At 43.5% G+C, this 72,089-nt stretch overlaps 1 non-coding gene across 1 annotated transcript; it reads right to left on the bottom strand.

The window, feature by feature from the left end:
* Positions 1-43,484: 43,484 nt before the first annotated feature.
* Positions 43,485-43,559, bottom strand: Trnas-cga (transfer RNA serine (anticodon CGA)). Its single transcript has one exon. It is a non-coding gene; the product is annotated as a tRNA-Ser (tRNA).
* Between the last annotated feature and the right edge of the window lie 28,530 nt (positions 43,560-72,089).

The following is a 72,089-nucleotide window of genomic DNA, read 5'->3' as shown; positions in this document are numbered from 1 at the left end:
GGGGTATCGGCGAGGACCATTCGCAACCGTCTCCATGAAGCTGGGCTACGGTCCCGCACACCGATAGGCCGTCTTCCGCTCACGCCCCAACATCGTGCAGCCCGCCTCCAGTGGTGTCGCGACAGGCGTGAATGGAGGGACGAATGGAGACGTGTCGTCTTCAGCGATGAGAGTCGCTTCTGCCTTGGTGCCAATGATGGTCGTATGCGTGTTTGGCGCCGTGCAGGTGAGCGCCACAATCAGGACTGCATACGACCGAGGCACACAGGGCCAACACCCGGCATCATGGTGTGGGGAGCGATCTCCTACACTGGCCGTACACCACTGGTGATCGTCGAGGGGACACTGAATAGTGCACGGTACATCCAAACCGTCATCGGACCCATCGTTCTACCATTCCTAGACCGGCAAGGGAACTTGCTGTTCCAACAGGACAATGCACGTCCGCATGTATCCCGTGCCACCCAACGTGCTCTAGAAGGTGTAAGTCAACTACCCTGGCCAGCGAGATCTCCGGATCTGTCCCCCATTGAGCATGTTTGGGACTGGATGAAGCGTCGTCTCACGCGGTCTGCACTTCCAGCACGAACGCTGGTCCAACTGAGGCGCCAGGTGGAAATGGTATGGCAAGCCGTTCCACAGGACTACATCCAGCATCTCTACGATCGTCTCCATGGGAGAATAGCAGCCTGCATTGCTGCGAATGGTGGATAAACACTGTACTAATGCCGACATTGTGCATGCTCTGTTGCCTGTGCCTGCGGTTCTGTCAGTGTGATCACGTGATGTATCTGACCCCAGGAATGTGTCAATAAAGTTTCCCCTTCCTGGGACAATGAATTCACGGTGTTCTTATTTCAATTTCCAGGAGTGTACTTGCAATTACAACTGAAACGACTTACCTCACTCGTCGTCGACATTGTCGTCATGAGAAAGTCAATTTGATGTGTATGCTACGGGAAGCATTCCCTTTTTGCCAGTGTCACGCAAAAATATGGGCAGAGTGCCACATGCGTCAACTTTTCCTTGCAGCCACAAGGAATGCAAATACAGTTACTGGAACAAGTAGAGCTGGTCTCTTTCCTCTGGACGCCCTTCTCTTTTAATGGACGATTTCGCTGATTTCTACAGCCGCTCGATTTTGTGCGTGTGCACACTGGGGTCATCGGAAGACATGAACTTTGCAGAGTGGTTGACGAACTCGTGATTGAATCCTTCTGCTTTCAGCGTCTTGTAGGGCTGAAAGCTGTCTGTAATCACTTTGCTACCGGGCAGCGTAAAGTGCTTTATCAAACCGACTAAGTTTACTTTCAATGAGATTTTCACTCTGCAGCGGAGTGTGCGCTGATATTAAACTTCCTGGCAGATTAAAACTGTGTGCCCGACCGATTCTCGAACTCGGGACCTTTGCCTTTCGCGGGCAAGTGCTCTACCGACTGAGCTACCGCAGCACGACTCAAGCCCGGTACCCACAGCTTTACTTCTGCCAGTATCACGTCTCCTACCTTCCAAACTTTACAGAAGTTCTCCTTCTACTTCTGATGCCTAGTCGGACGAGTCTCGTTCCAATTTGAATCGAGCGATTGAACGTGTACGGGTATACAGAGAACCTCATGAAGCCATAGGTCTGCATGTAAGCAGGGAATTGTTCAAGGTGGTGGAGGCTCTGTAATGGTGTGGAGCGTATGTAGTTGGAGTGATATGTGACCCCTGACACAAAAAAACGGTTCAAATGGCTCTTAGCACTATGGGACTTAACATCTATGGTCATCAGTCCCCTAGAACTTAGAACTACTTAAACCTAACTAACCTAAGAACGTCACACAACACACAGTCATCACGAGGCAGAGAAAATCCCTGACCCCGCCGGGAATCGAAACCGGGAACCCGGGCGTGGGAAGCGAGAACGCTACCGCACGACCACGAGCTGCGGACTGACCCGTGACCCATCTAGGTACGACTCTGACAGGTGATACGTACGTAAGCATCCTGTCTCATCACGAGCATCCATTCATGTCCATTGTTGTGCATTCTACAGACTTGTGCAATTCCAGCAGGACCATGCGACACCCCACACGTCCATAATTTGTACAGAGTGGCTCCAGAAACATTCTTCTGTGTTTGGATACTTCCGCTGGCCACTGTGGCCGAACGGTTCTAGGCGCTTCAGTCGCTGGTTCGAATCCTGCCTCGGGCATGGATGTGTGTGATGTCCTTAGGTTATTTAGTTTTAAGTAGTTATTTAGTTTTAAGTAGTTCTAAATCTAGGGTTCTGATGACCTCAGATGTTGGGTCTCATACTGCTTAGAGCTATTTGAACCATTTTTTTGAATACTTCCGCTGGCTGCCAAACTCTCCAGAAATGAACATTATACACTATACCTGGGATGCCTTGCGACGTGCTGTTCCGAAGAGATCTCCACTTCGTACTTTCACGGATTTATGGACAGCCCTGTAGGATTTATGGTGTCATTCCCTCCAGCACTACTTCAGAGATTAGTCGAGTTCATGCCACGTCGTGTTGCGGCACAGCTGTGTGCTCGTAGGGACCCTACATTTTTCATATTGCCTGCAAGGCAACTGACAACAGATGGCGTCTGGCACATTCGTCTCATCGGAAAGAAAATTTCATATCCAAACTAAACTAACAATTTTTAAAAATTATTTGGCGAGAACACTCTTCTTAATCAGGTATTTCCTACAACAGAAGTCTCAAAGTACAAACAATATAAATTATTAATTCAGTTTGGGTAGGTATTTTTCACTCTTATGTGACAAATATACTAGACGTCACATGATTGCAGATGCCATGCTGGCCATGTGAACAATGTGGAATCCACTGCACCACCATTTCATCTTGTGATGCAGCATGTAAATTTAGTTGACAAGTTGAATGGGCTCCTCTTGTAGCCGATACAGTTAGGCACTTTCGACTACAATTAGTGCTTGACGGTATGCTGTAATAACAACAGAGTATATCGTCGAATATACGCTGATAAGTTATTTTATTTACATATAGAGATCTGAGTATGATTCACTTGAACTGAAACTGTTCATTTAACAGGAGTTAGAGCAGTCTCGAATGACAATAAAAATATGTTTCACAATATGTACAGCTTGAAATGGTCTGATTTTGCAGCTAAGTACAAGAAACCCAGAACCTATCCGCCTCGCAAAGATCTGTGGTGTTGGTCACCGTTCTCAAGTACAATTACGCAAACGTGTTCAAGGTAACATATCAACATTTATCACAGATACCCTTTCCGGCTTACACATTGGCACTAGCTTCAGTTTCAACTGAAGGTATAGACAGGAAATACTGTATAAGATACTCCAGTCGTGACCAACCATATAACATCGGTTACAGTTAGATTCATTCCCAAACAAGGCTAGAAAGTATATCCAGTGTGAGCAGGCATTATTTCTCTGACTCAAACGAAATGGTACTATGGAATCGCTCTTAACTCTGACACAGGCTGCTACTGGTCGACCATCTTGGCTCTGAACATTCTATAACGACATGGGCTTGATGCTGTGAAGCAGGTCACTTATGGCAGTACGTTAATCCAGAGTTGTGGCATGCCGCTTACCGGGCACCACCGTTTTCCTGCTGCCCAGTGCCTGGACAATGACCATAGTCAGGGGTAAGTCACATACTTCTGCAGATGCTCCATCAAAAAAAATGCTTTTGTCGTGTATAAATAATGGCCGCCCACCCAGGCTGAACATGCGTCGCAGCATCTAGTTATCGAACGGTAAACAGCCACAGTGTTGGCCTCTGCCATGAGGTTGCTGGTGCTCTGCCATCATCCTGATAGTACCGCCCACCAGGGCGTCGAGCCGCCAAGGCTCGAACTGTGGCGCTCCTAGCCACAGAGCTACAGGAGTGCTCACTAGCGCCCGTCGCCACTAGTCAGCCACCTGTCTGGGATTCACTCCCTGGATAACCTGCACCCATCAGTTGTCACAGCAGTGGCTGGAGTCCTACTACAACGTTTCACAATTGGGATCTGTGGATCGGGACGCTCCTTCCAGCACAAACTGACGTGTTTGGGTATAACAAATGAATTATTGTTTCTGAGCTGCTTTTCATCGCGACCCACCATCATCCAGTAAAGGATACCCACACCCCTGCAAGTGTCGTGAGTAATGCTGATGGAGGCCACAGTAGTGGAACGACTTTTGCACCATCAAAAAGCAATGCCACGTAGTAGCAGCATGTGCACTGCCCTGTATAACCGCACAGGTGGGGGGGGGGGGGGGGGGGGGGGGGAAGGTCCTTGTGTATATTGGATTTACCTCTTTCAATTGTCCTATTTTTCATTATGTCATGTACAGTTTTGTTTGTGGTACTTAGGAAGGGCCCAAAGTATGAAGCAATGAAACCAGTTGTGTGTACACACTGCAACCTACCAGGTCATTTGGCCCCCTGCACTGAATCACACTTCGTGGTATACTATGTATTCCAGCAAAGAGGACTTAATGGTAGGGAGCATACGGAGAAGGCTTAGAGGAGACATGGAATGCAATGGGTACCAATGAATTTTAGGCCAATGTGGATTAGGGTGACTGAAGACAGTTTTGAGCCGGGGGAAAAATTGCTCTTTTGAAGAGCGCGCCGCAGCGCGTAGTGTGAAGCAGTCGCCCTCCGCTTCTGGTGGTAGCGCCGCTATGGCAATCGCAGCTTTGGTGTTCAAATGCGCGGTTCCGGACTGAAGGGCCTAGAACCGCTCGGCCACCGCGGCCGGCAAAGTTTGTTGTAAATAGTGTTGTTATGTGAATTTTAAATTTAAGACTTCTGCAAGGGTCTACGCTTATGGATAACTTACGCAATTTACAGAGGGACTGTGTCGTGTGCAGCGCTTTCATCTTCCTTTTCATTTCTGTACTGCATTCCGTCCTCTTGTTATAGTTTCTAGTGAAGTAGTTTTAAACTACAGCGCTGACAAAGTAAACGGTAGATCAGTGTCACAACATTATCTTTTGGAATCGGTTTCTGGTGCTGAGATACCAGGGATGCCAGCCGTGACGTCATCGTTATACCGCTCATGATCACGGAGCATAATAGCAGAAAATATAACCAAGTAACTGTCTGAACCAGGGTATGTTTTAGTGAGAGAATATATCAAGTTGGCTCTGAGCACTATGAGACTTAACTTCTAAGGTCATCAGTCCCATAGAACTTAGAATTACTTAAACCTAACTAACCTAAGGACATCACACACATCCATGCCCGAGGCAGGATTCGAACCTGCGACCGTAGCGGTCGCGCGGTTCCAGACTGTAGCGCCTATAACCGCTCGGCCACCCCGGCCGGCAATATATCAGGTATCAGGGAATTATGACGAGGAGATAATTAATAATTTTTTCATAATGCGGGGCCACAGTCATAATATATTTCTTGAAAGTCAGTACCACCATTAGACTTGAATGAGATTTTCAGTCTGCAGCGGAGTGTGCGCTGATATGAAACTTCCTGGCAGATTAAAACTGTGTGCCCGACAGAGACTCGAACTCGGGACCTTTGCCTTTCGCGGTCAAGTGCTCTACCATCTGAGCTACCGAAGCACGACTCACGCCCGGTACTCACAGCTTTACTTCTGCCAGTATCTCGTCTCCTACCTTCCAAACTTTACAGAAGCTCTCCTGCGAACCTTGCAGAACTAGCACTCCTGAAAGAAAGGATATAGCGGAGACATGGCTTAGCCGGGCGTGAGTCGTGCTTCGGTAGCTCAGATGGTAGAGCACTTGCCCGCGAAAGGCAAAGGTGCCGAGTTCGAGTCTCGGTCGGGCACACAGTTTTAATCTGCCAGGAAGTTTCATGTCAGCGCACACTCCGCTGCAGAGTGAAAATCTCATTCTGGAAACATCCCCCAGGCTGTGGCTAAGCCATGTCTCCGCTATATCCTTTTTTTCAGGAGTGCTAGTTCTGCAAGGTTCGCAGGAGAGCTTCTGTAAAGTTTGGAAGGTAGGAGACGAGATACTGGCAGAAGTAAAGCTGTGAGTACCGGGCGTGTGTCGTGTTTCGGTAGCTCAGATGGTAGAGCACTTGCCCGCGAAAGGCAAAGGTCCCGAGTTCGAGTCACGGTCGGGCACACAGTTTTAATCTGCCAGGAAGTTTCACCATTAGACTTGTTTATTTACAGTGTTACATTTACACTTACACAATAATGACTTCGGCTTCAAAGTGCCATTATCAAGTGTTTTAAGTGTTATACATTGCCTAAGTATGCCATCTTATGCAATGACAATCAGTTATCAGATTTACACAAATTTCTACTGCTGGCACCCACAGAAAATCGAATTTATGTCAAGCTAATATGGGTGGAGGGAGGGGGGAGGTGGTCTTCAGGACAAGAAAGGAATCACGATAAACTGTTCTCTTTGTCGGTGAGTTTAACCTCTTTTAAGAGCTTAAACAAAACGAAAATTCACTCTTTAACGTGAAGAAAGAGTAAAGTTCTCCCAGTGAATTCTTGATAATAGTTTCTTTCTCACTGTTCCATAGTCCATAAATTTAAATACAGTAGCTTTTGGAGTTCCATAGGAATTTGTTCTAAGTTTCGTCCGAGAACAATGAATCACATTTTATCGCTTCATAAGCTGATCTAACATACAGAAAGGGCACACAAAATAAACAAAAAACAGTGCAGATTAATGGTTCAAATGGCTCTGAGCACTATGGAACTTAACTTCTAAGGTCATCAGTCCCCTAGAACTTATAACTACTTAAACCTAACTAACCTAAGGACATCACACACATCCATGCCCGAGGCAGGATTCAAACCTGCGACCGTAGCGGTCACGCGGTTCCAGACTGTAGCGCCTAGAAACGCACGGCCACAGTGCAGGAATTCCATTAGGAATGAGTTTAGTTGCAATAAACAGCGTTCATTGCGAATGTTCGTAAGCTTCAGTTGACATCGTACGACGCCATATTGTGACGTCACACATTATTTGTACAGGGCTTAGGTGTTTCCAGAACTTACAACTAGGCTGACGGTTTCTCCACAGTCGTTCCCACAGTGACCAACACATACAGGATGAGGCAAATAAAACTGGCCCGGACGATTGTATATGATTCGACGTGACTTTGTGGCAGCATTAACGGAGAAGGAAGAGACCTACAATTACTTCTAACAGAATGAAGCATCTGCCCATACAGCTGGCCGAACCTTAGAGCACATTTACACAAGCTTCACGCCTGACAGAAATGTTAGCAGAAGTCAGCCTGGTCGCACCCTAGCTGGCCGACCAAATCAGCTCATGTCAGTATGTCGATTACTTCGTGGGCGGAGCCCTAAGGTGTAAGGTGTATCCCAAAAACCTTTATAGTCTTCAATAACTGCATCAGAACGTTTCGGATGGGACTGGAGTAATTCCAGGAGTCCAGCTCCTATCCGCTTTCAGCAACTTGCTGACCAGGGCCCAAAAAAGCCAAGAGATGAATGGTGGTCACTTTCAACATCTTCTACAGTGAGGTTAGTACTGTATTGCCTTTCCTCCTCTGTGTTTCTTTGTGCCCTGGATCCCTGTATTCTGGGCCACTTGTTTTTTGCCTCACCCGGTATGAATCGAGGGGAGTGCCGCCTCCTCTTTGTTGCTGATCACTTTCTCAGTGTAAAGCGGTTTGACTCTATGGAAGAACTTCCACAGTTCCTCTTGTCGTACATATGATTGTTATTAAGATCGAGATCACACTCCCAGCCCTAAGAGAAAAATCTCAATCCAGCCCCTCCCATGTGCTACACTGACCGATAATATACCACTATCAACATTTCGAACAGTCAAACTAGCGAATAATAATTGTGGATAGCGTCTGTCGCTTTTACTGACCATTAAAAGGCGGTAGAGACAGCCGGATGACGAGGAATTCAAAATAGCTCTTGTGAGGACAGTGCTAAGATGCATATTCCAGACCACTAACAAAGAAATTCTAATATGATGCAGGTATGAGACGCTAGCTCTCCTATTGGCCGCCACTCAGCGCCTTTGTCCACCTGGCGCAGTCCAGACCTTCCAGACCTTGAGAACTTGCTCAATACACCCACTGTGTTGTGGCAAAAGTGCGCTACCTTCGGCTCACGTCTTGAGGTAGACACATGAGTGAACACTCTCGCTACCTACGTTCAGCTCTGCGTCAGACGGTGGTAATATTCACATCACTCAAGTCTACTGTGCCTATGGTTATGTCCTGTGCAACGCTGATGTGACGACCCATTTTTTTTTTTTTTTGTGATATGTTACAATACAGCATCACCGGTCTATTGCGGTCTAACTGTGTTGGTGAGGCAGTAAATTTCCACAGGGCAGTGACTGCATCACTGCAATTCACTTTGGAGGTGTGGCGGTGGGACTTGTAGTCCCGTACCACCCTCTGACGGTGACAGTACTACATGAGTCAGGCAGAAAAATTTAGCCTAACATGGGCAGGTATGATTGGAAAGTATTGGACGTAGAATGGGGGCTAGTCCCGCCAAAGGATGCGTCCGTGGTGGGCGTGCCAGACCTATCGTTAGCCATGGTCGGAATCCGTTTCCTCTAGGATGGTTAGGGGAACCGGATGTCGCTGCCAGCGGCGTGGAAGTGTGGTCCCAACGTGGCGTAACCCATGGGCAGTGTCCCTCAAGGCATCCACTTTCTCATAGAGCCGCCGCGCGTTGTTGCGTATGGTCGTCTTTAGGGGGACGATATCCACTTCCTCGTGGAGAGTGACAATTCTCGTGAGTGGCGGGGCGTGCAGGCTCCACCTGAGCACCTTGTTCTGCAGGCGCTGCAATGTCCGCATCCTGGTGACACTAATCGTGGCCCATGCAGCAGATCCATACGTGAGGGCAGGCAGGATAACTGTTCGGTAAATGCGGAGCTTGGTATGCAGGTTAAGTTCCCTACTGCGAAAGAGCGGGTACAAAGCCCTGGTTAGCTTTTGCCCCTTGTTGGTGACACAGTCCGCATGACAGTGGAAGAGCAACTTGTGGTCCATCTGGACCACGAGATAGGTGGTTGTCGGGGACCAGGGCACCTGCACACCTGCAATCGAGATATTGCGGCGGAGGACTGGGCGCCGTTTCGTGAAGTAAACTGCCGTAGTTTTGGCGGCATTGAGAGCTATTTTGTTTGTCCGGCACCAGGTGATAGTGGCGTCCACCTGTCGCTGGAGGCGGGCGACGACGGCGTCAGTAATGCGGCCAGTGGTGTATAGCGCTGTGTCGTCAGCGTATTGTGCAAGGTGGCACTCGGGGATGACCGGCATATCATTGACATAGATATTAAATAGGATGGGAGATAGCACCGATCCTTGCGGAGTGCCTGCCGACAACTGGCGAATGAAAGAACGCATTCCCCGTTGAGCCACTAGGAAAGTCCTACCACGGAGGAAGTCATCCACGATCTTGACATAAATATCCGGTATAGGGGTCTGTGTCAGCATCTTGTGTACGAGGTTGTCTTGCCAGATCTTATCGTAGGCGTTTTGCAAGTCCAGAAAAACGGCAGCTGTCGACTTGGCAGTGTTGAAACCTTTGCTGATATGTTCAGTGATCCGTAGGACCTGAAGTTCAGCAGAGAGGTGCGAAGTGAATCCAAACTGTTCAGGACGGATCGTCCCAGCTGCTGCAAGAGGTTGGGAAAGTCAGTGAAAGATCACAGATTCAAGGACCTTCGCCATAGTGTTTAGGAGGCTGATGGGCCTGTTGTTGGTGGGGACTGTAGGGTGACGACCCGACCGTGAACTGCTATTTCTAGTCTCTGTCTGCAATGGTTACTGCGAGACCTCTACCAGACTGCATGATATCCCACTGGACAATTGGGATTCCTATGTGGCCACTCCACTATCAAGAGCAGCTGTGAGCTGCTTGTGTAGAGCGACCTCGTGTAACAAATTGTCCCAGCAGTGACTAAATAACGTCAGGTTTGCTGCGGCAGGCTGACACATCCCAATGCATGCAAGACGACTGAGACCCACCTGGCCATACCGAATGATGGACACAGGGACTGAAACGCAGACCACAGGCTGGCTTGCAGCGATTGACACTGGCGAGCGCCTCAGTGATTTCGTTGGTAGACGTCTTCAGTTCTACCTTCGGTCCATCAGATGGTGGCTGGACCCTCTGGCGAGCGTTCCAGTTAGGATGACGGCACAAATGTGGCAAACTCAAGGTGAACAAAATAATTACACTCGAAAGTTTGGCAATAACATTCGATCTTTGGCAAACACATTAGACAGTCGGCAACGGAAACCAAAACATTGCATTGAAACAAGCGTTCAGTTCATAGTTCTGTGGAATGTGGGGAAAAAACCGCAAATTGTCATTCATAAGAAGAAAAACAAAGCCAAAATTGCAACAGGACCATAATATGTAAGAAATTGTCCACGCAACCTGTAAGTACAGTTCAAAACATTACTACTTAATAGGAAATACCAACCACCAGAGCTGTTTATAACCTATAGGTACAGTGACAAAAATGTAAATTAAATAGCAAACATATGCACATATTCCAGGCCACTGATGATGCCTTGCGGAAAATAAAGGCGAAATGCGTATGGCACTAAAATTGTGTTTTATTCAGTTGCTGTCAGACGGTCCATAAGTAAAAATTATCAATATACCGTAATAATACGCGCAACTGAGGAAGACAGGACTACAAAAGTTGAAGATGTCAGTTTCAAACAAACTCATTGATAGCATACCACGTGAGGTTATAAAATAACAGGACTACCGCTGTAAAAAATTTTATTTCAAAAACATAAGTATTTAGTTGTTGTCAGTCTTAATATACTCTACTCTTCTGTCTCTTTATGAAACATCCCTTTTGAAAAAATTTATAAATGACAGTGCTGTAAAACCTCTTACGGTATTTGATTTTCAAACAGCTGAGCAAAACTGAACGTACTAAGACATTTCTCTCTTTACTTATTCTGATCAACACTAAACTGACACACAATATTTTTAGCGAAACGCAATCTGACCATCAATAATCCCTACAAAAGAATGACCCTGACTAACAATAGCCTATATCTTTCATGAATCACTTACCTCACAAAAATCTTCATTACTCGAACTGCTGCAATACATTGTTCGTTCTCCATCGGCCGGCGATGTGGCCGAGCGGTTCTAGGCGCTTCAGTCTGGAACCGCGTGACCGCTACGGTCGTAGGTTCGAATCCTGCCTAGGGCATGGATGTGTGTGATGTCCTTAGGTTAGTTAGGTTTAAGTAGTTCTAAGTTCTAGGCGACTGATGACCTCAGAAGTTAAGTCGCATAGTGCTCGGGGCCATTTGAACCAGCCAACCAGTACCAGCAATCTCAAAATCCGGAGGATAGAACCGTTAGGCACGAATGACAATGATATAAAAGTCCGTATGAACAGGCTTTGAAAGGCGCAAAGATGCCGACCGACCGCCAGTCATCCTCAGATGACAGGAGTCACTGGATGCAAATATGGAGAGCATGTAGTCAGGCCATTGTCAGTTTTCGTGATCAGAGCTGCTACTTTTCAATGAAGTAGCTCCTCAGTTGGTTTCACAACGGCTGAAAACACCCCGCTTCCAACGGTATTCGGCAGACCCACACGGTCACTTATCGAAGTGCTAGCCAAGCCCGACAGAGCTTAAACTTCACTTATTTGACGGCAGCCGGTACTACCACTGCGGAATACCGTTGGCCGAGTAATATAAGGTGCACCTTTATGATTTAATTAGTACAGAATCTTCGCCTACTTAATTTAGTGCAGTGACCCTGCCATTATGGCAATAAAATAACTAGCACTGCTTGTGCCAAAGCCCAGACGTTTTCGACTGATTACCACTGTCACACCGAGCGAGGTGGCGCAGTGGTTAGCACACTGGACTCGCGTTCTGGAGGACGACGGTTCAATCCCGCGTCCGGCCATCCAGATTTAGGTTTTCCTTGATTTCCCTAAATCGCTCCAGGCAACTGCCGGGATGGTTCCTTTGAAAGGGCACGGCCGACTTCCTTCCCCATCCTTCCCTAATCCGATGAGACCGATGACCTCGCAGTTTGGTCTCTTCCCCCAAACAACCAACCAACCAACCACCCAACCACTGTCACGAAACTCTTCTTGTACATCTCCCCAAGAGGACACACCAGAACTAATATTTGCTTAGCACGACCTTCCCAGGAGCCAAAACGCCAGACACCGTCTGCTCTCGCAGTACAGGAACCGATGCCTCATACTGATAATAAATCATTTCTAGCTCAAGCCTAGACTCTAACAGGTTGCCTTCACTGTTGTCCACACAATCTTATCACTCCATATTATCCATGACCTACACCTCAGTTGATCACTTGTTGTCGTGCTTCCCCACTGTCTTGTTGAATACTGTCCACGACTCCCTTAGTTTCCAGTCCCCATGACGACACCGGCAGCCCTGTCCTCCATACATGCAGATCGTTCTCAATGGCTGCCAGCAGCCAACCGCCTCCAGTCTTCCCAGGCGCCAGCTCCCTGAACTGCCTGAACCAGTCACGCCAGGACGTAAACAAAGAGTGGCTGGCGCGCCGTCCATAGCCCATCACCACAGTCGTATTCTCGCGCTGCCACTCGCTCTGGCTCAAATCAAATGGTTCAAATGGCTCTGAGCGCTATGGGACTTAACTACTGTTGTCATCAGTCCCCTAGAACGTAGAACTACTTAAACCTAACCAACCTAAGGACATCACACACATCCATGCCCGAGGCAGAATTCGAACCTGCGACCGTAGCAGTCGCGCGGGTTCCGGACTGCGCGCCTAGAACCGCTAGACCACCGCGGCCGGTCGCTCTGGCTCCATGGTGTTGCTGCTTCCTTGTCCCACACCATACTTTCCTCAGCTGTAGCTTGCAGCCACTCAGTGTCTTGCCGGTAGCATTGCACACGCTGTTTTGCAGTTTCACGTATGCTCTGTTGTGAATGCATCACCAATACTGGCGCAAACTGCCAAGTGCTGGGGCTTGAGCTATGCAGTGAATCGCTACTTCACGGCTCACTGCATACAGCACCGTCTTTTTCAAGATACTATTTCCATTCTTTGCAGTAATTCTTTGCGAATCAGAGTCGATGGCATAACTTTTTGTTCAGTATTGCAAACCGCCTTTATTCAGCATCTGATATAAATCCTTTTATTTCAGATTCAAATGATAATTGTTGTTTTTGTTGAGGTCGTCATGCCGAAGACTGGTTCGATACACCTTTCAGCAGTCTATTCTGCATGAACTTCTTCACCTCTTCCTAAACACTGCGACATACACTCACATGAACCTGCTAATTACTATCAGTCCTCGATACGCCTCTACAATTTTTAGCCACCACACTTCCCTCCATTACTAAACAGGTAATTCCATGGTGCTTCGAATGTGTTCTATTGAAACGTCCCTCATTTTAATCAAGTTACGCAGTTCGACTTCGCACCTCTTCATGTACCCTCCTAACATTCAGCATTCTTCTATACCATCGCATTTCAAAAATACCAATTCTGTTGATGTCCGAACCGCTTTTTGTCCATATAAGGCTGCACCCCAAGCGGACACCTTAAAAATTCTTCCTAACACTTACAGGTAAGTTCTAGACTAAAGATATCACTTTTTCAAAAACACTTACCTTGCTATTCCCATTATATCGTTAATAACGTCTTTGCTTCGGACATTGTCAGTTATTTTGCTCCCAAACTGCAGAAAATCATTTAGTGGCTCATTTCCTACTCTAATACTCACAGTATAATCTTATTTAGTTCTATTAGATTTCATTACTCTTGTAGTCCGTCCCCGGTATCTGAGTGGTTAAGGCACATATCAAGCCGGCACGGTAGCTCAGCGTGTTCGGTCAGAGAGCTTATTGGCCTCTGTAATAAAAAAAGCTGAGTGGAAAGACTATCAAACGAATTTGGATCCATGTCATATGACGTCTGCAACGATCAAACACAATGATCAACAACGAACAAAATGAGCAAAAAAAAAAAAAGTGGTCAGCGCGACAGAATGTCAATCCTAAGGGCCCAGGTTCGATTCCCCCCATGGGTCGGAGATTTTCTCCGCTCAGAGACTGCGTGTTGTGTTGTCCTAATCATCATCATTCCATCCCCATCGACGTGCAAGTCGCCGACGTGGCGTCAAATCGAAAGACTTGCACCCGGCGAACGGTCTACCCGACGGGAGGCCCTCGTCACACGACATTTCGTTTCTCTAATTGCACTTTTGTTGACATTTATTTTATAACATCTTTTAAAGACTTTTCCGCTCAACTGCTCTCTCAAGTCCTTTTCCGTTTAAGAAAGAATAACAATGATACTAGGAATTCTCAAAGTTCATTTTTCTTCTGTTTGAACTTTATTTCCCTTTCCAAGCTTCTCTTCTTTTCTTTTACTGCTTGCTCAAAATGCAGATCGAATAATATCAGGTATAGTATACAGCCTTGTATCACCCATAAATGGGTGTACGTAAGGCACAAATTAAATGAGCAACGCAAACTGTACACTGCTACTTGAGCTGCAGTTCATGCAAGTTGTTTATATCGTCTAAACAAACGCAGTAAGTTATTGGGTAAACGGCTTTTCTAAAACTTTCCCTTGCGAGAACACTTAATGTCATCGGGCAGGAATCGCTACGACAGCCTTCGGCTCTTCGCCGCGCAAGGCAGTTTCCTGCGACAAGATTTGGCCGTTAAATTTCTCTTTAATGCGACAGAAAATACGCTGGAACTCTGCCCATGTCAGGGAATTACGGGCGCTCTTTATCAGACAGATCCTCTTACGACAGCGACGGCGCGGGCGAAGGAAGGAGGGCGGATCTGGGAAAATTTCATTACAGCGAAAAGTAAAGTGGCCAACTTAATTCGCAGTCAGGTCTCGTTAGAGCCTCCATTGTGCCCGATTAGGTCCTGTTTAATCCTCGTTTAACGTGTTTTAATATTTCTCGCTGCACGTCATTTCTGGGATTTGTGTTGTCTCTAAACACGCCAAGTAAAACAGAATTACTTTCTTTCGCAAACTGTCGTCGGAGTTTCCAACATACCGTAATTTTTTGCAGAAAAATTGAGATGTATCACTTAATTGCGAGAACAGTGGCAGTATTTAGCTTCATCTGTCATTCTCTTTAATTAATTTTGAAGTCTGCTGCTAACAACAAACAGAATCCATTTGCAATATGCAGACACACAACACTGATCCGATAACCTCAGCTGGAATTAATGTGGCATTGCTGCACAATAAACGTCATCATTGGACAAATTCGCTTAATGGAGTTGGTAACCCTGCGGTTGCGCACAGCTGCCAGTATTCGGTTGCGAGAAACCTCTCGTCCCATCGCTGCCACGCAGGATTCGGAGATAAATCACACAAAATTCGAAGCAATTATTGTTATCAATGCAGCTTTTTTCAATATCATCTGATTTAACTGCTAAGCTCTCTGCTTTTACAGAGAATATGATAGTTTTCAGCCTGTTCCAGTAGTTACAAATATCTGAAAGACAGTAAAACGCCCACCTTTCTGAAGCTAAACTATTTCCTCTTTGTATGGCAATTTCACGCAGTCGATACGACACAATACTTGAGTATGCACAAACATTATTTCAATAAGAACGATTTTCTTTCACACATTACGAGCAACTCCTTGATTCCTTTATTACAATGTTTCACCTCTGTACCAATCGCGTCTTTCTCTCTCTTCATCTGTTTGAAATTCTCGAGTATATTCCTCATGGCTTGTTTCATAACGCTGTCAGCGTTTCGATTTTCGTCAGCTCACTTCCAGTTTTACTTGAATAACAAAAACAGAAAAAAATCTAACCATCTTCTTTTTGACTATGCTATATTAGCCCGCCCGGTTGGTCGTGCGGTCTAACGCACGGCTTTCCGGGCGGGAGAAGGAGCGCCTGGTCCCCGGCACCTGGCTGACTTGTGTCGAGGTCGGTGAAACGGCCAGTCTGTGGATGGCTTTTAGGCGGTTTTCAATCTGCCTCGGTGAATGTGGGCTGGTTCCCCTTATTCCACCTCAGTTACACTATGTCGGCGATTGCTGCACAAACAAGTTCTCCACGTTCGCGTACACCACCATTACTCGACCACGCAAACGTAGGGGTTACACTCGTCTGGTGTGAGACGTTCCCTGCGGGGTCCACCGGGGGCCGAACCGCACAATAACCCTGGGTTCGGTGTGGGGCGGCGCAGGGGTGAAGTGGACTGTGGTAGTCGTCGTGGGGTTGTGGACCACCTCGGCTGCGGCGGGGACGGAGTCTCCCCGTCGTTTCTAGGTCCCCGGTTAACATACAATACAATACAATGCTATATACGTTTCGGAAATACGCTCGTTCACTAAATAATGCCCCATTCATTTTTACAGCCTTTAAGGGGAACATTTTTTTCAACCTCTGATCAGTCGCCAAATTAAAACCACACTTTGAGTGTAAAGCTCTGCACATACTTGTTGAGCAATGTCTCTCACATGCCCGTTGATCGCTTCACGTCTCATTTTTCGCCTCTGAGGGTACAGAGAGCTCGTAAAGATGCCTAGAAAATAGTGTCTCCTGGCAAGCGTGAAGTCTTATTAAGGGGTTTAGCCCGATTTCATGCAATCCACATAATGTAAATGTTACGCGTTTCGTATGATACTGCAGCGCTGGCGCTGCGGCGGCTACAGCCATTATGAAATACATGAAATGTGTTCGAAACAGCACAGGCACTGTAATGTTGTATTTATCCGCCGACACAGGGCAAGCGACTTTCAAGTAGAATATGTCCCCTGTGTGGAAAAATATATAATCGATGTACGAGTACAGGCTGTAGACGCATGGTTGATGACATATGGAAGTTTGAGTATGACTGTGAATCATCCTCGTATAGCAAACTGGTAAGGCGACCGCTCGTGACAACCGGTATTTCTGGGTTCGAGTTCCAATTTTTATTGTCATCGTTCCATTATACAGATGATGGCTGTGCATATTCTCTATTGCGAATACATCTCATGTATGTATTACGCGTTTGTTTCTTCATGACAACACTCGGTCGCATACTGCAGGTGCAACGACGATCGTCCTGCAGCGTTTTCGCTGGGTAGTGTCTGATCAGTCCCCTTACAACCCGGACTTGGCTCCCTCTGGTTTTCATCTCATTGCTCACATGAACCACTGGTTATGAGGACAGCATTTTGGCACAGACAACGAGCTGCAGACCAGCGTAGGGACTTGGTAGAAATCATAAGCTGCTTCCTTCTATGAGGAGGGTACTGGAAAGTTGGTACCACTTTATGACAAATTTATAAGTCGGAGTGGGGACTACTTGAAGATGTACACGAAAGGTTTAGCTAAATTTTGCAATTAAAACATTTTCGTTATTCCGTGCCTGAATCGATAAGAATGAAAGACTTATAGGATCGCTTCGTTGTCTGTTTGTCTGTCAGCCTGTCTATCCGACTGTTAAAAACTGATTTTGTCAGGAACGCGTAGGCATATCAAGTCGAAACTATTGTCACGTACTGAGATGTATGGTTCCTTGGCGGTATAAAATATTCAAGCTTCTAAGTCGATGAAATCCAGAGATACAGTCATTTATGTCACATATTTTAATACTCGAAGAGTCACTCATCATAACCTTTAGGACACCACCCGCTGTACAATAATCATGAAATTTGGCAAGAATCAAAGTCTGACACTACAACCAAAGCAAAAAATTCAAAAATTCTAAATGTGTAATTATATCACACACACAATTTTTTTTAGTCATTTGTTATCAGACTGTCTGTCTGTCCGACCGTCTGTTAAGATTAATCTGCTAATACCACTTGAAATCACATATCTACGTGCATTAATCGTCCTGGATATCTGATGATGCATAAATTCCGAAACTTGTCATATGATCCGTGAAGTCATTCCTTGCCTGATGTTAAATGTTTAACAGTGCGACCTAGTCGGTCTGAATGCAGTAACTGCTGATTATTATAATAATGGTCTCCCGCCTTCTGCATGATTTTATGTCACATTTCTATTAGTGAAATTAAAACATCCTCAAAAATCTTGGAATCCCTGAGATCGATATTTTGTCAGTATCAATGCACATTAGAGGCAAAAATGGTCGAGATGATCGATTCCCGCAATGGCTGAACTCCATATATACGCAATTAAGTTCGTATGGGACCCTCAGTGCGCAGGTCCTACTCGCACCGCGCCAGTCCAGGTTTCATTTTTTTTTTTTTACTGTGGTTTCCATTTCCCGACCCATCGAATGTTAAAAACAAATAACCCTCGTTCAAATCTTTTAAATCAGATTTTTTCCTGCGAGTGAGCGAAGTTTTAAACAATTCCAGCAGGCAGAACAGCTGTAGTGAACCATCAAAACGGCACCCAGGCAAGACACTCGTTGTGAGCAACGTGCTCTAACTGAATTCCTGCTGGTGGAAGAACAAAAATCGTGATGAACATCCATAAACGTTTGTGCGCAGTGTTTGGTAGTGATACAAACGAGAGATTGGCAAAAAGAATTAAAGCATCAGGAACTGCAGAAATTGATCTCCATGACTAGCCACTTCTGGGGCAGCCGCTGCTCCCAACATGGTTAACCACGTGGCTGCCATTTTCGTGCAGACCGGCGCGTCAGAACTCGACAACTGGCTCTAGAGCTATCGGTGAGCATTGGAAGTGCATCTGCAATGCCTGTAGGTCTTCTATATTCAGAGGTGTGGTCAAGATGTTCCACGAGTGCTTTCAAAAGACTGCAAGATTCAACAAAAAGCCCTTTCATCTGACCTGTTGGAACAGTTTGAGGCCACTTGGTCGCCCTTTCACTCACTGATCGTTACAGGTGATGAAACTTGGGTGCATCGCTTTGAGCCGCAAACAAACAGACAATCTCTGGAGCAGCACCACCCACAATACCAAAAAAGAAGAAACTCAAGGCAATTCGCTCTGATGGAAAAGTCATGATGACAGTCTTTTGGGATAGTAATCGTGTCATTCTTGCTGATGAGCTCCGAAATGGGTCAACCATTAATTCAGACGCATGTGTGAAGACCGACAACAAACTTAAGAACTATTTCCGACATGTTCGATCTGTCAAGAATCCAAACGAAACCTTGCTCCACTAGGACAATGCACCCCCACACACAACTCACAGACACTGATAACACATCGCCACACTGCTTTGGAAGTCATTCATTCATTCATCCTATAGCCCAGACGTGATTCCCAAAGACTTCTATCTGTTTGGGGCACTTAAGGATTCTCTACGTGGGATATGGCTCTGAGCACTACGGGACTCAACTGCTGAGGTCATTAGTCCCCTAGAACTTAGAACTAGTTAAACCTAACTAACCTAAGGACATCACAAACATCCATGCCCGAGGCAGGATTCGAACCTGCGACCGTAGAGGTCTTGCGGTTCCAGACTGCAGCGCCTTTAACCGCACGGCCACTTCGGCCGGCTACGTGGGATACACTCTGAAAAATGTGATTGCGTAATTCACACAATAGAAACATAACAACCAGCACGGGAGAAGTACCACCTGGGAAAACACGCTCTTGCACTGTGCTGGCGTAAGGCCATAGAACGTGATGGACACCGTAGTAAAGTACTACATAAAACGAAATGTTAACTAACATTGTTACCAAATTATAATTCATAAGAATAAATGTGTTCTGGGAAAAATTGTGGAGAGCTGTTTATTGAACGGCTTTCGTACACATAGGATAAATCTGAAATAGAGTTACAAATTTTGTTGCCTTATTCCTCCAAAGCAAGAAAAAATAGATTAAATGTACACTGATCAGCTAGAATATTATGCCCAGCTACCAAACAGCCGGTATGTCCACGTTTGGCGAGGATAACAGCGGCGACGCGATGTGGCATGGAAGCAGTGAGGCCTTAGTAGGTCGCTGGAGGGAGCAGGCCCCACATCTGCGCGCACACAAGTCATCTAGTTCCCGTTAATTCCGGGAAGGCGGGCGATGCGCTCTAACGTCACGTACAATCACACCCTAAATGTGTTTGATCGGGCTCAGATCTGGCAAGTTTTGGGGGCAAGCATATAAATTGTAACGCGCCACTGTGTTCCTCGAACCACTCCATCTTACTCCTGACCTTGTGACATGGCGCATTATCTTGTTGAAAAATGCCACTACTGTCGGGAAACATGATCGTCATGAAGGGGTATACGCAGTCTGCAACCAATGTACGATTCTCCTTGGCCGTGATGGTGCCATGCTCGAGGTCCACGGGACCCATGGATGCCCTTGTGAATGTTCCCCAGAGCATAATGGAGTCGTCGCCAACTTCTCACCGGTCTGCCGTACAGATGTCAAGATGCTGTTCCGCGGTAGACGACGGATTCGCGCCCTTCTATCGGCATGATGAGAAAGGTATCGGGATTCATCAGATCATGCAACGCTCTGCCATTTGTCAAAGTCCAGTGGCGATCGTCACGTACACATTTCAGTCGTAGTTGCCGACACCGTAGTGTTAACATTGCCACATGCATGGATCGTCGGCTGCGAAGACCCATCGTTAGGAGTATTCGGTGCACTGTGTCTTCAGACACACTTGTACTCTATCAAGCGTTACAGTGTGATGTTAGTTCCGCCACAGTTCACCGCCAGTCCTGTCTTACTTGCTCGGCCTACGACGTCTGACATCTGTAATGAGGGAAGGTCGCCCAAACCGACGATCTCTATATGTGGTTTCGCCACTTGTTGAAGGAACTCACCACAGCAATTCTCGACCACCCGACAAGTAGTGTTGTTTACGAAATGCTCGCACTGAGCCTCCGGGCCATCACTATGTGCCCTCGGACAGACTCAAATACAATTAAGCGCCAAAGAAACTGGTATATGCATGCGTATTCAAATACAGAGATATGTAAACAGGCAGAATACGATGCTACGGTCGGCAACGCCTACATAAGACGACAAGAGTCTGGCGCAGTTGTTAGATCTGTTACTGCTGCTACAATAGCAGGCTGTCAAGATTTAAGTGAGTTTGAGCGCGGTGTTATAGCCGGCGCACGAGCGATGGGACACAGCATCTCCGAGGTAGCGATGAAGTGGGGATTTTCCCGTACGACTATTTCACGTGTGTACCGTGAATACCAGGAATCGGTTAAAACATCAAATCTCTGACATCGCTGAGCTTGGAGAAAGGTAATGCAAGAATGAGACCAACGACGACTGAAGAAAAACATTCAATGTGACAGAAGCGTAACCCTTCCGCAAATTTCTGCAGATTTCATTTCTGGGCCATCAACAAGCGTGAGCGTGCCAACCGTTCAACGAAACATAATCGATATGGGCTTTCGGAGCCGAAGGCCCGCTCGTATAACCTTGATGACTACTTTACGCATGGCCCGGACCAGTATACACAGACATTGACTGTTGATGACACGGGTCTAGGCGCGCTGTCCGGACCCGCGCGACTGCTACGGTCGCAGGTTCGAATCCTGCCTTGGGCATGGATGTGTGTGATGTCCTTAGGTTAGTTAGGTTTAAGTAGTTCTAAGTTCTAGGGGACTGATGACCACAGATGTGAAGTCCCATAGTGCTCAGAGCCATTTGTTGATGACAGAAATATGTTGCCCGGTCAAACGAATCTCGTTTCAATTTGTATCGAGTGGATGGACGAGTACAGGTATGGAAACAACCTCATCAATCCACGGACGATACATGTCAGCAGGGGACTGTTCAAGCTGGTGGAGGCTCTTTAATGGCGTTGACGTGTGTAGTTGGAGAGATATGGGACCCCCGATAAGACCCCTAGATAAGACTCTGACAGGTGATACGTACTGTACGTAAGCATTTTGTCTGATCACCTGCATCCATTCATGTCCATTGTGCATTCCGATGGACCTGAGCAATTCCAGCAGGACAATGCGACACCCCACACGTCCAGAATTGCTACACAGTAGCTCCAAGAACACTCTTCTGAGTTTTTTACGGATTTATGGACAGCCCTACATGATTCATGGCGTCAGTTCCCTGCAGCACTACTTCAGACATTAGTCGAGTCCATGTCACGTCGTGTTGCGACACTTCTGCGTGCTCGCGGGGCCCTGTATGACATTAGGCAGGTGTACCAGTTTCTTTGACTCTTCATTGTAGATTGCGCCCCTTCCCCATTGTACGCACGGACAGCACATCACTGATGCAAGATAATGATAGAAAAGCAACTGGAATCACTCAATAGAGGAAAGTCGACTGGACCTGACGTGATACCAATTCGATTCTACACAGAGTACGCGAAAGAACTTGCCCCCCTTCTAACAGCCGTGTACCGCAAGTCTCTAGAGGAACGGAGGGTTCCAAATGATTGGAAAAGAGCACAGATAGTCCCAGTCTTCAAGAAGGGTCGTCGAGCAGATGCGCAAAACTATAGACCTATATCTCTGACGTCGATCTGTTGTAGAATTTTAGAACATGTTTTTTGCTCGAGTATCATGTCGTTTTTGGAAACCCAGAATCTACTATGTAGGAATCAACATGGATTCCGGAAACAGCGATCGTGTGAGACCCAACTCGCTTTATTTGTTCATGAGACCCAGAAAATATTAGATACAGACTCCCAGGTAGATGCTATTTTTCTTGACTTCCGGAAGGCGTTCGATACAGTTCCGCACTGTCGCCTGATAAACAAAGTAAGAGCCTACGGAATATCAGACCAGCTGTGTGGCTGGATTGAAGAGTTTTTAGCAAACAGAACACAGCATGTTGTTATCAATGGAGAGACGTCTACAGACGTTAAAGTAACCTCTGGCGTGCCACAGGGGAGTGTTATGGGACCATTGCTTTTCACAATATATACAAATGACCTAGCAGATAGTGTCGGAAGTTCCATGCGGCTTTTCGCGGATGATGCTGTAGTATACAGAGAAGTTGCAGCATTAGAAAATTGTAGCGAAATGCAGGAAGATCTGCAGCGGATAGGCACTTGGTGCAGGGAGTTGCAACTGACCCTTAACATAGACAAATGCAATGTATTGCGAATACATAGAAAGAAGGATCCTTTATTATATGATTATATGATAGCGGAACAAACACTGGTAGCAGTTACTTCTGTAAAATATCTGGGAGTATGCGTGCGGAACGATTTGAAATGGAATGATCATATAAAATTAATTGTTGGTAAGGCGGGTACCAGGTTGAGATTCATTGGGAGAGTGCTTAGAAAATGTAGTCCATCAACAAAGGAGGTGGCTTACAAAACACTCTTGCGACCTATACTTGAGTATTGCTCATCAGTGTGGGATCCGTACCAGATCGGTTTGACGGAGGAGATAGAGAAGATCCAAAGAAGAGCGGCGCGTTTCGTCACAGGGTTATTTGGTAACCGTGATAGCGTTACGGAGATGTTTAATAAACTCAAGTGGCAGACTCTGCAAGAGAGGCGCTCTGCATCGCGGTGTAGCTTGCTCGCCATGTTTCGAGAGGGTGCGTTTCTGGATGAGGTATCGAATATATTGCTTCCCTTACTTATACCTCCCGAGGAGATCACGAATGTAAAATTAGAGAGATTAGAGCGCGCACGGAGGCTTTGCGGCAGTCGTTCTTCCCGCGAACCATACGCGACTGGAACAGGAAAGGGAGGTAATGACAGTGGCACGTAAAGTGCCCTCCGCCACACATCGTTGGGTGGCTTGCGGAGTATAAATGTCGCTGTAGATGTAGATGCTACATGCGCCGTGCATGTGTCTTACTAGCAGTCATTCCTCCCCATGTGACGCTGCTCTTGCCTGAACGGTTTATATTGATAATAGGTCGTTGGTAATAATGTTTTGGCTGATCAGCGTATGTCTAAAAATCCTTTGCCTTTGGTTTATTAATCGAGGATCAAAATATCTTCTTGCCTTTCCGTGTGGATATATTCTCATAACTTTTAAGGCGTTGAAATTGCACAGAATATATGTCAGACTGCAAACCATCAGCAGTTTAAGATTAATGCGTATTAGGTCCATATGTTCTAGCAGTATAAGTGCAGTCTGCAATGAATTTGTTTCGAGTACTCTTGCTTCAGGATACGAAACCGGAGATATTAATAACAATATGACGAGGCTGCAGCACATTTGAGTCACAGTGGGATCAGATCAGGCAAATCTGGTGACCTAGACATCAACATGGGTCACTACAATGTTCCGCAAAACACTGGAACACGGTTCTTGCCCTGTGATACGGACAATTATCCTGCTGGGAGATCCCATCGTCGTCCTGGAAGACATCAGACATGAAGTGACACAGGTGGACAACAATAATTTCTACGTATTCCACTTCTGTCATGAAATATTCAGTTGCTATTATCTGCCCCATGTGACAAAAAGCGAGATTCATCACTCAAGGCCACAGTTTTCTATCATCCACGGTACAATTTCAATGTTCCCATTCGCACTGTAGCCGTAGCTGACGATAACATTAGGTCAAAATTGTAACATGGAGACGTCGTCTGCTAGGGAGCTCCATGTAAGTTGATCTGTGCGCTCCGAAGCACTTGTGCCTGTACCAGCATTGTACCCTGTCGTCAGATCTTCCAGAGATCGCCACCTATCACACATAATACTTTGTCTCACCGGTATATCATTCTGCTTTCTGTTAAACGAATCATCATCCTCACGTACAGAGACTGTCTTACTTCACAAAATTCCTATAGTTCAATTCTTTTTATCTTGGCGGCTCGCGCATGCCCGCCCAAACGCGGGAGATTGCTGCGTTGCCAGTTGCAAACGACGCACACGCCAAGAGAAGCAGCGCCATAGTGTAGTATAGTTCGCAAACTTACGTTTAGGGGGGAGCGCGCAGTTTATGAAGTAAAGCCACCACCACCGCATTAACCCCTCCGCTGCTACAGAGACGTGCTCCCCGCATTCCGCGCTGTGCGCGATTTTGTCGTCACTGCATTGCTCGCCTGTGCAGACACGTGGTGTTCCGACTGCTTTGACACACTTATCATTCGATTTCACAAAAACTATTTAGCCCAAAAATTAGATTTTTACACATCTTCTTGACTGATACCTCTCCCCCCCCCCCCCCCCTTAAATGACTTAATTTTGTGTTGATGTTCAACGCAGTTATTGTGCAGCATTAAATGTAGTAAACCAATGCACGAAATTTCGAAGAGTTTGCAGAGGTAAAAGTCCATAGCGTATACTTTCCGCACGGCCGATTTTAGTTGCCACAATGTTGAGAATGAAATGTGGACAAGATACCTAAATTTGATATAAAATTTACTGTATAACAATATCTCATTTAATTTAAGTACCAGACAGGTGTCGTATGTAATATTGAGAAATATGCCGTCTTTCGCAACTGTAATAAAACTTTTATTTATACCAGAGTCATTCCGCTTTTTTCTAAAACGTTCTGATTAAAACAAAGTTGACGAAGTACACAAAACTGAATTGTGGACGTAATAAAACATAGAAACTAAAATATATTGTCAGGGAGGTGCAGTGCGCAAACAATTTGTGTTTGTCACAACGGACAGCAAATACTTGCCAAAACATAGATCAGTCGGCGAAAACATTGATTATGATGTTGCCAAAGCATCGAAGCAAAGAATTGCGTCAGACAATCAAGTAGCTCGGCAACGTTCGAGCCGAAATTCTGATCGAAATAATGCTTTTAATATTGTCACGAAAGAATATATGTCAATATGAATAGTAAAACAGCTACTGCGGAAGAGAAGATATACAAACAAAACCGATAACATGAATATTGTATGTGTGCCTTTTCAATGTTTTTAATTGCTGTGAAAAGAAATAGTGGAGGACAAAATTAGAAAAACCGAAAACTTATTATGATTATATTGAAGAGACAAAGCACTAGAAATTTCAAAAAATTACATTCAAACGAATAAAATTCATGAAGTAAGACACTTCGATATTGTTTTTAAATAAAGAAAATATTAAGCACTGTAGAAGGTTTGAACTGAAAACCTTTCACTTAGCAGTCAAACACCTTAACCATTACACTGTCACAGCTCAGCGTTCGACCGACTTCCTGGAGGACTCTAAACTAGCACGCAAAATACCGACAAACACTGTTGGTATGACTATGAATTACGTTTTGTCGAAGTACAATAGGAAATAAACAATTACCGCTGTTCTTTATTGCGTAAAAGCGGTTCATGAGAATGATACAAACACCTTTCCTTGCTATCGCCTGAATTAGGAGGCTTATTGCTTGTTTGTTTTAATTAATTAATAGAATATGAAGCGACTGGTATAAAGAATGCTTTTCCCAAACTCTCTATAAAAGAAAGTCTGCTATCAAGACATTGCTTTTGTTCAATTACTTTATTTACGACTGAACGTTTCTAAAACTGTAAACACTCGTCCGTGCTCTACACTGCAGTCGAGCTCTGGCAACGTCGTTCTCTGTTCATTGGCTGACTATGTTTTGTGACGTCAGATGCGCAGAACGAACCTAAACTCGGCCGCCGTCGTAAATCATGCACACTATAGTAGTTAAAAAACGTTACTGCCACTGAAACTATATGTGCTGTTCTCTTCTTTACCAGAAAGGATTTTCTTTAGAGAGGCGTGAATGGTTGTTTTCTGGCTAATGAACAGTCCTCTGTTTTTTAGTAATGTCTTAATCCAACGTCAGAAGACGATTTCCCTTACATCTGTAGCTAGGGTTTGCGGTGATGAACGGAAATGGTTTCAGGGACATAAAGATGGATTCTACAGAAAAAGAAGTAAGATTTTTTCTTAAAATGTCTCACAGGACGGTACAGTTGTGACATATATTGAATTTCGCAACTAATAAAATATTCTGGGCTATTGTGCCATGGGTTCATCGATTCCACATTAAAACGCTATGTTTCGCCTCCATCTCCGGAGGAGCTTTTCAAGGGACATTGGTAGCTTCTTGGCTTGTCTGATTCAAATTTGGTTCGCTCTTGACTGCAGAAAAATTCTGTTTACGCTTGCTAGGATGTCACAAGCTTTGAATACCCGGACACAATTGGCAGCTGTCGGTTTCTGTCGTCCGCTGCCGCTATCACTCCATGGTGGATCACTCGCACACACCTTCTTCAGCACTGGTATCCATATGTCATTTACACTCCTGGAAATTGAAATAAGAACACCGTGAATTCATTGTCCCAGGAAGGGGAAACTTTATTGACACATTCCTGGGGTCAGATACATCACATGATCACACTGACAGAACCACAGGCACATAGACACAGGCAACAGAGCATGCACAATGTCGCCACCAGTACAGTGTATATCCACCTTCCGCAGCAATGCAGGCTGCTATTCTCCCATGGAGACGATCGTAGAGATGCTGGATGTAGTCCTGTGGAACGACTTGCCATGCCATTTCCACCTGGCGCCTCAGTTGGACCAGCGTTCGTGCTGAACGTGCAGACCGTGTGAGACGACGCTTCATCCAGTCCCAAACATGCTCAATGGGGGACAGATCCGGAGATCTTGCTGGCCAGGGTAGTTGACTTACACCTTCTAGAGCACGTTGGGTGGCACGGGATACATGCGGACGTGCATTGTCCTGTTGGAACAGCAAGTTCCCTTGCCGGTCTAGGAATGGTAGAACGATGGGTTCGATGACGGTTTGGATGTACCGTGCACTATTCAGTGTCCCCTCGACGATCACCAGTGGTGTACGGCCAGTGTAGGAGATCGCTCCCCACACCATGATGCCGGGTGTTGGCCCTGTGTGCCTCGGTCGTATGCAGTCCTGATTGTGGCGCTCACCTGAACGGCGCCAAACACGCATACGACCATCATTGGCACCAAGGCAGAAGCGACTCTCATCGCTGAAGACGACACGTCTCCATTCGTCCCTCCATTCACGCCTGTCGCGACACCACTGGAGGCGGGCTGCACGATGTTGGGGCGTGAGCGGAAGACGGCCTAACGGTGTGCGGGACCGTAGCCCAGCTTTATGGAGACGGTTGCGAATGGTCCTCGCCGATACCCCAGGAGCAACAGTGTCCCTAATTTGCTGGGAAGTGGCGGTGCGGTCCCCTACGGCACTGCGTAGGATCCTATGGTCTTGGCGTGCATCCGTGTGTCGCTGCGGTCCGATCCCTGGTCGACGGGCACGTGCACCTTCCGCCGACCACTGGCGACAACATCGATGTACTGTGGAGACCTCACGCCCCACGTGTTGAGCAATTCGGCAGTACGTCCACCCGGCCTCCTGCATGCCCACTATACGCCCTCGCTCAAAGTCCGTCAACTGCACATACGGTTCACGTCCACGCTGTCGCGGCATGCTACCAGTGTTAAAGACTGCGATGGAGCTCCGTATGCCACGGCAAACTGGCTGTCACTGACGGCGGCGGTGCACAAATGCTGCGCAGCTAGCGCCATTCGACGGCCAACACCGCGGTTCCTGGTGTGTCCGCTGTGCCGTGCGTGTGATCATTGCTTGTTCAGCCCTCTCGCAGTGTCCGGAGCAAGTATAGTGGGTCTGACACACCGGTGTCAATGAGTTCTTTTTTCCATTTCCAGGAGTGTACTTTCACGCCCTTTACATACCTACTCAAATTCCTGTGGTGTTTAACAGTCTGTATGGTTTGTCAGTAGAGCCTTTCTTGTTATCCACCTGGGAATGTTAGTGCTCCGTAGATGGAAACGAAACATTTGTTTTTAATGTGAAATCCATCAGACCGCAGTATGATAACATGGATTATTTTATTAAGCGTGATATTTCCGGGCATGAAAGTTTAAATTCTACATACTGTACAGAAAACTCAGGGGCCATTTGATGAATAATGTTTTTTGATAAGGTGAAAATCTGTGGTAAATATATTTTTCAATCTCGGGGACTACATAGAATTGTGCTGATGTGCATTCCACAACAGATCATCTATAAAATAAAGGGCCATGTCTCTGGTGGGTCTCTACTTCTCGGTGACTTTCCAATCAAATACTGTAATTTAGGACTTAGGCACCGTATTTGCATTTTAAATGCCTATCAGGGCTCAGACGTGTTTATGAAGAAGAAATAAAATAGACGTTGAATGTGAGATTCAGATAATGAATCTGTTTATGATTTCTTCAAATTTATTTCAGAAAACCTCCCCCCATGAACCATGGACCTTGCCGTTGGTGGGGAGGCTTGCGTGCCTCAACGATACAAATAGCCGTACCGTAGGTGCAACCACAACTGAGGGGTATCTGTTGAGAGGCCAGACAAACGTGTGGTTCCTGAAGAGGGGCAGCAGCCTTTTCAGTAGTTGCAGGGGCAACAGTCTGGATGATTGACTGATCTGGCCTTGTAACATTAACCAAAACGGCCTTGCTGTTGTGGTACTGCGAACGGCTGAAAGCAAGAGGAAACTACAGCCGTAACTTTTCCCGAGGGCATGCAGCTTTACTGTATGGTTAAATTATGATGGCGTCCTCTTGGGTAAAATATTCCGGAGGTAAAATAGTCCCCCATTCGGACCTCCGGGCGGTGACTACTCAAGAGGACGTCATTATCAGGAGAAAGAAAACTGGCATTCTACGGATCGGAGCATGAAATGTCAGATCCCTTAATCGGGCAGGTAGGTTAGAAAATTTAAAAAGGGAAATGGATAGGTTAAAGTTAAATATAGTGGGAATTAGTGAAGTTCGGTGGCAGGAGGAACAAGACTTCTGGTCAGGTGAATACAGGGTTAAAAATACAAAATCAAATAGGGGTATTGCGGGAGTAGGTTTAATAATGAATAGGAAAATAGGAGTGCGGGTAAGCAACTACAAACAGCATAGTGAACGTATTATACAGTAGTTGCCAAGATAGACACGAAGCCCATGCCTACTACAGTAGTACAAGTTTATAAGCCAACTAGATATGCAGATGACGAAGAAATTGAAGAAATGTATAATGAGATAAAAGAAATTATTCAGATAGTGAAGGGAGACGAAAATTTAATAGTCATGGATGACTAGAATTCGACAGTAGGAAAAGGGAGAGAAGGAAACGTAGTAGGTGAATATTGATTGGGGCTAAGAAATGAAAGAGGAAGCCGTCTGTTAGAATTTTGCACAGAGCACAACTTAATCATAGCTAACACTTGGTTCAAGAATCATAAAAGAAGGTTGTATACATGGAAGAATCCTGGAGATACTAAAAGGTATCTGATAGATTATATAATGGTAAGACAGAGATTTAGGAACCAGGTCTTACAAGAAGAACTAAATCATTTACGAATGGCCTTTGCGAAAAATGGTTATACGAAAAACGAGATTAACCGAGCACTTCACCCAATTAGAAAAATGCCAAAAAATAGGAGACAGCAACAACCATCAGCTGGAAAAGTATTTCTTCCGTTCATCTATAATATCACGGATCACATTGGGAAGGTACTAGCCAAGTTTCAGGTAGATACCATTTTTAGACCTACTAAGAAAATTAGTGAATGCCTAAGATCAACAAAAGATGCTCGTCACCCCCTAGTCACCCCAGGGGTATATAAAATTCCGTGTAGTTGTGGCAGGGTTTACATAGGAATTACAAAAACAAGCATCAATACACGGTTGACGGAGCACAAAAGAAACTGTCGCTTGGGACATATCGACAAATCGGCGGTAGCGGAACATGTTTTTAAGGATGGAGATCACGAAATAAAATTTGGTGAAACAAGCGTGCTAGCGAGGACGTCGCACTATTATACACGTATGTATAGAGAGGCAATTGAAATCCACAAACATCAATACAATTTTAATCGTAAAGAAGAAGGATTAAAATTGGATAAGATATGGCGGTCGACGTTGCATCAATCACGTGCCAATCGATAGACGATAGCCAGAGATAGCTGCACATCGACGCCACGTGACGTGTGGTGGCGCCCCCTACGATATCCATATAAGCGGCGGCCCCAGCTCCTAGCAGCCAGTCGTTGACTCACCTCAGAAAATGTTCTCCGCAGTTGAGAACGAAAAGGCAGGGAGAAGAAGTTCTACAGATCGACCACGGCAACTTAGCCCGGAAGTGTTTACTGATGAGCTCTTAAATTGTAGGACATTTCCATGGGTAGATGTGGACTCTGACCACAATCTATTGGTTATGAACTGTAGATTGAAATTGAAGAAATTGCAAAAAGGTGGGAATTTAAGGAGATGGGACTTGGATAAACTGACTAAACCAGAGGTTGTACAGAGTTTCAGGGACAGCATAAGGGAACAATTGACAGGAATGGGGGAAAGAAATACAGTAGAAGACGAATGGGTAGCTCTGAGGGATGAAGTAGTGAAGGCAGCAGAGGTTCAAGTAGGTAAAAAGACGAGGGCTAGTAGAAATCCTTGGTTAATAGAAGAAATACTGAATTTAATTGATGAAAGGAGAAAATATAAAAATGCAGTAAATGAAGCAGGCAAAAAGGAATACAAACGTCTCAAAAATGAGATCGACAGGAAGTGAAAAATGGCTAAGCAGGTATGGCTAAAGGACAAATGTAAGGATGTAGACGCTTATCTCACTAGGGGTAAGATAGATACTGCCTACAGGAAAATTAAAGAGACCTTTGGAAAAAAGAGAGCCACTTGTATGAATATCAAGAGCTCAGATGGAAACCCAGTTCTAAGCAAAGAGGGGAAAGCAAAAAGGTGGAAGGAGTATATAGAGGGTCTATACAAGGGCGATGTACTTGAGGACAATATTATGGAAATGGAAGAGGATGTAGATGAAGATGAAATGGGAAATACGATATGTGCGTGAAGAGTTTGACAGAGCACTGAAAGACCTGAGTCGAAACAAGGCCCCGCGAGTAGACAACATTCCATTGGAACTACTGACGGCCTTGGGAGAACCATTCCTGACAAAACTCTACCATCTGGTGAGCAAGATGTATCAGACAGGCGAAATACCCTCAGACTTCAAGAATAATATAATAATTCCAATCCCAAAGAAAGCAGACGTTGACAGATGTGAAAATTACCGAACTATCAGTTTCATAAGTCACGGCTGAAAAATACTAAATCGAATTCTTTACAGACGAATGGAAAACTGGCAGAAGCCGACCTTGGGTTAGATCAGTTTGGATTCCGTAGAAATATTGGAACATGTGAGGCAATACTGACCCTACGACTTATCTTAGAAAATAGTTTAAGGAAAGGCAAACCTATATTTCTAGCATTTGTAGACTTAGAGAAAGCTTTTGACAATGTTGACTGGAATACTCTCTTTCAAATTCTAAAGGTGGCAGGGGTAAAATACAGGGAGTGAAAGGCTATTTACAATTTGTACAGAAACCAGATGGCAGTTATAAGAGTCGAGGGGTATGAAAGGGGAGCAGTGGTTGGGAAGGGAGTGCGACAGGGTTGTAGCCTATCCCCGATGTTATTCAATCTGTATATTGAGCAAGCAGCAAAGGAAACAAAAGAAAAATTCGAAGTAGGTATTAAAGTCCATGGAGAGGAAATAAAAACTTTGAGGTTCTCCGAAGACATTGTAATTCTGTCAGAGACAGCAAAGGAATTGGATGAGCAGTTGAACGGAATGGACAGTGTCTTGAGAGGAGGATATAAGATTAACATCAACAAAAGCAAAACGCGGATAATGGAATGTAGTCGAATTAAGTCGGATGATGCTGAGGGAATTAGATTAGGAAATGAGACATTTAAAGTAGTAAGGGAGTTTTGCTATTTGGGGAGCAAAATAACTCATGATGGTCGAAGTAGAGAGGATATAAAATGTAGACTGGCAATGGCAAGGAAAGTGTTTCTGAAGAAGAGAAATTTGTTAACATCGAGTATAGATTTAAGTGTCAGGAAGTCGTTTGGGAAAGTATTTGTATGGAGAGTAGCCATGTATGGAAGTGAAACATGGACGATAAATAGTTTAGACAAGAAGAGAATAGAAGCTTTCGAAATGTGGTGCTACATCTACATCTACATCTATACTCCGCGAGCCACCTTACGGTGTGTGGCGGAGGGTACTTATTGTACCACTATCTGATCCCCCCTTCCCTGTTCCATTCACGAATTGTGCGTGGGAAGAACGACTGCTTGTAAGTCTCCGTATTTGCTCTAATTTCTCGGATCTTTTCGTTGTGATCATTACGCGAGATATATGTGGGCGGTAGTAATATGTTGCCCATCTCTTCCCGGAATGTGCTCTCTCGTAATTTCGATAATAAACCTCTCCGTATTGCGTAACGCCTTTCTTGAAGTGTCCGCCACTGGAGCTTGTTCAGCATCTCCGTAACGCTCTCGCGCTGACTAAATGTCCCCATGACGAATCGCGCTGCTTTTCGCTGGATCATGTCTATCTCTTCTATTAATCCAACCTGGTAAGGGTCCCATACTGATGAGCAATACTCAAGAATCGGACGAACAAGCGTTTTGTAAGCTACTTCTTTCGTCGATGAGTCACATTTTCTTAGAATTCTTCCTATGAATCTCAACCTGGCGCCTGCTTTTCCCACTATTTGTTTTATGTGATCATTCCACTTCAGATCGCTCCGGATAGTAACTCCTAAGTATTTTACGGTCGTTACCGCTTCCAATGATTTACCACCTATGGCATAATCGTACTGGAATGGATTTCTGCCCCTATGTATGCGCATTATATTACATTTATCTACGTTTAGGGAAAGCTGCCAGCTGTCGCACCATGCATTAATCCTCTGCAGGTCCTCCTGGAGTACGTACGAGTCTTCTGATGTTGCTACTTTCTTGTAGACAACCGTGTCATCTGCAAATAGCCTCACGGAGCTACCGATGTTGTCAACTAAGTCATTTATGTATATTGTAAACAATAAAGGTCCTATCACGCTTCCCTGCGGTACTCCCGAAATTACCTCCACATCTGCAGATTTTGAACCGTTAAGAATGACATGTTGTGTTCTTTCTTCTAGGAAATCCTGAATCCAATCACAAACCTGGTCCGATATTCAGTAAGCTCGTATTTTTTTCACTAAACGTAAGTGCGGAACCGTATCAAATGCCTTCCTGAAGTCCAGGAATACGGCATCAATCTGCTCGCCAGTGTCTACGGCACTGTGAATTTCTTGGGCAAATAGGGCGAGCTGAGTTTCACATGATCTCTGTTTGCGGAATCCATGTTGGTTATGATGAAGGAGATTTGTATTATCTAAGAACGTCATAATACGAGAACACAAAACATGTTCCATTATTCTACAACAGATTGACGTAAGCGAAATAGGCCTATAATTATTCGCATCTGATTTATGACCCTTCTTGAAAATGGGAACGACCTGCGCTTTCTTCCAGTCGCTAGGTACTTTACGTTCTTCCAGCGATCTACGATAAATTGCTGATAGAAAGGGGGCAAGTTCTTTAGCATAATCACTGTAGAATCTTAAGGGTATCTCGTCTGGTCCGGATGCTTTTCCGCTACTAAGTGATAGCAGTTGTTTTTCAATTCCGATATCGTTTATTTCAATATTTTCCATTTTGGCGTCCGTGCGACGGCTGAAGTCAGGGACCGTGTTACGATTTTCCGCAGTGAAACAGTTTCGGAACACTGAATTCAGTATTTCTGCCTTTCTTCGGTCGTCCTCTGTTTCGGTGCCATCGTGGTCAACGAGTGACTGAATAGGGGATTTAGATCCGCTTACCGATTTTACATATGACCAAAACTTTTTAGGGTTCTTGTTTAGATTGTTTGCCAATGTTTTATGTTCGAATTCGTTGAATGCTTCTCTCATTGCTCTCTTTACGCTCTTTTTCGCTTCGTTCAGCTTTTCCTTATCAGCTATGATTCGACTACTCTTAAACCTATGATGAAGCTTTCTTTGTTTCCGTAGTACCTTTCGTACATGATTGTTATACCACGGTGGATCTTTCCCCTCGCTTTGGACCTTAGTCGGTACGAACTTATCTAAGGCGTACTGGACGATGTTTCTGAATTTTTTCCATTTTTGTTCCACATCCTCTTCCTCAGAAATGAACGTTTGATGGTGGTCACTCAGATATTCTGCGATTTGTGCCCTATCACTCTTGTTAAGCAAATATATTTTCCTTCCTTTCTTGGCATTTCTTATTACACTTGTAGTCATTGATGCAACCACTGACTTATGATCACTGATACCCTCTTCTACATTCACGGAGTCGAAAAGTTCCGGTCTATTTGTTGCTATGAGGTCTAAAACGTTAGCTTCACGAGTTGGTTCTCTAACTATCTGCTCGAAGTAATTCTCGGACAGGGCAGTCAGGATAATGTCACAAGAGTCTCTGTCCCTGGCTCCAGTTCTGATTGTGTGACTATCCCATTCTATACCTGGTAGATTGAAGTCTCCCCCTATTACAATAGTATGATCACGAAACTTCTTCACGACGTTCTGCAGGTTCTCTCTGAGGCGCTCAACTACTACGGTTGCTGATGCAGGTGGTCTATAGAAGCATCCGACTATCAACAGAAGAATGCTGAAGATTAGATGGGTAGATCACGTAACTAATGAGGAGGTATTGAATAGGATTGGGGAGAAGAGAAGTGTGTCGGACAACTTGACTAGAAGAAGGTATCGGTTGGTAGGACATGTCCTGAGGCATCAAGGGATCACAAATTTAGCATTGGAGGGCAGCGTGGAGGGTAAAAATCGTAGAGGGAGACCAAGAGATGAATACACTAAGCAGATTCAGAAGGATGTAGGTTGCAGTAGGTACTGGGAGATGAAGGAGCTTGCACAGGATAGATTAGCATGGAGAGCTGCATCAAACCAGTCTCAGGACTGAAGACCACAACAACAACAACAACATTTCAGAAAACCACTGATGTATCAGCAAGGCGTGGAGAGCCTAGCAAAACAAGAGACGCAGTTCGTCGTAGCGGATACAAGAGTTTTACATCAAGACAAGCAAATCGAAATCACGTGGTAAATTGGTGACTGCTAAAGGTACCTCTCGATTTGTCACAATTGAGTGACAAACGACTATAAAAATAATCAGTAAAGAAAGAAAAACACCTTTGTTTAATGATCCTCAAACTTATGCTTCCATCACTGCAGCTAACGGAAAGAAAGCGTCAGCACGTAATTGTCTTTAACAAATACAGATGGTGCAAGACGTTTCAAAATAAAAGGAAAAGGCAGAAAGGCAGACGTACTGTTGAATCAGTGGAGACGTTGCAGTAGCTCTCTTGGATTAGGATGATCAAAGATATTAACCGCGATCTTACTGAAGGAGTAATCTTAAGTTTCACCGGAGGTGGTTTAGGGAAAGTATGGAAAAGTAAATCTGGATGATGCATACCCGCAGTTTCATCGTGTACGAGAAGTACTTATATTTTCAACTATATCATGGAAATAATAAAGTTAAGTAATTAATTTTTTGTTAGTTTGGATGTATATGTCAGTAGTCCTCGTACAGACTAAAATTCCCAGATCACGGTACGATAGTACAACTCTACATGAAGCGCAACAAAATGCCGCACACAGTTGATCAGCTACAGCATCGTACGGTGACTAGTTCTCTACATTTGAAGGGGACCAGTGCTGCAACTATGAGTGCTGAATTGTTGGAGAAATACGGCAACAATGCTCCAGCGTATGACACACTGGTCGGACAGTAAAGAAGCTTTCACGTGCTTTGCAAGTCTGCCTCACGGAAACTGAAGTGGGTGACCATGTAAGGAACACGGAAGAAGAGAAGCAGTTATTTATGCTCGCAGACAGGACTATCGCAATGGAGCCATAGGTCAGTTTTTAACATTTTGCACGACATTTCTAATATGATAAAGATCGCCGAATGGAAGCTACATCAGAAATGTTGCTACTGTGTGAGCTCATCCAGGTGACTTCTTCAGACCCCTTATCACGATGGACTGTTGTCAATATACAACTCGCGAAGTGTGGTAGTTAAATAAATTTGTTATTTTGCACAGGGCAACTGCAGCATCCACCTTGCAATAGACAATTTTAAGGTTGTGCTATGTGAATATGCAGCACGCCAACTGAAGATGGGCGACAGACCGCAACGCTCATTCGTATGCATAAATTGCATAAAAAGTGCTGTTTGATGTATTTCTTAAGGGAATGCAATCACGCACGCTGCTTCTTTCGGTTATAAGATTTTGCCTCACCATTCTATACTGCCAGTGATTTCTTCCCCTTTCTTCTGATGAAGAAAAATAGCGTGGCTGGCATTTACAGATTTATGACAAGGTGAAATCCGAGATGCAACGTTTCATTGCAGCCAAAACCCACGCACTACAACCACGCACTTCACAAACTTACCCACCGTGGGAGAAATGCGTCGCATTGAAAATGAATATGTTAGAAGTATTAACACCAAGCAGCGAGTTTCATGTATGTTAGCAGATTCTCGACCGTTATAGATCAAAATATATTGTCCTAATTTTTTTACCTGTGCCGCATTTCCATCTTCAACGATCAGGTTTCATTTACTTCTTACCTACATAGCTGGACTCTGTATTTAGCCATCTAGAGAGCAGTGATCGCTGAGGCTCGCCCTATCGATAGAAGTCTTTTTTCTGATGCCTTGTGTCATGATATTCTGGTATCATGTGATTACTACTAGCTAGGTGCGTAAGTTTGTACCGTTCTTCCACTAGTTTAATAAACACAACAGACACGCATAAAGAGACTCTAGTCATCAACGATATATTCTCCCTCACTATTTACTACAGTCACTCAATGCTAGGGTAACTTTTCGATTCTACTACTGTAGAAATCACGTGGTTTTGAGACAAAGAACTTGTCGAGCCATGTTGAGAGCGCATTTTCATCCATAAAGGAAGATCGTCGAAGGCTTTCCAGTAAAGAGCGGGTAAGGTGAAAATCTGAGGACGCAAGGTCAGGTGAATGAGGCGGGTGCTGAACGACTTCTCAACTCAGGCTCTGTACAGTGTTTTTTGTTAACCTAACAGAAAGCCGAAGGGCGTTATCACAGCGTAGCATCACTTCACGGGGTTTGCTTGATCGTTGATCTCGGGCTGCGTCTGCAAGGCGTCCCAGTTAATGCCAGTAAATGTCAGCAGTAATGGTTATACCTCGGGTAAGCACTGCGTAGTGCGCCACACCGTCGCTCTTCCACCAGATGCATTAACACTATCTTTTGTGAGTACGTGCAGTTCTTTATACGGGGAGCTGCTGCTCTGTTTGGACTCTATCTTTTCTTTCTTTTCCTTATATTATTATTATATTATATTATATTATCACAAAGGCACCATTTCTCCTCGTTGGTATGGATACAGGATAAGAATGGTCGGTGTTGTTCACAAGCCAGTTGACGACGAACAAGCTGAGAGGCACATATGGAAACCCGCTGATTTCTGTGATTTTGGCTTACAGTATGCAGTACCCATACCCAAGTTTTGAACTTTCCTCACTCCACGCAAACGTCGCATGATGGTGGAGGATCACAGTTCATCACATTTGTCACTTCTAGACTACAGTGACTTGGATCATTATGGATTAATGCGTTTAAATGATCTCCGTCAAACCCTGAAGGTCTTCTGAACGTGGAGAATCACTAGTGTCAAATCCTAATTAAAACGAGAAAACCATTTTATTGCCGTGTTCTGCCCAGTGACATTATCCCGACACTTGGCGCGGATGTATCTGGCTGCCTCTGCTGCAGTCACCCCACTACAGTACTCAAACAGAAGAATATGTCTCAAATGTTCCGATTTCTCGACTTGGCACTAAATTTTCTAGCGTCTGTAGTGCCACTCACAATGTCCAAATGACAAAGTGACAATATGTAAACTCAAATAGCAGCAGTGAACTACAAATGAAAAATGACAATCGATAAGTACACCTATAGCAACTGGAATGTCAACACGCAAAACAGAAACGCTGCGAACTATTGCACCAACCTAATACAACTACATCGGACTTTCGCTGTTTCGACTTTCGTCTTCTTCGCGAGTATTTCGGCTCGGAGTGTTTTTCGAGCTTAACGAAGTCAGTGGGGCAGACAGTGTTCCGCAGCCGGCAGTTGGGTGGCCTATTTTACGGCGTTTAATTCTCTTTGGCCGCACGCAAATGCATAAACAGAGCAGGTTCGTAGCTTGGTGCGGTGTGGACCTCCTCCTTTCGACCTCTCTGGGGCACGCGGACGCGTATATATAAAAGCTTGAGGGAGGGGGGGGGGGGAGGGGAGGCGGGTTTCACTTAACAACACAGCAGGATTTCCTGCCGCCGTATATATTCGCGCAATAAATTGCGTCGGCCGCGCTTTCCTCGCCGCTGCTGCTTCCACCTGCAGCTCCCGGCGGGCCCTAGCACGCTCCCTCTGGCCGCGCCACTGCGCGCCGGCCGGCCAATCGCGGCCTTTCTGCCAGCTTCCGGCCGCCGCTGACGCCGCTGCCCCTGGCGCCTCCTCCCCACGCGTCAGTCCGTAGGCGCTGGGGAATAACGGCGGAGCACTATACGTCAGGCAGAGATATGAAATGTTGGAAAAGAAGTCTTGTACCACCGCTCTCACGACCGCCATATCTCGTTTCTTGCCGTTTCAGCTACTTTTTTCGATGAAAACAAAGGCTACTTTCTTTGTGTCAGGTGTATTATTATCTTAATTTATTATTAATCAAAATCGAAGCATCTACAGTTTTATTTTTAAGGCACTTGAGCGCTGAAATCTATGGGGTATTCCACACATCTATAACTTGTTAATGTATTCCGGCATCCTCTGGTGTGATCTCAACGACTGACGAGTTTAGATGAACTGTATTGTAATGATTATAATGCAGTCCAGAATCATCAATTAAAATTTGTACTAGCGGAAGGACCTTAGATTATCTTAGATAATCACTTGATAAATAAATTTACTGAAGTTCTTTCAATTACAATTGGTATAAATCTGTGATTTGCTCCACAAATTTCTGAGCATTGGCCGAAAAATAGTCCAGGTTAATGTAGTCCACAACCATCAATTAAAATTTGTACTAGCTGCAGAATTCGAACCAATGTCTTCTGTTTAATAGACAGATGCATTATCTGTTACACCACAATACAAATAACTCACGTGCATGGACTACCCTAGTTCGTCTCCGATACAAATTCTAACTCACGCATCAGCCCATTCCTGTTCCTCTTCTAAACTCGCATTAGTGTTGCCAGTGCTCTGGTACTGGAGTAGCACCTTAGCACTGAACAAAATGAGATTAATCCTGCCTGTACCTCAGGTTACCATATAAAATTACTATTCCTGAGATGTACCGTCTCACCTTTATCTCTGAAAATGAATGAAAATTTTATATGATTAATATATCACCTACACCTGAGGTACGGTCAGGACTAAATCCCATTGGCCCATTGTTAAGATGTTATCCCAATATTGGACAGCGTTGGCAATAATGATACGAGTTTAGTGGCTAAGGTAGGACTTAGAATTTGTATCGGTGACGGAGACGTGCTGTAATAGTCAGTGCAGCTGTTAGGACTGTAGTACCGGCGTGGAATAACAGATAGCGCACCTGCCCAGGAAGCTGGAGATACGGGTACGAGACCCACCGCTGGAACAAACTCTAATTCATTGTCTTGACCTACATCATTATCACAGATTAAGCTAAAGCTCAACTTGTATCAACAATACCACCTTCAAATGAACTTGATTGTCTTATATACTACCCAATCAAAACTATCGGGACACCTATCAGCACGACCGCTACGGTCGCAGGTTCGAATCCTGCCTCGGGCATGGATGTGTGTGATGTCCTTAGGTTAGTTAGGTTTAAGTAGTTCTAAGTTCTAGGGGACTTATGACCACAGCAGTTGAGTCCCATAGTGTTCACAGCCATTTTTTTGAACACCTATCAGCATGCATTAATAACGTGTACGTGCACCCCTTACTTGGCTGTAACTCTACTGAGGGCAAATTCGGTACTCAATGTCTGTGGACGAATGGCAGCCGATTCGTCCTCGCGAGCCGAAATCAGACATATTAGTGACGCTGGACGCTGGGGTGTGGAGCATAATCGACGTTCTCAGAGATGTTTCATTGGGTTCAGGTCGGGACTCTCGGCAGACCAGTCCATTTCAGGAATGTTATCGTCCAAACACCATTGTCTCACAGATGTTGCACTGATGTGGAAAAAGTGGTGTGGTACCTCCTAAAATCTTGTCAGACCTCCTCTTACTCGGCTTAGAGCAGCAACTCGACATGGCATGGACTCAACAAGTTGTTGGAAGTCCCCTGCGGAAACAGTGTCCATGCTACCTCTACAGTCTCCAATAATTACGAAATTGTCGCCAGTGCAGTACTTTGTGCGCGAACTGACCCCTCCATTATGTCCCATAAATGTTCAGTAGATAGCCAAACTATTCGTTCAAATTGTTCATAATGCTCTTCGAAACAGTCACGAACAATTGTTTTCCAGTGACGTGGAGCAGTATGATTCATAAAAATTCCATGATTGGTTGGGAGTATGTAGTCCATGACTGGCTGAAAATTGTATCCAAGTAGCCGATCATAACTATTTTCCGTCAATGATTAGTTCAGATGAACTAGAAGACCCAATATATTCCACTGAATACACCCTCATCATCATGGACCCATCACTAGCTTGCACAATACCTTGTTGACAACTTAAATCCATGGCTTCTTGAGGCGTGCGCCATGCTCGAACCCTAACATCAGTTCTTACCAAATAATATCGGGACACATCTCACCAAGTCACGGTTTTCCAGTCGACTAGGGTCCAACCGACTTGCTCACGAGCCAAGGAGGGGCGCTGCCGGCGATATCGTGCTTTTAGAAAGGCACTCCCGCTGATCGCCATTAACGCCAAATTTTAGCGCACAATCCTAACGTATACTTTCGTCGTACGTTCCAAGTTGATTTCTGCGGCTATTTCAAGCAGAGTTGCTTGTCTCTTAGCACTGACAACTCTAGGTAAACGCCGCTGCTCTCGGTCGTTAAGTGAAGGCCGGCGGCCAATGCGTTGTCCGTGGTGAGAGGTAACCTCTGAAATTTGGTATTCTCTGCACACTTTTAAACTTTGTATCTCAGAATACTGAATCTCCTTACAATTTCCGGGATGTGTGTCTAGCTCCAACTACCTTTCCGCGTTCAAACTCTATTAATTCCCGTTATGGGACCATAATCACGTCGGAAACCTTTTCACCTGAGTACAAACGACAGCTCTGCCAATGCATTGGCGTTTTATTCCATGTGTAAGCGATACTACCGCCATCTGTATTCGTGCATATCGCTATCCCATGACTACTGTACGACACTTGATGCTGATACAATCATTCTCTCCGAACAGAACCTCTAGTGTACATAATACACAGTTCCTTACGTATGTTCATGTCATTCCGCATTTAGCGTTTTCTTAGGTGCAAGAAGAGGTTCACAACTCAACCACGAAAGTAATCCTCTACGCCAGGACCGTGTCATCTGTATTTAAATGCTGCCACTAAACACGGTGGCAAGTAACGTTCCCTAGATGTTCCCCAAACCAAATCTCTTTCGTCGTAATGCCACAGTGGGTTTCAACACTTCAAATTCAGCGTCTCTTGTCATCCGCTGTCAAATGGTGTTACTTTTTACGCCACGTCAAGTATCGCTTAACACTGATTGTAGGTATGTGTGACTCAGCGCGTCACCAGTGCAGACATCACTGAATAGTACCTATGTACGTCTGAAACTGGTTACCGTGCCACAAAAAAGAACACCATTTGCGATCTGGACTGACTGCTTTCTTTTAAATTACGATACAAGATCGCTGACGTTCCAGTTGTGAGCTCAGAAATTATCAGGAATGAGTGGCTTTACAGGAGCTGCTCCATCGTTGTATATTATTGTTTTTAACTCCCTACGCACAGTCATTTTGAAAGTTGGTAGCACTGTGGAACTCTGGAGTCATTCCTTCCGCTGATTTCGTACGATTCTTTACAACCATTCCGTTATGCTCAAGTTCCTGCTCAGCTCTCCATGAAGTCCGGCCCGTGCTGGTTTAGCTGAGGTTGTTTCCTCCCTTTCACTTTACAGTCACATCACCAAGAGTCGACTTGAGCAGTTTTAGAAGATCTGAAACGTTTCTAGTGGCTTAGCTCTCCTGGTCGACAAACTCTGCTATTACTGTTTCTCTCCTAACACCACAATAGTTTCTGCTTCCTGAAGGGTCCGCCTATCGTGATACCTAGTAGTCATTTCTGCAATACGTAGGAGTGTCTGGATACTTCTTATCAGTGTAATCACCACTCCAAAGGATGACTGGGTACATTACAAGAATGTCCAGGGTGTCCGAAAAGTCTTTCCCTGATTACATAAATTGATAAGTCAGGCTAGAAGTAAGATACAAATACGAAACTTGTGCCGAATTGTTTAAAACTATCAAAGTTTTTTTTGTTTCAGGTTCGCAGTACTTAAGTAGTGGGCAGTGCCCAAGAAGCCATGTTAACCAGTCAGTAGAAGGCACAGTGTGTCCTGTGGTACCATGACACAGGATCACCAACCACAGTGCAGAGACACTTCCAGACAACATTTGGAAAGAATCCAATTGATGCCAAGAGCATTAAAGCCTGGTATTAGAGGTTCAAGAAGACAGGATCGGTTGCTGACCTTCCGAGGTCTGGTCGACCAAGAACCTCAGCAGACAGGGTGGAAGTTGAAACTTCATAGCAGATTAAAACTGTGTGCCGGGCCGAGACTCGAACTCGGGACCTTTGCCTTTCGCGGGCAAGTGCTCTACCAACTGAGCTACCCAAGCACGACTCACGCCCCGTCCTCACAGCTTTACTTCTGCCAGTACCTCGTCTCCTACCTTCCAAACTTAACAGAAGCTCTCCTGCGAACCTGGCAGAACTAACACTCCTGAAAGAAAGGATACTGCGGAGACATGGCTTAGCCATAGCCTGGGGGATGCTTAGAGAATAAGATTTTCACTCTGCAGCGGAGTGTGCGCTGATATGAAACTTCCTGGCAGATTAAAACTGTGTGCCGGACGGAGACTCGAACTCTGGACCTTTTCCTTTCGCGAAAGGCAAGGGTCCCGGTTCGAGTCTCGGTCCGGCACACAGTTTTAATCTGCCAAGAAGTTTCATATCAGCAAAATCTTATTCAGGGGGGAAGTTGTAAGGCAGTCTTTTCTACGAAGTCCGAAGAAATGGGTGCGCAGGGCCTCACGTGAATTACAGATGCCAAAAAGCTCTCTCCATGACATTTTACGCAAACATTTATTGTTTCGTGCATACAAAGTGCAAATCGTTCAGGCCTTGTTGTCCAATGACAGTACACGTCGATATGACTTTGCGGTCGACATGCTATCACATATTGAGGACGACGATGGTTATCTCAGACGAATTGCCTTTTCCGACGAAGCAACCTTTTTTGTCAGTGGAGTAGTGAATCGCCATAAACAGTCCAAAGATGAATGTTTGGTGCGCGCTATTGCACGATCGAATTATCAGGCCATTCTTCTTCGCTGGGGCTACCATCACATCTGCAGTGTATCTGGAAATGTTGCAACTGTATGCTGTTCCTCAGGTGCTTCAGTATCACCCCGATGTCTTGTTTCAGCAAGACGGTGCACCGCCTCATTGGGGTTTAGACGTCCGCGCCTATCTCGTTAAGACCTTTCCTGGGCGATGGATTGGTTGTGATGGGCCAACGGTTTGGCCTCCACGCTCTCCTGACATAACCCCATTAGACTTCTTTTTATGGGATTATGTCAAGGACGAGGTCTACCGAACACGTGTACCAGATCTTGAAATCCTGCAGTCGTTGAATCGATCCCTCCAGTGATGTTGGCTAATGTGTGGACGGAAACTGAATATCGCCTAGATGTGCTACGTGCTACCAAGGGTGCTCATGTGGAAGTTTCCTGATGTGTGAGAAAAACTCTGACAGTTTGCAAACAATTAGATAACGGTTTCACATTTGTATCTTATTTCTAACCTGAGTTATCAGTTTATGTATTCAGGGAAAGACTTTTCGGACACCCTGTACTTGTTATGGTACATCACACCGATCACAGTGCTAAAGTAATTCAACTTCAGGCCAAGTTGAAACACGGAACACAACTGAATGGCAGACAAGTATCCTGTAATCTCCGTAACAAACTGTTTCAGAATTCCATCCCCTATTTCCAGCGCTAAGCATGCAACAAAGCAAAGTATGTATTTATAAATACTGTTTTGGGCACAGGAAATCACTACGTACAGCTGTCTGTGTAATGGAGGAAAAAGTGAACCTGCACTTTTCAATGCACTAGGTATAGCTGTGACTCCAACAGTGAATGCGATCATTCTCCGTATGTAGACTTCACATATTGTTAACGTTCTTCGGAGGGTGATTTCAGGCATGTACAAGAATAATTTAAAAGCACATAGACGGAGATTCCAACTGAAAAAACAATAAAAGCAAAAAAATGAGAACAAATAAAAAGTTGATACAATGCTTAAAATGAAGTGGCAAAGATTTAGAAACAAAACATTATGTTGTAGCCATTCAAATGGATGGCAGCAGTGATACTAGTCATTTCGATAAAGACGCAGAAACGAATAGATGTTACTTGGCGTAGTTTGAATTCACAAGATTCAGCATACCAACCAAATAACTTAATATCTACGCTACGGCATTGGTTTGAAAACTGGTGTTATTTTCAGTGGTCTACTAAGTCATGTCAAATTCTTTTTGTCGATTACTCGAAAATGAGGGCCTACCAGGGCGAAGGTCCCTCCAAGTCGCCGAAGCGTTCACACGTGGCTGGCGCACTCTACAACATCGGCAGCGATAACCTTTGTTCCGTGTTTTCTTTAGTAGAATTGATCTGATTTTGAAAATTGGTAACGATGTTAGATGTCGTATTCTGAAAATCCGTTTCGAATTTGAGCACCTTCGTACAGAAATGCTTGTTATTTACTCCTGGCACTTCCGGCTAACTGGAAACTGTGAACCAGATGGTGTCAGACTTCAGCATAGATTTCTTACGAACATGTTTTATGTGACGATCGTCAAGGAAGAAAAGTGTCTGGACACCATTGTAACTGCTGGAACTGAAACGTTCGTGAGCAGCAATAATAAGGTCGGTTCTGGAAACATTAGCTTTTACTGGTCTGGGACTTCGAACAGTTAAAATTTATGACTTATCTTTTTAGATTGATATTGGTGTCGTTCGCCACGCCTTTCTTACGAATGGGTCTTGTCTACTGTAATGAACGGTAAGTGGTGTGGCAACATGGCATTTAAAGTAGGTAAAGGCGTGTGCAAAAAGAATTCGTATTGACTTAAGGACACAGGTCATTTTACTTATTAATGTATTGGGACACCGTGCTTTGGTCGTCTATGAGGTCAATTAAGAACTTCCCTTTACTTGTTACTATTAAGGGATACCATGTTTAGTTACCTACTGTGAGGTAACGGCGAATTGTGGCGCCCTGCAAATATTCTAAGTTGGCGTGGCCGCACGGGCCGATCGGCCAGCCAGGGCCCGGCAGCAAACACGTGGTGGCGAACTTTAGCCGGACATTGTCCAACCGCGTGGCTGGGAATTCCATTGTGACGCTGCATCGATGAAGGAGACACGCTGGGAGTGCCAAAGAAGGCGGACTTTGTGAAACCTTAATGGCAGACATTTCACAGTTCGCATAGAAATTAATAGTAGCCAGATGAATCATGATACCTCAAAGAGAAACATGTACATTACCATTATTTGCCCGAAGATGATGATGGTGTAATCAGACTTTCAAAATCTTTATTAGTTTATAGTATTTGACGGTAAATTAAACAAATAACACCCAGCAACGAATTTACAAAATCTGAACGATTCTTCCGATTTCATCGATCTACGTAAACCCAAATTGGTATGAATTACAGGAATGTAACTTAAATAGTACATGATTTATTGGAGGTCAAAGTGGTCGATTATTATCGATCGCGTCAGGCCATAAGTACTCCACAGTTACACGAAAAAACTGTAGCAGCATGCTTATAAATATATTTATTCATCTATGTCTTTGTTTATATCCGATATATACTATTCATGAAGAAATTGGTTAAATATTTACTGTCTTTTAGAAAGCACAGAGACATTAGGCTTCTTGCCTACCTTTTGTTGCTATTCCTTTGATATATATTTATTTAATTTGTTTATGTATTTAATAATGTGTGTTAGAGCGTGTTTATGGTCCAGCCGTAGGAATATTTATTTAATTTTAAGTATTTAAATGTAAATCCAGTATTTCATATGAGTTTAAATATGTTTGTGAGTGTACGTTGGGGTGGAGGCATGGAGAGAGCGCTCTAGCCAATCACAGCGCTCGTGAATGTTGAGACTGTATGGAAGTGGGGGAGGAGGACGGTTTCCGGAGAAGTACGGGACAGGACACGGAGAGGGCTGGACGTGACGGCGCGACGGACGCTCGGTCGCGGGAGAGACTTGTAGAGTGTGGAGCGGTTTGCGCGTGGTCGCGGCAGATAGAAATACTTTGGAGTGTCGACTTGTGAACTTGTGAGATTTCCGTGGCTTCTACAGTGAAGACGTAGTGTGCGTTTAGAAGTGAATATCTCCCGAGCTCTGTTGTTGTTCATAACTAATTACGTGCTGTAGGAATCTATTGTTTCCCTGTTATTCAACTTATATTTTATTTACTTGCTGAGCCACCAACACCAATAAGTGTTTTGCAGAAATATCCAGCATTCTTAAAAGTACTTCTACTATCGTACTCATCATTTAAAGTCATTAAGATAGTACCTACAGATTTTATTTAATTACAATCTTTCATTTGTAAATTTATGTGTTACATTCATAATTCGCAATTGCCGAGTGACAGAAACCTTCGACCATTCGATTCATGTGTGTATTCTTATCGTATACTGTAGACTTAGCAGTATCTGGCCTGTAATGCGGCAAGTACGTATCCCAGCCCCTAGACAACGAAACCAACCAAAACTTTTAATATTTCACCTCTGAGTCGGAGAGTACGTAGTTGAGGCCACACACCTCATTTCATGCATTTTTCTTTCTATTTTGAAAGCCCGTACTACGTCTACCAAGAACGTGTTCTGTGTGTAATACTGGTGAGCATTTGCGGTCTGAATGTACACGTCGCAAACCTGCTCAGTTGCCACACAGGTCGCTGGCCCTGAGGAAAATACAGTACTGCTCACGCCGACTGGTGCGGCGGTCCCCACGCATTAATACGTCGTAAGAGGAAGCGGATGTGACAGGTAATGGCCGTAGAGGCAACGAATTTCCTTCGGAGACCACTGACTCTAAACGAAACAGGTGAAACAGACATGGTACCATCACCCTTGACGTTGTGTACACCAATATGGACCCGACTCCTATTTCAAGCCTGTACAGGAAAACCGTACAGCGGGAAAAACGTCTGAACGTGAAAACAGAGACAACAAGCCAAATGGAAACTTTCCACCAATTCTCAAAGATTGATCTTCCAATATACAATCAATAACAAATATTATACAACGAAAATAGGCCTGCGGATTAATAGAGAAGTTGGAAAAAATTACAAAACAGACCATAGATTCAGTTAAAGCTCACGAGAAGATCGCTCCACAAAAAGTGAAAAATGGTACCAATTTAGAAATGTATATCCCCGAAAAAGTCCCAAAAGCTCAACAGGGGCAATTGGTGGATGGAACAGGTCCAAGATATGCATCACAACATGGAAGCAAGGGATAATGATACACCCACTCGTATGTAGGCAGGAGACCTACAACAAAACAACTCTTAATGTATGTAGAACACAAAAGGAAGTTACATGCAGATGCCTTACTGATTTTTTAAATGTGAAACCGACGTACACAGTGCACGAAGATTTTACTTTATCGCGTATGTCGAACTATTAACCTCAACAATGACGACGGGTCCTGCACTACAGTTCTCATCCGTGACGGTATCCCCCATAGTCATTTGAGACACCTTCTGAATGGAAGAGTAGTCAGCGTAAACATTAATGGTGTTCAGGTCGATAACATTTGCGCACCATACGGAAGACACAACAGGCAACGAATGGCAAACTTCTTCAGAAATGGTTCAAATGGCTCTGAGCACTACGGGACTTAACATCTCTGGTCATCAGTCCCCTAGAACTTAGAACTACTTAAACCTAACTAGCCCAAGGACATCACACACATCCATGCCCGAGGCAGGATTCGAACCTGCGACCGTAGCGGTCGCGCGGTTCCGGACTGAGCGACTAGAACCGCTAGACCACCGCGACCGGCAAACTTCTTCAAGACCGAAATCCTCGAACTGTTTGAGAACCACGTACACAGCTTAATCCTCGGCGAAGACTTTAACTGCAAAGACCAGCGGCCAAACATAAACAAATGCACTGAATTCGAGAATCTCGGAGAAGTGCTTCATCTTACCAATACTTGGAAGAGGACGCGCAGTGATCATTTAGGGCTCACGTACACATGTACTCATTCGCAAGCAGGCTGGACTGAACTAGTGTCTGACCGGACATTAGAACAAAAATTGTGAACTGTGAAGTAGTCACAGTAAATATATTCGACAACGGCACGTAACAGCCTTATACCAAAGTAGCGCACCAGAACATATGGCGCGGTAAGGGATGCAGGAAAGTGAATAAAATATATCAACGATAAATATCTGAAAGAAGAAATACTTCAAACATGGTGAAGAGTAATCTCCCGGGTGATTCACTGTCCAGTTACCATGAATTGATGGGTCAATCTAGCGAAACCTAAACTACGGACGGCAATAGTGCTATACTCGAAAAGTAAATATCAATCGGAGAAACATACCATCAAATATTACTACCAGTATCTGCGATAACTGTACCAAAGTATGTATAGATACAAACACTTACAGAAATTTCCAAATACATAAAGCAAATATAGCGCGTATTGGAAGAAAACAGGTGGAAGTGGCGATAATTAGTTCAAAGTCAACAAATAGTTTAGGTGACGAAAGAGTGTCTTTGTTCTATATTAGCACTACCGTTCAAAGTAGAAAAGGATGACTAATTGATGCCGTCACCGATCCAACAAGAATGACATATATCAAACAGCAAGAGATCGTGCAACACGCCCACAGGTGTCTTACCGAGAAGAAAACACCAAATTTGAATTGAAGAAGGACACGAAAAATCATGTCGCACCATATCAGTCTTTATCTCGAAAGTTCTTTCACTGTGGGTGAACTGAAAGCCACCGTGGATAAGGCGGCAACAGGAAAATCAACCGGGCCTGTTGGACAAGTGTCGACTTTTATGAGCACTATTGGAATATGTTAACAAAATAGATAAAGCAAACGACAAACGATAGGTGGGAAACGGAATATGTCACTGCAGCAACCACGGAGGGCATCAAGTGTTTGATCAAAAAGAAGAATAGCAAACTTATAGAGGATATGCCAGTCATCCTTCTCAATGCAGATTATAAAATCATAGGCTGAGGTGCCAAACTTAGACTGATTGCTGCGCTGGAACGATCTTCATGTAGATTTTACAGTTACTCTAAGAGAATATCCAGTCAACAGCTTGTGCAGTCAGGGACATAATCTGTAACGCGGACGAGAAGAAATTAAACGAAGGTCTCCTCTTTATAGTTTTAGATAAGATATTTGATCGAATTAGCCACAGTTACGCGATTAAGTTCTTCAACGTACTGGATGTGGAATCAGGTTCGTTCATTTGTTACAAGTAATTTTACAACATACATCATCCAATGTTCTTATAAATGGACGCTTTTCAAAATCCATTGGTATCGACGAAGCTGTAAGACAGGAATGCCGCCTATCCATGACTTTATTTCCTTCAGCCATCAAACCATTCATGAAAGCAATAGTAGAGGCAACAACGTGCTTGATATAGAAGGCATGCAATAACAAGCAGGGCAGCAGTTGATGATATAAAGTGAAATGGTAAGGAGCTAGGTAGTCGAGTGGTAAATTGCTGAACCTCAATAAAAACCGTACCTCCATAAAGAAATTTATTTAAAATATTTAAGAACCAAAAGAGTGGAAACAGATTTGACCTATTCTTTTACAGCAAAATACGTCAGCTATGGACAAAATAATTACCTTGATCGGAATGAACTTAATTAAAAACATCTCCAACTGGAAGCAGTTATTAAACTCACTATTAAAACTTTAAGCTATTTAAATAAATTCTACAGCAAATGATAGCGCTTATAGTTTCAGTCTTTTACAACACAATAAACAAGTTACACATAAGACGCCAAATATATAAAAGCACAAATTTCGATAACACACATATTCAATAAAACAGCCGTTCCTAACTCCAACAAACAAAATGTACTTAAAACCTGAAGACAAACATTAAATTATTACACAACAGCCATAGTTAAAGATGCCGTTTAGTTTAAAGTACTTTGTTTGAAACAGTTCTCCAACGGCTCAGGAAATTTACTGGCCATAAACTGGAAGTATTGATTAACCGTTACTATAACTGACTCGTAACAGTCGGGTCAGAACTGCACATAAATTTCTGATAAATGACAACTCCTTCTTACGTGTAAGGCAGCGGGACATGTATTATTTGACATTACACTTGATTCTAAATATAGCTAACGTCGCGCTGCATTCTCCATGGGCTCTTAGTAAATCACAGCACAACTGAATGGAAACCAGGAGCATATAGACTGACAGGCTCCCTAGAACGAACTGGATAACTTCTTGAAAGAACGTGCTGCGACAGATGATCACCATACTAACATTGAAGCAATTCGCTTGAAGATGCTGGTCCAGCGCCACAGTATGAACTACACCGACACAAAGTGCCATTTTGAATATACGGCCCAGCTGCCGTGCTGAGCACGCAACGGCTCCGCTCAAGACAGACCGTTATAGAGGTAAATCCGTCCGCTATACCTTTGGCTAGTGAACCATCAAGAAGAATCACGACTCTTCACGGGAGACTGAATGCTTACAGCTGGTTCTCAACTGCATTCCACGCTGCTCTGCCTTCCTACGTCAGGCCACACCAGATAGCTGAGCGTTCTTGCCGAGAAACCGCGCTCACACTGCCTGCGGATCAAGGCAATACCATCACCTGTTACTGCTCCAAGAGCACTGAAGCCAGAGAGAAATACCCACACAAGCGCAACTATCTATCCACACATCTTCCGTCTGTCCCCTGGTGACAAGCACCGATAAGAGCAAATATCTCTTACTCGCTACAAGCTTAACAGAAAAGTAACGCGCCACGGTTCAATATGTGGCAATACCTTCACAATCCAGGAGCTGTCGTCTGTAAAGAGAAACTACAAAAAAGTTGAAAAATTTGATCTATGTGCAAGCTAAATATTCTTGGTCCACAAAATAGGCCAATCTGATCCCCCCGATGCAGAACTGCTCAAGAGTTTATACAGGGTTGGTACATAGAAACGTAGCGTCTTTCCAGAGGATAGATGCAGATACAGGTGCAAAAAACAGAGATTTTAGTCATCAATAATATATTCTCCATCACTATTTACAATAGCCTGCCAATGTGTATGTGTGTGTGTGGGGGGGGGGGGGTTAACTTTTCGATTCCGCGACTGTAGAAATCACAAGGTTGTAGGCGAGGAGCTCGTCAAGCCATGTGCGAAGCGCAATTGCTAGTGTTCTTCAATTACAAGATAACAAATTCTTGTTTTGTAATTAATGGCGATTTACGCAAGACAAATCTCTCTACGAGTAGCGTATTAGAAATAACTGATCCAAGACCTGTATCGACTGACGCATCTACGATACTTCCAGAAACATCTAATTCTTGTGGAATGTAGCTATTACCAACACTCGATACTAAATAATTATGAAATGAAACACTTTCTTTTGCGACGAAATTGATGTGTTGCAATTTTATATTTGTAACTCCATAAAAATTTTAATACTTTCTGATAGACTGCCAAAGAAAGTTTCCATAATTCGTCTAACTTTCATCAGATGGCGGTTGTCAATCGAATTTGCTTTGCAGTTTCAGTTACTCTTTCTGCTTGATTTTAACATGCTACTTCTGCCATATTTTACAAATGAACTGCTAGAGTTTTCTTAGTGAAAAAGCATGGACAAATGGAAATATATGTTCGGCCGTCTTCTTTAAATATTTGTGAAATCTGAGTTCCAGGAACTATTAATAGGTTATTCTAAGTTTTTAATACTGTGGTTGGTAGAACTTCCCATCGCTACCGCACTGTACATACCAAGCCAAGCCAAGGCAAGCACAAAGATATTTTGCATTCAGAACAACATGACCATACTCTGTCTATGATAAGTACATAAATCGGCGCAATTCCTACGGAAGATATGTTTTCGACGAGTATGAATTTTACGTAAACCAGACACTGAGAAAAATTCTACCCCGTATCACATGTAATAATGTAATTTTCTAGTCATCCTTCATTTTTGGAGAAGAATCATTTTCCTCTTTTCTATTTTGCATTTGTTCCAAGGACCAGAGGCAGAAGTTATTCCAATTTTCACAGCAGCCGCAGCATCTTCAGAACAGTCTGTCAATCTGTCTCAAACAATACAGTGTCTGGGAGTAGGAATCATAGTATCAGATAAAGTAAATACCATTCATTCATACAAAAAAATCCATACGGAAAATCATCCTGAAGATATTTTTGGAATAAATGAACTGACGACTAATTTAGACAACATAAAGACAAAAATTACATTAAGAAACTTTTGTAGGCGTGAGACCATTGTTAAAAATGTGACTAAACAGTTGAGGGAGGGAACATGTTATAAAAGAAAGCCTTTCTTTACCAGTAATGCGACTTTATTTCTTCATGAAATTCGAGCTGTAATGATTGGTAAAACTTTTCATTTCATTGTGAAACGCTCCCGATTGGTTTGGATATTATTAATCACCGACTAGCAGCCTAATAAATGAGTCAGACTGACCGAGTCCTAAGGATAATGACTGATCGGCCAAAACTGCCGCGTGATTTGTTTCGTATCAGTGTTTCGGCTACTGAATAATGAATTTGACACAATCAATAAGGTTCTATTGCTATAATATCACTACTGTGTTCCGCTGTAACTAAGTGTTACACTCTTGATTTTACACAAATTTGAGGCAGTCTCTTCCTTCGCCTTTAATTTAATGATGGTTGTATTCATCACAGGTCGCTCTTTGAATCTTCACAAGCTATTGCATTAATTAGCGCAAACAAACCACAATTTTCACTGCAGTTCAACTGTAGATGGCCGGTGGAGCTCACGTAAAACGCGTAATCACGGTACGAAGTAGATACTTAAAACAATATTTCAAAATAAACTCCTTTGTTACAATTGGAAAATTTGCTGAGGATCAACCCGAAGCGTCGAGGACAAGATTCGTCCGCGGTGGATGAGAAGTTCTAGGCGCTTCATTCCGGAACCGCGCTACTGCTACGATCGTAGGTTCGAACCCTGCCTCGGACATGGATGTGTGTGATGTCCTTAGGTTAGGTTTAAGTAGTTCTAAGTTCTAGGGGACTGCTGACCTCATATGCTAAGTCACATAGTGCTCAGAGCCATTTGAACCATTTGAACAAGCTTAGTCGACAGTACGTATTGCAGGCGGCCTTCCGCCACTAAACCACATCCTGTTCTCTTAGAGCTGTCTTAGCCCAATGACTGATAACTGCTGTGTCTCTATGGGGCTCGTGACAATGTGTAACTCCATAATCGATAGTGAGTAGTTTATACAGTGTAATATATTGTGTGAAGTACAAAGTGTTTACTCTTTACTGCTTCAAGTCTCTGCATTACTGTAAGGAAGTGGAGTTTAGCAAAATATGTTTTGTAGAATTATAACTGTGTGCTTAAATAATGGAATTTTATTAAATATGTTTGTTTATGTATGAGAAACTGCAATGTGAAAAATGGTTCATACTTAGGGATTTTGTATTGTATAATATAAAGGGCATAGTGATTCCCCTCTGCTTCGGAAATGGTGTGGCGCGAGCTAAAAGGTGGAATTGGCGCTCAGGCTGAGCGGGAAGTTAGAGAGCACTATAGGCAGTCAGTAGCCAGCAGCCGACCAGTCAACAGAGAAGGTGCCGAGCGAGGCATCCAGTATCTAATCTGAGATGTAATGGCCTTGGGTGTAATTGTGGCTGTAAACTGGTGCTCTCGCATTGGAAATGACTCTAAGAATGACATTCACGTCGCCAAGAAGAACTAAATAGAGCATGTTACTGCCAAAGGAGAGACCAGGCAGTCGCCACGTGCTCGCCACCACTATTGTGCCACTACTTCACCAGATCCGAGAGGTTAGCACTGCATAACAGTATGAACCAGGGTGTTTGTGTGATTTGATTTGCAATAATAATTAAAGTATTGCTGAACTTTGTGTTCGAACCATAAATTTACTCCTTTTGTGGTACGTAACAGGGTCTTCTCCTCAAAATTATTAAACACAGAGTGAAAACTGACAATAATCTGTGTTATTTGCTTGTGCCTAATTTCTGAATGCAAAAATATATAAAAGTGGATAGTCAAATTAATGGTTTCATTGAAATCAAGGGAGACACTTACTGATGAATTTATAAAAATCTCCAACGTGTTTTGCTTCGCTTTTATTTTACAAATGTCAGTGTTTTAATGTTCAGTAGTATAAAAGTTGTCAGTGAAAAATCACTTACTTCACAAGTGGTGTTATAAAGCGTTTGGTTTTGATGCTATTTGAAGTTGAACTTTTATTTGAAGTCATTTCTGAAGTTGTAGAGAGTACTGTCAGTACAAATAATGTTAAAACTTTGCAAGATAAAAGATCTTAATTGGGGCAGTAATTCAGCTTTTATCATTATGCAAAACATTTCTGAAAAGTGTATATAGTTTGCTAATATAAAGAAAGAATGGTCTGTGGGCATCATTTCATTCTTTGTATCAGGAAGAAACCAAACTGAATAGTTGTTTTCTAGCTAAAGCAACCTGAAGTAATCATTTAAAAGAATATATATAAAAGGTATGTGTCCTGTGTTACCTCATTGCATTTGTGATGTGTATATGTGTGTTAGTCAAACTTTAATTCTCATCGGATGCCACTTAATCTTGTGTAAGCCTTTGGGAACAATTCCTGTGCTAAAGTTGTGAAAGGCAAAAGTGAAAATTATGGTCAACAGGCATAAAGTCCAATTTTTTTATGATTGCTTACGTATGCTGTTCGTAACTACTGCTATTCGCTGTGTAGTTCGTCTGGTTATTATAGGTGTTCATTGCACTTTAATGAGAAAGAATTAATGAAAATTCTTTTAGTATGCCCAACTAGGCAGGCGACCGTTTTATTAATTCATTTACAAGAAATCTGTTACTGTAAATTCTTACAAAAATTCAAGTCCTTTTAATTTCTACCAACAGCCACAGTTACGAAATTCAATTTCGATTCCCTCTATACGTTAGGTTAACGCAAGATCAATGCAAAAATCCTCCCAGAGGGTAACACTTTTGGTTAATTTATGCCATATTTTACAAATGAACTGCTAGAGTGTTATACTTGGTTTCTTTGTGACAAGTTAGAAAATTCTGTTATCTGGAAACAGTGTAGCACACGCACGCACGCGCAACGCCCGTAATGTTATAAATGGACTATCTATATCTAGCCTAACTCGACCTGTTTGAGGTAAAACTAAATTTATTTTTACGCAACTGGCTGCGGACCCCTTGCAACTGTAAATAATGAAATGTGTTTATTGTCGTTTTGCTGGTTTATTAGTACCAGTTTCGATCTTAAATGTTTTGCATGCTCTGTAATATGCCTTTCTGACTGAAAAATCGTATAAATAGTGAATTTTACCTATACCTTCAAGTAACTCCTGTCTAGCACCTCACAGATTGCAGAACATGTTGTGTGCAATATGTATCTTAATGTTTGCCGTTAAAATTTTGTACAATATTTTACATCATCGTAACTTCGATGTTAGTTTATGGAAGTCGAAGCTTGTTCAACTTTGTTGCTGTTTTTCAGTTTAAAAAATATTGAGAGAGACATCCACCAATCACATGTCGTCTTTGGCCCACCAATTCCACATAATATCCTGCGTAACATGAGTAAAGCTTCAACAATATGGTAGGAGCTGTGAGGAATCCGCTTACAACAGACGACTGTATAGTGTGTCATGTTTTTATGTTTAACATTCCTTGCTACCTCCCAAAGATTCATATGGAGTAAACAACAAGAAAATATCGTCCGCTAGAACAAATAACAAAAGTAGATGGCACGCTGCTGATACGTACGGTGTAGTGAAACGACTGGAGCCAGCTGCAGACGGAAATGATAACACGGAACCAGTCATAAGAAGGCTTTTCAAAAGTATTTATGATCGTAGCTTCTCCCAGTCGCTTACGACATTGCAACATTGCTCTCAGTTCTCGGTATGGCACAATAGCATTACTTCACCCCATATAATTTTTAAATAAAAGGATCAATTGTATTTATTTGTAATATGTGAACTATTTTCAATATTTATAACTTATAGAGCGCAGCAATTAGTTGTCCCTTCTTTGTAGGTTTTATTTGGCAAATGCAGATTTCTGCTAGTGCGTAGGCATTATCAGTGCACTATTTCAAAGAACTGTGCTTGACGCCCAAACAACCAGGACCTGACATTTATCGAGACTAGAAAATAGTGCACTGATAATGGCTAGGCACTAGCCGAAATCTGTATTTTCCAAAAAAAAAAAAAAAAAAACTTTACAAAAAGGACGACCGATTGGTGCGCTCTGTAATTTATAAATAATACCACAGTCGCTGGAAGGTAAATTGACAATTTCAATATCATCCAGTTTAAAATTACAGATTCAAAAGAAAAAATACAGGCCACAAATCTTACAAAGAAATAATACTTATTACAAAATCTACTAAAAAGTTGCGTTGACACAGCAATCCACAACCACAAATCTATTTGATGTGCAGTTAGATTTCAACTGTAGATTTCACGACTTGCATTTCGCGGTGTTTTTTTTCCCAAGAGAGCGCTGTTGGACGATGCACCCTCAGTCTGCTCTGTTACTCCCCAGTCACATCCAGGGCTACCGACGAAGCTAGATCGCGTAGGGCAGCCATAGATCTGACGTGGCATCTTTAGGCGGTACGACATCTTCCTGGCTAGTTCGGATCTTACTGGTGGTCTAGTGCGGTCTTCGTAGCCAATAAGACGGAATCCTTTGTTAGACTTCCCTCTCTCTTCCCACGATTCTTCCAGGAGAATGTACTGACGCTGCAACAGGACACCATGTCCCCACAGAAGTCTGCAGGACTTCAGGTGGAAGCATGAAGATTTATCTAGTACACTGCGGATCGGAAATACTCTCGGCGGTATGGGACTCTGAAGCCAGATTCCTTCTCTAACTGTGGTATGTGATCATCACACGCCTGGCGGAGCCCTGTCTGCAAGGGTGTGGAGCCAACATGACGATGCAGGCTTCATCGTTTCAATTACAGTGTGCAATGAGGCATGCAAGAGCATATGGGCGGAAAGTATATTCGTACACCGACCGCTCTAGACATTGGACCCCTTACGGTTATGAAGATCTGAAAGAGGGCGAGGTGATAAAAATATATAGGTCCTTCTTCTGTATTAACATATAATTATGACTTCGGGTAAATCTGATGTATGACTTAAGGACATACTTATACTAATTAGAAAAATCGAGACGATAATGAAGGGCTGTTCTCTTCATGATTTATTGAAAGTGAATAACCCATGACTTCTTTGCTGCCATTTCCTTCAAAATCAATACTACAACATTCGAGTAAAGCGATACCTCATCATCCAACAAATACGTGGTTTAAGTGAAAAAAGAGACTTTTCACGAAGATTTGCAATGTGTAGAGGTCCAAGCTTCATTCGTTGTACATGAGCAGTAAAGTTGTAGGTACGTACTTTCAAGTATATAGTTCCATTTCCATCCACTTTCAACAATACCTCTCTGAACGTTAATCATATTTTCTGTAGATATTCAATAAATATGGGAATTCGAAACCCTTGTCAGCAGCGATCAGCAACAGTCACATAGGTGAAATTTCCGTGTGGATTAACTTGCAACGACAAATTGTGTGGTTCTGTTCCTCCCCGATCATTGGTTTCATTCACTGCTATTGTTCACTGATGCTGTTTCGTGAGCTCCATACGTCATTATTCTCGGGGTTTGGATACTTTCGATTCATCAACCGTGCTAACAGTTTTCAATAAACCTGGTCCTATTAAAAACACTCTACTGATGAGGTAATTGACTGATGCGTTTAAAAGTCACACAGAACTTCCAGATTTAATAATAGTACTAATAATAGTAATACACTGAATGCTCACAGGTTACTACTATCGTCAAGACTCAAATCAAGGCTATCTTAAGATCAGTTTTGAACGATTCCAACTAAGATTTCTGAAGCAAAGCATTTCTGCTTTGTATAGAACGTTCCTCAAAATTTATTCGAAGGTCCTGCTATTGATGAATTCCATTCTGACAACATCTGCAACAAAACACAATTACAGTAGTAACCGTACACTTGTGAAATACGTAAATAGACACACGCAACACACAAAATGCCAGTCTAGTTCAGTCGGTGGTTGCGGAGCAGACAGTGCTCGTCCAAATTAATAGCGCACAGTTTCTAACGATGGCGACAGATAATATAAACGATATTTTACGATTATTATGACAATCTTCCGGCGTACCTCATCCTTCTTTCGACCAAGGTGGAACGTTTGTACTCGTTAGTGATATGCTATATCAGATGCGTTTTTAAGATTTTAGGAAGAATTGGAGATCCAGGCCTAAAATCTCCAAACCATCCTGATTTAATATCTCTCTGGTTTCATCATAATTATTACTTTATCAGGGGTTCATACTACAAAGCAACTACCATATTCTTCCTCCAAACGCCTTCAGTTTCCCATAACCCTAATGATGTTGTGGAACAGAAGATAAACATTCCTTATTCCTCTGTAGTTGTCCGACGTGGGTGCTGTTTTCGGCTGTGTTGCCTGACTATCTTAAGAAATATATGTCCCACTCTTTAAGTGAACCTAACAATTCGCTTTGCTTTGCAACAATGTTTTCTTCCATGACAGATCAACCAGAAAGGCGTTACAAATATTTTATTCACAAGTTTTATTTATGCATTTTATAAGCAGCGCAGCCAACAGAATAACGACTCAGCTTTGATTTTATTTACTGGCGGACAGGTGTGACGGAATTCCGTGCGAGCTCATACAAAGCCGCAGGGAGCCAAGTTGCGGCATTAAACTGCAAAATGAATTAATTGCTCAAAAATCGAAAAGAGCTGAAAATGTGACACACAAAAGCGTCGCGCATTATCGAAAAGCTTTGTAGGTCTTGTCAAAGCGAGCGAAAAACAATAATTACAGAACCGCTCGGAAAGAATCCGCGTTCAGAACAATTTAAATTATTTATTTTCCAGGAATTTAACGCTTTCATTCATACAGAATTTTTCAGTTCGATCTAAACTGCTATCGTGAACTGTATACACCACAAATTATTATTAAAAGGGGTAAATGTTCGTTACGTCTCCAAAGAGGGATAAAAATCTCTACCAATTGATAAAAACTTGTACAAACGATATATTTTCTATACTCCGTATTTTATGAGAATAATCTTGCTATTTCATGGGAAAACTGTGTAATTTCATAAGGCATTAAGTAACGTATTTACAGGCAATATAAACAAGCTGAGGAGTATATGGGACGAATAATTGGGAATTCTGAAGAGTTAGAATTGACTTGTGAATCATAAGTAGAACAATCGTTCTCAAAAAATGCTTCTTGTAATATTTCCCAAGTGTGTATCACTGGTTGTACTACAGAAAAAAAAGATGTAAATTAAAGCTTTCGAAGAAGAGGAAGGCAGTTCGACACGGATTCGGGTTTTGTTGATACAGCCGGCCGCGGTGGCCATGCGGTTCTACGCGCTCTAGTCCGGAACCGCGCGACTGCTACGGTCGCAGGTTCGAATCCTGCCTCGGGCATGGATGTGTGTGATGTCCTTAGGTTAGTTAGGTTTAAGCAGTTCTAAGTTCTAGGGGACTGATGACCTCCGATGTTAAGTCCCATACTGCTCAGAACCATTTGAACCATTTGAACCATTTGTTCATACAGCTTAGGCAGTCAAGGAAGTAATAAGTAAAACAGTGTAAGCAGGGATGAAATTTGATGAGGTCAACAGTTCCCTTAGAATTCTGATAGACAGGACAATTCAATTAACTACAGCAATCTCCCCATCATCTGGTTTGTAGATCATCCGGTTTGTGGATTATCCTTGTGCTGATCACGGATTTGAAATAATTAAATAAGTACCGAAGCCTGTAATATTCTCTTATAAATAGACCATATATTTTAGATTGGGATACTCTGTTATACACGTGATCCATATTTTTAAAAACGGAAAGACAATGCAGGTCCCAGTTAGTTTATATTACTTTTAAAATTCCAATTGTGACGTCTAATTCCTGATTGATCTTTATTGATTCAAATAGTTGTGTTGTGTGCACACATGCGTTGGGAATGGGCAGTCATGGTTGGCATGGATGTGGATATCTCTCTCCCAGCTGCTGTGGCTGGGACAGTCCTGCAGTCGATGGATAGCACACTTTCCGATCTCGACTTTGTGTGATACTCAAGCATCGTTTTTTTTTCTTTTTTACCAAAAACTTTGTAGTCGATGAGGGTGTTTATGCTCTCATTTGTCGGTGCATACAAGACCTGGGATATATCTAACACTAAGATCTATCGGTGAAGGAAATTTCATTACTTGATTTGCATAGTGTTTACATGTGATAGTCAACTTTTGAAAACATGTTTTATTGTGAAGAAGGATCATTGTAAAGTCGAAGTGAGTGTTTTATGTGATGTATTTCACTCCTGTAAATTGTTAGACAATTAATTTGGCAGGGTAGTGTAAATAGATTATTTCATTCTACTTTTGATACCAAAATTGCGTCAGCTTTCTCTTTGTCTCCAGCATTAGCCAATAGGTAGACAGTATTCTGAGGAGAGATGAAAACCTCCATCTTTGTGTTTGGAGACGTTGGTTCACACAGACAAGCTGGGAGTGGTCTCTTTAGAGAGATGGAGACAGGAAGCGAGTCTAGAATTTGCTGATCAACATGAGGCCGTCACCTGATGCTTCGTTTGGTGGCTGTGAGATCAAAGGAGGCCAATATCCAGTCCGTGGTTGGTAATATCTAGTAACATCATCTTCAATTAGGACTCTGGACTGTTTTGACCTTCGTGGAGGCGCCCAGACAATAGATAAACATGCAGGACACCCCAAACAGTGCCTGTTATACTGCACTTCATTACATTCCAGGTAAATAACGTTATTATGTCATGAGGATTAGAGGTGGGTGGTCAGGTGCATGTCCACCCAAGTGAGGGAACCCTGTCTCTCGCAAACTGATTAAATAAAGAATGTCTATCAATATATTATTGTCTTTGATTTGAATTTCATGTCATGAGATCGTTCCTCTACAGCACTGAATGAGTCCTTTTCGTAACAATTTATTTTGGGATGAATGGGGACAGTGGGAGCGAGGGTAGGTGGGGGGGGACATCCTCTGGGGGTTGCACTGTGCACTAACTCAGTCAATCTGTGCATGCTAAATTAGGGCACATGTAGTAACTGGGTGTGAGCCTTTCCCACCAGATAAAACTGAGATCCAGCTCCTTTGAATTGAATTTTATAAATAAAATGTATATTCTATGCTATATAATTGAATTTCCTGTCGTGAGCTCTTTCCTCCAAAGCACAGGCAGCATCTTAGCACCCAAGGCAAAATCCATCCTCAGACATATGCCTTGGAAGCAGTTCTCACATACATCAGTATTGCACAGTGGAACATTTTCTACAGGGATTCGTCAGGTGCTTTCATTTGCAGATTAGGATGACATCTAGTCTATTGGTCGTGGGAGCCGAGTAGACACTCTTCGACAGGCAGATGGCGAGACCACTGAAGGACATGTTGCTGTGCACGACATGAGCAAGCTCGCATGTGTGGTGGCACATGCCAGCATTGGGTGTAGGCCAGCGGACAGGAGGCAGCGGATGGCACATGCTTCATGATTGAAAGATTTTTAACATTGTAATTACATGTTTCCTTATGCAATTGCGATAAAAAAGCATTCGATTTAATTACTTCTTTCCAATGTTTTTTACAATAACAACACCTCCCTAAATAGCAGAGAATGGTGAGAAAGAAATATCCAACCTCTGTAAAATGAATTTGTTATAAATAAACAATATACCCTCTTCTATGTAATTGAATTTACTGTCAGGTGATCATTCGTCTCTAGCATAGTGCCGCCAATTTACTGAAAGGGGAAAGAAAGGGGAGGGGAGGGGAGGGTTGGAGGTTTACCAGAGGGGAAGTGGTTAATTAATTGATCAATTTAATTATGTAGGCAAGCAACATGATAGAGTGAGAGGGAGCTATTCAGATAACTTAGGCCTGAAAGTGTACCTGTATCAGTGAGTGGAGGGTTGGAGGTTTCCTGAGGGCTTGGTGGTCTAGGGGGAGGAGGAACAATATGTTAAGGACCTGTCTGTCAATCAAGAAGAATGATTATCTCCAGGGAGTCATAAGCCTCTTAGCTGAACAATTGGTTAAGTACCTATCAATCAAAAGAGAACGATAGGTTTGTCCCTGAAAGTATAGGTCCCTTCACACAGGCAACCTGCACTAACATACTGCGCCAAAACTCTCTTTGCACCACTACTTACTATTAACTCGATGCAACAAATGATGGTACTATCAGAGTAGCCTAAGTGCTGTTTCTTCCTTTGCATACTTTGAAATTTGATATGCAAACTCGGTTGACTATCATTCCGGTGATGGTGGCTATAAATGTGTTTCGTGGGGAACCATTATAAACTGGCCATATTAAGCACCTCCGACAACACAGATGGTGTGAAGTTCACAAATTGCTCACAATGCAGTTCTTCTCGGCGGTACCCATGCTATTTGTAAGAGATGTAGACTAACATTAATAGAGCTGGCTGCCTTCATTTCAGAGAAACTGTTCCACATAACCACCGCAGCTTCAATGCCAACATAAACATGCTTCCAGCGCCGACACGCCACCTTGCACACAGTCCCTGCCCAAGCTGTCTTCCGCTGTTCTGATCAGCCAACAGGCAGGAGGAAAACTGGTCATATTCGCTGCAGTCATAGCCTTCCTTTCTGAGACCAGCAGAGCTGTTTAAATCGTTTTCTCCGCCAATGACCCCTGTCGACAGGCCAGAGATCCCGCCTATCTCTCAGCAAAAATAGACGAGTGTAATAACCATCAATACACACACTAGCATGGGTCAATGATGATCCTTCATTTGCAGATGGCTTGAAGTATTCGACCATTCACTGGTTCCGATGATCTTCTGAATAGCTTATATTTCTTTCTGATGGTTCCAGTATGTGCTCTTTCTTCTTTACTAATTGTAAGTCTTGAATATAGTAGTGGAGATGTATCCATCCTTTCTTCATATTTATGGAGGCAAAAAAATTAACATTTTATGAACTACTGGAACTCGTAATTACTTTAGTTAACAAAGAGTCGAGAAAGCATAACCACATGGCACTACTGGTTCACATAGCTGTATTTTGGATCAGAACAAAGCAACGTCGTGGAAATCTTATTACTCGCACAGGAAGAATAATTAAAAGAAAAGGAACCACATTAAATTCTGTCTAATATCCCATACTTGGAAAAAAGTGTTCAGCATTGCAAGACGTCCATTTATACTCACCATCGCCAACAGACTGCCTTGGGGCAGTCGCAGTAGAGCGCTTGAAACTGCAACGGTAGCGAGTGTAACACAGAGGACGCCTTACGGTCAATAGCTGCCTAAAGCTCCGAGTGCGAAAACAGGCATGCCCTATTTAGCCAATCAACAAAGATAAAAAGAAAGGTCGAAATGCGTGAAAATTCGTGCAGTCGCTATTTTTGTGCATTGGTAGAAGGGAGAGCAGTGAACAAAATACTAAAACTCCTAACCAGTGGGGTGTGATTATGTGGGCAGGGGGCTCATTTTTTTTATATAAAAAAAGTTGTATAAATTTTTTTGTCTAGAACTAATAGTTTCCGTATTACAGGTGACGGGAAGATCGTTGTGTATTAAATGTAGTGCTTAAACGGTATACAAATAATCTTTATTGTCAAATGGGTTAAGAGCAAATACTAAATGTGTGTACGACGTCTAAGGGAAATAGCGCCGGTTAAGGGATGAACTATGTTCTTGAGATTCAAGGGAGTGTCGGTTAGAAGCGCAAGGGAAGGCAGGTCGCCAGATTGTGGCCAGTCACTTGCCTTCTTCATAGGCCTGGAAACTGAAGAGCAGTCAGGTTATTCACTTTACCCCATTACAGGAAGTCTCACGAAGTCATACCGACCCTTCCGCTGTGCGCCTTAAGAATAACTGGCGACGCAGTGCGCAGACATTGCCAGTGGGTGTCTATTTTCCACGAAGTGCATTAACACTACGTGGAATGCAGATAAGAGTTGCTAAAAACACTAATGCAAGAAACGCATATGGAGAGAATCCAAGCAAAGTTCTGCACACTGTTCTACACTGAATAATGTAGGATTAGTCATCCTATACTGCAGCTGTAACGTTCCTCCGCGAAAGGCGGCTTCCTCACCACGCGCACTGCTCAGTTTTCAGGATACAGACTGACTATAGCTCCCTGAATTTCCTGTCCATCTCTCATACTTGAGTAGTCAAAATAACTTCACTGAGCGCGACTTAATATAGCAGAGTTAATTTCAGTTTATGCAATGAGCAGCTACATGCATTTGTCAAGTGAGATGTAAGGGAAAAAAAAGTTGAAGCTAACCACTGTCTTCAACACTTAATAAACTGCCCAAAATGTAACATGTATTTGACAGTGGCGACTTCATTGTCTACGTTATCACTTGGCAGAGCGAGAGTGGTATCAAATGCATCAACAGAGCCTCAGCTCACTCAGCATCTGAAGAAGCTTAGAGACTTCAATTGGCCCCCTCTGCAACAGAAGAAGGCCTCCTAGGTGTTGTGGAACTTCAGACACTTCAACGCAAGTGAAGTAATGCGTTGCAGCACATTACTATTCTACACGTGAACATGATCACTTCCATTCCATTAGACAAATTCACATCTACCTTGCAACATACCCAAAATGAAATGCAACATGCCAGTTTTTCACCTTACTTCGGGACTGCCCTGAAAACCAAAAATAAATATTTGAGAAATTATGTGCAAATATTCTACACATGTTTAAATGAGAGACAAATATTATATTACACGCAGAATACGCCGTCATTATCGAAAATGATTGCCCAATAATAAAATACCGAAAACGAAACATATCCCTGTAACATAACGAGCAGATAATTTCCTAACTAGACAGCAGAGGAAATTCGTTACTGAGTGTTCTTCTGGCCATGTAGTATTAAATTTAAAGAACATACTGATTGTCCAGTACCATACAGCCGACGAGACGCTTCTGCTACAGACCCTCTGTCATTTCTCTAATGATGCCTAACGCAGGTAAGCCATAACTGTAAAAACTGTAGAGCAAGACAGAGACTGGAATACATCCTGCAATAATTGAGGATGTAAAGTTGCAACTACTACTCTGAGATGAAAAGTTTGGTACAGAAGGGAAATTCGTCGCGGGCCACATCAAACCATTCAGAAGAGTTATGACTTAAAAAGAAGGTCATAACGTGAAAAATCAGCAGTTCTACGCTGAAGCGACTTCTCTGCATCTGACATATCAAATTTACTCAATGCCTTACGCTATACATGAAATATTCGTAGTAGTTCATCCCGGTAAAAAGGGAGATTACTGAACAGTGATAAATTTCTATCCATAAATGAAAATAGATTCAGAAGACATCACTACGGCGTCACACAGCTCACCATTTTTCACACGATATTCTGCGTATGATTGATACTGGCCGGGCACCGAACTGAGGGACACAAAGGTACCAAAAAACAACCCACTGGGGCTTTAATACCATTTGTGTAGCGAGGCTACGGGGGTAAAGCGATCTCTAGGGATACAATACTCAGATGCAGGAATGCAAACAACACTATATATTAGAGCAAATTGTTAATTAAGTTGAGCTTGCCAGTGAGTATCGACGCAACGCCTAGCGGTAGAAACAAGTTCTGTATAATTTTGTTCTGTTACTTACGTGGCAACGGTGTCATTTATATGAGCATTTTCGAACTATAAATCTTAGAACACACCCTGCACGCAACGTCAACATCTAATTCAAGTACATCTGCTGAGATACCAATTAATTCCGAATTAATCAACGTTTGGTTCTGACAGCTCCAGCAGCAGCCACCCTTTGCAGACTAAAACACGGGAATCCAGATCCGCCTGTTGCGCAAACAACTGTCTTTTTTTAAATATATAAGTACCAAAACACGTGTCAGCACTTTTGCGCTTTCAGTTGTCACTTTTATTCAGTTCTGTACAATGTAAACTTGTTTTAAGGAATAATTATTCTGAAGAAATTAGGAGTAAAAACGGTTTGTGCATGTTGTGGTTGTGGCCTTATTGACTTTGTTGTTGAGTTCTGTAGAACCCTCTTTATATTTTGTATACTGGTAGCTTGTTATCTGCAACAAAATAATGTAACTGAGAGTTTGGTTTGCGAGTTAATAAATCATTTATCTATAGTTGTAATTTTGCGAATGAAAATAACACACGATTGTATTTTATTATTTTTTATAGTTATTTTCGAAGTATCCGTCCTAATCTGCATGCTTCTCTGTTGTGGAAATGCACACAGCAACGCGATACATGTTTTTGAGGAACAACACTCGCAAGTTACACTTCTGCGCCTTACAAAACATGATGCTGCTGTGTGTGTCTTTCTTGCGGTTTTCACGGACGAAACACACAGCAGCTGCACATCCGCTCTGTTCTGTGAAGTATGCATGGTTTTTAAGGACGTTGCGTAGTTATTACTTAATCATGTTTGCATATTAGAGAACTAAGAAAAAGTCCCCACTACTATTGGCTCAAAGGTGCTGAAACATGTTTGGTCATTACAAACAACAGCTGTTTACGTAACAGGCGGACCTGGATTCCCATAATTTAGTCTGCAAGCACGGCTGCTGCCAGAGCTTTCAAAACCAAACACTGATTAACTCGGAATTAACGCAGCTGCTCATCAGTAGGTGGACTCAAATTAATGCGCAGAAAAAGATGTGGCGAACGCCATTTGTGGTTCTTCCGCTTTAAATAAAATTATTTATAATGTCGAAATGCCATTTGCTTTATGAAAAAAAATGTTCACTGTAAGATTGCCTTCTTCAATCCGAAACAAAAAATACGGAGTACACTTCGTTTACCATTTCCCCACCACACATGTGAACAAAAGGATTTTAGTCATTAAGATTTAAGCGATCCCTAAGATCTGTTGAAGCTCAATCCAAAAGATGAAATGACATTCAGAGAGCGTCCGCTCCAAGAATAGTCGAGAACATACTAATCCCTCCCACATACGTCTCGCGAAATGGCATCGACAAGAAAATTAGAGAAGTCGGAGTTGAATACGGAGTTTTAGCAAAAACCTTTATTTCGTATGCATTATTCGTGAATGGGAGAGGGAATGGGAGAAACGATAGTGTACCAGAAGCACCCTCCGCTACACATCGGAAGGTGGCTTGTAGGGTAGCAGACGTATATCTCAGTTCTTTTCAGCGTGTAACGTATGTGCGAAATTTCACCCGACTCAGTCAACCAAATTTAATATCCAGGTCTTGAAAGGTGTGTTATCTTCGTATAAGTTTATAGATTAGTCATGTCTCAGAATTTTTTTATGTCAATATCTCACTGTGTAACTAAATTGTTAATGTCACTGGGAAGATAGTTCATTGTAGAGTGTGTCCCAGAAATGGATCTGCACTGTTTGAATTTTAGTAACTGGAACAAACATGAAAAAACCATGAACTTCTGAGTCACGTAGATGGTCACGACATTACTCATAGCCTTTTACTGTTCAAGATTTTCAAAATGTCCTCCTCCATCAGCAGCAACAATATAGAGTCTGGAACGCTGCAGAACAAATCGACACACATGCGCCACGGTCGCCATTGGAATGGATTCGCAGCGTCACAGGACTTTTGGCGTAGGCTGTGTCGTTCAGAGGTCCCCACAAAAATAAGTCTAACTGCTTTGAGTCGAAAGATGTGGGTGGAAACAAAATTTCAACCTCTGAACAAATATTTCTTCCAGGAATTGCAGCACGTCATGATGTTAGTGTGACGGTGCCCCGTCTTGTGGAAAAAACTATCTTCATTTCGGAACAGATGGTGAGGAGCTGGCACAATGTGTTCCTGCAATATGGTAATGTACTTTACACCCTGCACTATTCTTTCAAAAAAGAATGGCCCTACAAATCTGACTGACATACCACAACGTACTGAGAGTCCTGAAAGATTAGCTGCTCGTTGCCCTATAACCTGCGGATTCTCTCTTGCCCTCTACACACACTTGTGGCGATTGATGGTTTCATTTAGTTTAAACGTCCGCTCATCAGACCAAACAATGACACGAGGGAATTGTTCATAATCGCAGCTCCATTCACAAAATTCGAGGTGCCCATCGAAATCGTCCTCATTCAGCACGTGAAGCAATCTGTCAATGTATGGTTTCCAGTTTGCTTGCTTTCAGATGCTGTGCACGCTTGATTTACTTACACCCCATCACGCAAAGCTTGTGCTTCTTTGATGATATGTGAAACCTTATATCACTGCGTCCACCCTTCTTTCGTTAACTACTGATTTCTTCCTGCCACACCGTCCGCTCTTCAGATCAGACATACTTCCTTTCCTCTCAGATGTGTCGCTTGATTTAGTTATTGTTACACACGATGTAGCGCACTATGAAACCAAACGCTGCCAGCCATCAGTTCTGCACTTCTTTTATGTTATGAAGTGCATTTCCAATAAAACTTTAAAATACACGTTTTTGCACTAAGGACAAGTTTCCAGATATCACATTATTTGCATCGGCAACTGAAAATAAACAAAAAAATAACCAGTGGTTACACAAACTAGTCATGAGAGCACCATATAATAACAATTGAATCAGATTATCATGAATACTTTCTCAGTCATTAAAATTGAAACATTGTAAACCCCTTTATGGGACACCCTGTAGCTGGCCGCGTGTGGCCGAGCGGTCCTAGGCACTTCAGTCTGGAACCGCGCTGCTGCTGCGGTCGCAGGTTCGAATCCTGCCTCGGGCATGGATGTGTGTGATGTCGTTAGTTAGATTTAAGTAGTTCTAAGTCTAGGGGACTGATGACCTCAGATGTTAAGTCCCATAGTGCTTAGGTCCATTTTTGAACACTCAGTGTACTGAGCTTTAAAAGGGAGGTTTTTCCATATTCTCCACTCTGATACAGTATCTTTCCGAAAATTACAGATTTTCATACATTTGCGCGTTTTCTGGACCAGGATTTCCCCAAAGCGACTTTGAGAAATGTCAATGAACATAGTTATTCCTTAAATCTTTAGTTCTGACAATTTACAGTTGCTTTCACTTTCGCTGCCAAATTTAAGATTTTATCTTAAACACCTAAGGAATATACAGCACAATAGGTACGAGGGGCGTTCAATAAGTAACGTTAGAGATTTCTTTTTCTCGGTCAGATACGACTGAAAAAAGGGGAATTTGCTGTGGGACATCGTGGAACAGTTCCACTTCAGCCCCTATAGATTCATGAAATTCTGATAAGTGGCCTTCAAAATGGCGTGTGTAACGATGGTGAGTTCCAAGCAGAGAGCTGTCACTGAGTTAATTTTGGCGGAAAACCAGATATTCATGGGCACTTGCAGAATGTCTACGAATACCTGGCAATGAACAAAAGCACAGTGAGTCATTGGGCGAGGGTGACACAAGGTGGCATAGACCCACCCCATCTCCAGCGCGCCAGCCGGCCGCACACAGCTGTGACTCCTTCAGTGTTAAAACGTGCGGACACGGTCATCCGAGGTGATCGACGGATCACAATCAAACACCTCGCTGCTCACCTGGTCGTCTCTGTTGGTAGTGATGACCCACACGGGTCCACCAGTTGGAGTATTCAAAGGTGTGTGCCCGTTGGGTTTCTCGCCGCCTGACAGAAGATCGTAAAGGGCAACGAAGAACCAACTGTGCGGAACTGCTTGCACGTTACGAGGCTAACCGAGACAAGTTTTATCGAACATCGTAACAGGCGACGGAACATGGTTTCTTTTCCACTTCAAACTGGAAACGAAGCAGGACTCCACGGAGTGGCGCCACACCACCTCTCCTCCAAAGAAAAAGTATAAAGCTGCATCCTCAGATAGAATCATGGTGACGGTCTTCTGGCACTTTGAAGGGGTTATTCTGTTTCATGTACTCCCTCATGGTGATACGATCAACTGATAAATGCATTTTGTTATCCTCAGTAAATTGGAGAAACGACTTCAACGTGTTCATCTCTACAAAAATGCAAACGAACTTCATTATGAAAACACAAGGCCTCACATAAGAGTGCGCACCTGAGAGGAGCTCATAAAACTTCGTTGGACTGTTCTACCTCATCCACCCAACAACACAGATCTCACACCTTCCGACTTTAGTCTGTTTGGCCAAATGAAGGATACGCTCTACGAGAAGCAGTACGTGGATGATAGGGAGGTTATTGATGCAAGACGTTGGCTCCAACGTTAGGCAGTGGTGTGGTACCATGCGGGCGTAAAGACCGTCTCAGCAAGGTAGCGTCGCACTGAACGGAGATCACGTCGAGAAATAGTGCTTGTAACCAAAAGACTGGGGAATAATGTGGTGTATTGGGATCCTGAATAAAATTAACCTGCTTTCAGGAAAAAAAAGTATGTTGCAGTACTTATTGAACCCTCCTCGTATAACGTCAGAGGAAAATCAACGGTCGACTATCACAGGTTTAGCAAAGGGCTGGTGTTTTGCACGTCCCTTGCTATTCCAAAATGGGTTGGCGAAACTAACTGGTTAATTGTGAAAATGAGCTGCAGTATATTTAAGCAGCGTTCATTACGAGAAACGCGTTATCAGAAAGCGGGCCGGGCACCACACAGTGTGAGGCTATCGCTGGAGCCAGACGCCATTAGAGAGATATGCTGGAGCCGTTTCGCTGGAGAACACGGCTCGGCGCCGCGCCGGCTGCAGCCGCCACCTTGCAGATACTGCAGTGAGGTAGTCGCCATCTTCCGAGGGCACCAGCTGGCGCTAATGGGATATATCCCGCCGGTGGCGGCCAAGGAGCCCTGCATGGCGGTGAGGGCGGTCGGG

Source organism: Schistocerca serialis, chromosome 1 (assembly GCF_023864345.2).
Source record: "Schistocerca serialis cubense isolate TAMUIC-IGC-003099 chromosome 1, iqSchSeri2.2, whole genome shotgun sequence".
NCBI classification, from domain to species: Eukaryota; Metazoa; Arthropoda; class Insecta; order Orthoptera; family Acrididae; genus Schistocerca; species Schistocerca serialis.
Note: the sequence above shows the minus strand (reverse complement) of the source record. Positions and strands in the feature narration are given on the sequence as shown.